Source organism: Lepus europaeus, chromosome 20, assembly GCF_033115175.1.
Source record: "Lepus europaeus isolate LE1 chromosome 20, mLepTim1.pri, whole genome shotgun sequence".
NCBI classification, from domain to species: Eukaryota; Metazoa; Chordata; class Mammalia; order Lagomorpha; family Leporidae; genus Lepus; species Lepus europaeus.
In genome coordinates this window covers 68,494,242-68,566,330 of record NC_084846.1, presented here as the reverse complement: position 1 = coordinate 68,566,330, position 72,089 = coordinate 68,494,242, and the positions used below count along the sequence as shown (strand labels likewise).

The 72,089-nt window shown below is 42.6% G+C and overlaps 1 protein-coding gene across 1 annotated transcript; it reads left to right on the top strand.

Annotated features, from left to right (window-relative positions):
• The first annotated feature begins 18,539 nt into the window (after positions 1-18,539).
• Positions 18,540-56,324, top strand: LOC133749415 (uncharacterized). The gene is made up of 4 exons (XM_062178562.1): positions 18,540-18,665; positions 20,248-22,244; positions 52,976-53,075; positions 56,112-56,324. Exons 1-4 carry the CDS (start codon positions 18,540-18,542, stop codon positions 56,322-56,324), a joined length of 2,436 nt encoding a protein of 811 aa, XP_062034546.1.
• The last annotated feature ends 15,765 nt before the right edge of the window (positions 56,325-72,089 follow it).

The following is a 72,089-nucleotide window of genomic DNA, read 5'->3' as shown; positions in this document are numbered from 1 at the left end:
AAAGAGACAAATACCATGTGTTTTCCCTAATCTATGGTAACTAACAGAGAAAAAAAATATGTAATGTACAAGAGTGAAATTGACATTCTGAGCTTCCATGATAATTTACTGCCCTTAGCCACGTTTTTCTTCTGTTTGTTGAACGCTTTACTTACTCTAGGGTCAAACTAATGAGTGTAAAGTAAACTGAAAGTAGATCCTTGTGAAAACTAAGAGAAGGATTAGGAGAGGAAGGAGGTAGAAGGGTGGAAACATGGGCAGGCAGGAAGATAGGGTGGGAATTATCACTGTATTCCCAGACCTGTATACATGAAATTTGTATACCTTAAATAAAATTTAATAAAAAAGACATAATGTTGGGTCAATACAATAGCCCAGTGAAGAAATGACTTGCCACATCAAGATTCCATCTTGTCATGCTCCTAGCTCAGTCTTGGGTCCTCCTCTTTCTTGATTCACACACTCTCTCCCTAAGTAATTTCGTACAGGTCATAACTTTAAACGCCATCTGAATGCCAATTATCAAATATATAAAATGTAACTTGTTCACTGATGTTCAGAGCCAAAGGTTCAACTGCATTTGTTAGGCCTACTTGAAAGTATAATATGTGTTTTAAATTTAGTGCATTCTTAACAGACCCCTTGGTTTCACCCAAGAGTCTTTCTCTACAACTGTTCACCAGCACCTACCAAACTCCTTTCTCTCCCATTTTCCCAAATTTAATAAGCAAAACTATATTTGATGAATTTCTTGGTATAAACTTTTACTCTCAACATCCAATTCTAATCCATGTACATATCCCAGGAGCACAACACACAAAACACATCTAAAATGTTACTTCTTCCCCTTTAATGACTGCCATCATCTAAATTCTTATCATCTTTTATGTTGTCTTGTGGACCATTTGCATTCTTATTTTTTTCTAAATATTTATTTATTTGAGAGGCAGAACCACAGAGAGGGAGTGACAGAAAGAAAGGTCTTCCATTTGTTGGTTCACTCCCCAAATGGCCGTAATGGCTTGAGCTGAGCCTATTTGAAGCCAGGAGCCAGGAACTTCTTCAGGGTCTCCCACATGGGTGCAGGGGCCCAAGCACTTGGGCCATCTCCTACCACTTTCTCAGGCCATAGTAGAGAGCTGGACCAGAAGAGGAGTGGCTGGACTTGAACTGGCACCCATATGGGATGCCGGCACTGCAGATGGTGGCTTTACCCGCTATGCCATAGTGCCAGCCCCACCCTCTAGTCTTTACTACAAAAATCATTCTTCAAAAACCACACCTCATATTACTTTTTCTCCTTTTAAAATCCTCTCATGACTCTATAGCAGTATGGCATATTTCAAATTGGCTTTCTTGCTTACAAACTTTTACAGTGTCCCCCCCTGCCCCAGCCATCTCTCTAGCTTCCTCACTCTCCTGTTCTTTCACTCAGTTCCACTTACATTGCACTCATTCTTTTCATGGAACAAGCACATTTATTGCCAGCTTTGGATTCATGCATTCGGCATCATCATAACATTTCCTAATGCAGGGTCAGCCTTCGACTTACAAGTCACCGTTGCAGACAGCGCCTTCATCAACCATCCCCAAATGATTGTATTTTATTAAGGTTCCAGCCCTTATCACAGTCTATAATTATCTCAATAATCCATTTGTTTACTCCAGTGGTTCCCAAAGTGCTGTCTATTGACACATCTCTCTCCTTTCAGGAGGTTTATGAAATTAAAATGTTTTATAGTCATATTAAAATGTTATTTCCAAAGGCAGTGTGTTTGCACCTGCCCTGACAGTGCAAAAGCAATTGCAAATGCAATTGTTGATATCTTAGCACATGCTAAGACAGCAGCAACAAGCTACAAGCTGTTACTGAATTCTGTATTGATGCACACTGGCAGTAAAAACAACAAAACGAGTGAGGTCAGTGTCACAAATGGCTTTTGATGAAACACAAAAAACACTACTTTTACTACAGTTTGAGACATTAGTCCATGTTTTTTTTTTTTTAAAGATTTATTTTATTCATTTGAAAGACAGAGTTACAGAGAGAGGTAGAGACAGAGAGAGAGAGAGGTCTTCCATCTGCTGGTTCACTTGCCAAATGGCCTCAATGACTGGAGCTGCACCGATTTGAAGCCAGGAGCCAGGAGCTTCTTCCAGGTCTCCCATGTGATTGCGGGGGCCCAAGGATTTGGGCCATCTTCTACTGCTATCCCAGGCCATAGCAGAGAGCTAGATCAGAAGAGGAGCAGCCGGGACTAGAACCTGCGCCTACATGGGATGCCAGCACTTCAGGCCAGGGCATTAACCCACTGTGCCACAGCGCCGGCCCCAGTCCATGTGTTTTTTGACATGTTGTGTTGTGGGACGGGAAGTCTCCATTAAGCACTTCTGCAGCAATGGGACACAGCAGATACCTGGGAAATTGAGCTGTGAACTGGACATTCAACTTCTTGGTGCAGAGATATCTTCACTCAAAAAAACCACTGAAGGTTCTGTTTGCTTGAAAATGAGAAAAGTGCAGCTCGATAGGCTAATCCTCCATCTGCAGTGCCGGCACCCCGGGTTCTAGTCCCGGTTGGGGCGCCGGATTCTGTCCCAGTTGCTCCTCTTCCAATCCAGCTCTCTGCTGTGGCCTGAGAGAGCGGTGGAGGATGGCCCAGGTGCTTGGGTACTGCACCAACATGGGAGACCAGGAGAAGAACCTGGCCCCTGGCTTCGGATCAGCGCGGTGTGCCAGCCGCAGCGGCCATTGAGGGGTGAACCAATGGAAGGAAGACCTTTCTCTCTGTCTTTTTCTCTCACTGTCCACTCTGCCTGTCAAAAAATTTAAAAAAAAAATAAAAAAAAGAAAATGTAAGCCTCCTATATAATTGATGGCTTTCAATTGTTAATGACAACTTTAAATAGTTGAGGCAAAATTAACTTCTGAAAAATTTATATCTACTGGCTTCCTAATATTTGAAATGATACTTGAGATGATACCAACAAATGTGACTATATATGTAAAATATATTATAATGATGTATATATATTTGCATATATTATATGATGTATATATATATTTGCATACACACAGGGATAGAGGGGTAGGGAGAAAGAGACTGATCAAATGTGTCAGATTCAGGGGATCTGCACAGATCTAGGATTCTTAGGGTCAGTACTGTGGCACAATGGGTAAAAGCCCCAGCCTGCAGTGCTGGCATCCCATATAGGCACCGGTTCAAGTCCTGGCTGTTCTACTTCTGATCCGGCTCTCTGCTATGGCCTGGGAAGGCAGTAGAAGATGGCCCAAATCCTTGGGCCCCTGCACCAACGTGAGCAACCTGGAAGAAGCTTCTGGCTCTTGGCTTCGGATCAGCCAGCTCTGGCTGTTGTGGTCATTTGGGGAGGTGAACCAGTGAATTGGAATGCCTCTCTCTCTCTGGCTCTATCTACCTCTCTCTGTAGCTCTGTCTTTCAAATAAATAATTCTTTAAAAAAAATCTGTGATTCTTATTTTCCAAATTATTAATACATGGTTTTGCAGAATCACAAATGAGTAAAAGATTATTCAAAGTGCAAGATAAAAGGATTTGTATATAAGTAAGGAACAGTCCTTGATAGGACTTTAAATTCCACATTTCATTAACCTTTATGAAACTGCCTCATGTAGAGTTTTAGTAAAAGATTAAAGAAGAATATGTGAAAGGCTATTAAAATATTCCTGTTTTTTCCAAGATTGATTTTCTTCATATTCCTCTTCTTGAACAACCTATTGTGACATTTAATGCAGGCACAGTTAGGAGCATCCAGTCTGAAAAGATACACAGGTTTGCACAAATAACACAATGTTTTTGTTTTAAAAAGTTATTTTTCATAAAATATTTAAAAATAACATGTAATGCCTTTATTGTTATTTATAAATAAACATAAATATTTCAGTGTTAATTTTGAGTAAAGTAAATATCAGCACATCAGTGGCTATAATTCATACAAAGTAAAGGCTGTTTTGATTCTCAGTGTTTAGTGGTGTTGAGTTTCTCAGATCACACTGTGTACTTACATCCCATGTGGGATCTGTCCTTAATGTGTTGTCTAATGTGCAGTGATGCTATAACTAGCACTGAAACAGTATTTTTACACTTTGTGTTTCTGCGTGGGTACAAACTGATGAGATCTTTACTAATTATATACTGAATCGATCTTCTGTATATAAAGAGAATTGGAAATGAAAAACAAAAAAACCTGGTGTTAAATTGGAAATGGCATAGAAAATTAATTTTTAAAAAAATATTATGTAGGATCTCTGTCTTTAATGTGCTGTACACTGTTATTTAATGCTATAACCTGTACTCCAACAGTATTTTTTTTTCACTTTGTGTTGCTGTATGGGGGCAAACTGTTGAAATCTTTACCTAATATATACTAAATTGATCTTCAGTATATAAAGAGAATTGAAAATGAATCATGATGTGATTGGAAGGGGAGAGGGAGCGGGAAAAGGGAGGGTTGTGGGTGGGAGGGAAGTTATGGGAGGGGGGAAGCCATTGTAACCCATAAGCTGTACTTTGGAAATTTATATTCATTAAATAAAAGTTTAATTAATAAAAAAATTTTAAAAAAAGAGTTTCTCAGATCAAATCATTGGATCAGTACTCACTAATCAGTTTTCTAGAAAGTAATGGTCATGAGAATGGGGCCTCGTCCGACTGTGTCACACTTTGTATCTCCACTGTTCAGCACAAGGTCTGCAAACCAGCAATGGCGAATCCAACCTGAGTTCACCACATCCTTCGGGTCCGGTGGCTTCCTCTCTGCTGTGCCCAGGTCTCTTTGCTCTGCCACCCAGCCTGTCTCCTCAGCCGTCCCTGCACTCTGTGCTACCAGAGTGCACCAGATCCACGAGAAATGAAGAGGTGATATTTTGGTTCTCTGTAAATGCCATTTCTTAGGGAAAGTGTGCCTGCTGATAACACTTCATAAACACAGAATCCACACCACATTTGAGCATTTTCAATGACTTTGCCATGATGAAGCCCATGGTCCTGGATAGATTTCTAACAGTCAAATCCATCTGCCAAGATATTGTCTAATTATCCTGTTTGCATTTACCATGCCATTGCATATATCATGAATTGATAACCTGTTTGTATTTACCATACCATTACATAGATCATGAATTGATAAAGGTTGCTATTTTAAGAACTGTCATTTCTCCTCAGCTGAAGTTTCACTTCAGAGATGGTAGAGTTTTATCTTCTTATATTGCTTTTCAAGTGTACCTTGCACTAGGGTTATAAACACAATTAATTGTTTGCAATTTGATTTGAAATCTGCAGGCGGAAAAGGTGAAATGTAATTTCCAAGTAGTTATGTTTGCCATTATGGTTTAATGACATATATTAGCCGTGGAACCCAGAGGGTACATAACCTAGGGACAGGATTCTAGTATTTTATGCACAGAGGCAGCCAAGCGATTCTCATTAATGTTAATAGGAGTCAAACCCACTCTAAGCCTTAAGGCAATGATTACGGCACATTGCCGCGTGTTGTCAGAAGTAAACACCACCTCTAGCCTCCTCTTTCCGCTTTCCCGCTGGTGTCTCGGGCTATTGAGGTTCGGCTCACCTCGCGTTCCAGTGCTGGTGTGTTGAGTCTGCCGCTGGTGTCCCGAACTTGGGCTCCCACGCTCTCCACGCAGGTCCACTGTGAATCACTAGTTCCGGAAGAGCTTCCTTTGCTGTTTTTTCCCCTACTCCTCCTTGAACCTGCAGTATCTCCAATTTTATTAAACTGTCTCTCCCCGGACTATCAGTGTGCTCCATTCCTATTCCGCCATCTTGAAACCCCGTGGGGAAAAGTTCACCAGGCTAACTAGAAGAGAGAGAGAGAGAGAAAAAAAAAAGTGACCGAGGCTGGCGCCGTGGCTTAACAGGCTAATCCTCTGCCTTGCGGTGCCGGCACACCGGGTTCTAGTCCCGGTCGGGGCGCCGGATTCTATCCCGGTTGCCCCTCTTCCAGGCCAGCTCTCTGCTATGGCCTGGGAAGGCAGTGGAGGATGGCCCAGGTTCTTGGGCCCTGCACCCGCATGGGAGACCAGGAGAAGCACCTGGCTCCTGGCTTCAGATCAGCATGATGCGCCGGCCGTGGCAGCCATTGGAGGGTGAACCAACAGCAAAAAGGAAGACCTTCCTCTCTGTCTCTCTCTCTCACTATCCACTCTGCCTCTCAAAAAAAAAAAAAGTGACCGATACGCACACTAATGTCTCTCTCCGCTCACCTCTCAAAGGTGAGCAAGACAAAGAGCAGGCACCATTTTGGACATACATCATAAGCAGGGCGACCTCAGGTCTGCACTGGCCCTGAGCCTAGCAGAAACACCTGACACTGGGTGGGGGGGATGAAATAGCAGAAGATTAGGATTTAATGAATGTGTGGTGCTAATGAACTGAGACTGTGAAAAAAGAGACGGTGGGGGAGAGAGAACTCACGGAATTCACGTGAGAACTCTCCAGAGATGCTACAATTCGGTAACCTTGGCAACCCAGTGGGAGTCTGTAGGAGAATTGGAGCCCACACTGAGGGCAGCACAGATTCCCTGTGTGGTCCTTGGGAAAGAGATTCCGATCTCTGGCTCCTGTGGGTATATCCTTCGCCTGCTAACTACCTCCAATTCCGTTCAGCTGTGTGGAATTAATTCCCTTTTGAATCAAAGAGAGAGAGAGAGAGAGAGAGAGAGAGAGAGAGAGAGAGAGAGAGAGAGATTTACCACGCCTAACATGGAGTGTCACCTTTGACACACCCTCAATCCTGAGGAACCAAACAGAGCTCTCAGGCCACACCCATCTCAAGTCTCTAAGGCTCCACCAAAAGCAGACAGCCCACTTATTCTAGTCACAGTATAAAAAGAAAAAACACCACAGTGAAGAAACCAAAGAATATCTCCAATATGTCGAACAACAAACGCAAAAACCAAGGTAACAAGACAAGGAAGACACTATGACGCCCCCAAATGAAAAAAGACACCCCAATTCAAGATTATGAAGATGATGAGATAGAAGAAATGCAAGAAGCGGATCTTAAAAAATTGATAAGAACATTAAGAAGTTCTCAAAAACAAATTCTTGAACTACAGAAATCCTTAATGGACAAGATAGATACTATTAATAGGATACTATTAAAAAATCCAACATTCGGGTTCTAGGAGTTCCTGAAGGCATGGGGAGAGAGAAAGGATTAGAAGGCCTTTTTAGTGAGATACTTGCAGAGAACTTCCCGGGTCTGGAGAAGGACAGAGACATCCTAGTACAGGAAGCTCATAGAACCCCTAGTAAACATGACCAAAAGAGATCCTCACCACGACATGTTGTAATCAAACTCACCACAGTGAAACACAAAGAAAAGATCCTAAAATGTGCAAGAGAGAAACGTCAGATTACTCCCAGAGGATCTCCAATTAGACTCACAGCAGACTTCTCATCAGAAACCCTACAAGCTAGAAGGGAATGGCGAGCCATAGCCCAGGTACTAAGAGAGAAAAACTGCCAGCCCAGAATATTATATCCTGCAAAGCTCTCATTTGTGAATGAAGGTGAAATAAAGACCTTTCATAGCAAACAGAAATTGAAAGAATTTGTTGCCACTCATCCTGCCCTGCAAAAGAAGCTTAAAGATGTGTTACACACAGAAACACAGAAACATGGTCATCAATATGAAAGAAGGTAAAGGAAGGAAACCTCACAGCAAAAGATCACAGGAAGCTCAATTTCTCTTTGACATAGAATTAAACTCTGATGCTCTGTTAAAGCAATGTGTTAAAGTAATCTATTATGTTCTCTTGATGTCTGTTAAATTCTAATTGTTCAAAAACAGCTGAATTTTTATTAAGAGCTATGGGTTATTTAAATATGTGCTTATTTTCAAAGATTTGAATAATCACCTTGTAACAATGATCAAATTTGGTCTATAATATGTCATGATTTTAAGGAATCTTATTTCAACCAGATATTTGGATTTTGAGCCTTCTTGGCATTCTTGACAGGATTCAAAAATCAAAGTTTCAAACAATCTGGACTCTAAAATTTCCAGTAAATCTTGGACTTTGGTTTTCCAGTTTGGGCCCAACTGAAAAAAATCGAAGGACCTATGTGTCTCATCTTATAGAGACACCAACTAATCAGGCTATTTGGATTATATTAGAAGTACTGTCAAGATGTGATGTGGTACCAAACTTTAAGTTTCTATAATGGAAAATGCTATTAATACAAATGTTTGAGTATTAAAAAGTCTAATGATCTTGTGTTACTAGACATGATAGTTATCTTAATGAGAAAGCCCCAGAGGCCTAAAGGGTTAAATACTTGTAAAATCCTACAGGTGCTTTCAAAAATACTGTGAAGTAGGCAAGTGCCTCTTGTTGTTTGATGAGTTTACAATTTTTAACATGGCAACTTAAAGTCTTTTGTCATCCACAGTTATATATGATTTGCTGCTCATAAAACTAAAGTGTTGTTGGTTCTGGGTTTAGCTGCCCTCCTATAGATTCCTATGGACTTTTTCCAGCCACTTCTATTGTATTCAGTAATTTGGGATGGCTCTGTAAATAGATGAAGCCAATAATGTATTAACAGTACCAACTGCGAGAAAGTATGGTTAACTGTGGTTACTAAAAACAAAAAGCAATTCAAATCAATTGGCAATTTACAAAAAGAGTAAAAGATTTTAAAAGCTTTATTATTAAAATTGCTATATTGGTCTATTATGTTATGTTATATATGTGTACATATTGTATGTCCACATGGGAAAATATTATTAAGAATTTTATTTTAATTGGCTTATGGATAAGATTGTCCATACATTTAAGCTGCTAAATTTAATCAAAGATACATTTTAATTTGTGTGACCTCAATCTCTGTATCATATGTTTTAGACTTGTTGGTAGAAAGAAACTAAAAACATTTTATATGGTTGTGCTTAAGTTTACTGGTTAAACAAACTACACCATGTTAGATATTTAAGAGGTATTTCCAAATACATGATTCTTAAAATTCATAGAAGGCATTGGACCTTCTGGTAAATGTTTTCTTAAGTTGTTATCTAAGGTTGAAACTGTTTGCTAAGTATTCATGTGATATTGCTATTGTCAGTAAGCAATCTAAGACTTGCTCCCTCATTTCTCTATTCTAAGACCAACTTGTTCTTTCATTTCTCTATTCTCTTCAAGGTAGGAAATTAATTCTATTATGAAGGAATCTGTAGGACGCACAATTTAATCTTTAGACCTTATAAAAGGGATTGCTAACATTTTTCTGTAATAGCAGAGCCAAAATAAGAGCTTAAATTATAATCTCATAGCTAGATTTACTTCGCCATCAGCGAAGTAAACAGTAAGTAGAAAAAACCTCCCTTTCGGACCAAAGGGAAAGAAAGTTTTAAAGTGAGAATATAATTTTCCTCATGGGCATTGTCTACCTTAGAAAAACTACTAGAGAACATGCCTGTGACTATAGACTTGTAGTTCAGGCCACCGAAGATTAGAGATGGGACACGGGCACTCCCTTGACTTGCATCCTCTGGAGGAAAAGAAAGCTAGGCATCAGAAGCAATGGGTGACAGGCCTATTAATGGCTGATCTGTACAGTGACCTGCCCTCAAGGAGACCCAACAGGCCAGTCTACTGCAGTGGCTTTCAATGTGGTAAGCCTGGGCTTCAGCAGAAGTCAGCTTGTGAAGAGCCCTGGCAGCTCTGCCAAGAGTTGGATCACTGGAAATGGACCTGCCCTGGAGTTGAAGGATGCCCAGGTCAGAGCCACAGATCTTATTGGCTCTAAGCTGAAAAGCCCTTCACTCAGCCCAACTTCCAAAGTGACCACTGCAGCTGAGGGGACGGCCAAGCAGGGTCAGCAACATTGCAGGCAGAACTGTAAATTTCTTGTTAGACATGCCAACTGCCTTTACCTGGCCAGCTCTCCTCCCAGGCCAGCTAAGTAATGAAAGTCAACAGGGTGCCTTCCCTCAGGTGTTTCACACCTCCCTTAGGATGTACCCCATGTGAAGAGATAGATAGGTCTGGGCCTCTTAACTTACAAGGCCTAAAGCCCACCAGATTATTATCAAGCCCCTTCTCTCAGGTTCTATTTGCCTCTAAATCAGAAAACTTACTTGTAGCTTAGACAGCACCTTTCTTAGCTCCTCTAATAATGGCTCTGTCCTTTGTTCTAGACCCTGTCTAGCGTACTTGGGCCTCATTCCTTTGTAATCATAACCTCTACTCTACCACCAATGGCTCTACTCCCAACCTGTGTGTACTGATGGTCCTCTTCCCCATTTAATGCTGTATAATTGTTCATACCTGGTTAACACCACTCTTAGGATTCTTGGTTACTATCTTCACCCTGTCTTTTATGACCTTGTCTAAATATGATCAGAGTCTGCGACCTTGGAAGGCTTCCATAACCTTGGCAACTCATGACGAGAGCCTAGGGTGGTTACTGGTGCCATAAACTAGAGTGTCAATTTGTTGGGTCAACAACAGGAGTCACTGTGCACTTGCTCCTCATGTGGGATCCCTGTCCTTAATGTGCTGTACATTGTGACTTAATGCTATAACTAGTACTCAAAAAAAAAAAAAAAGTAAACACTACCTAGGAGAGAGTTGCTTCTGCAAATATATTCCAGAAACTATGCTATACACATGAGCACAGACTAGAAACAGAAGTGAAACTAGACACAAACAAAACTTAGTTTTAGCTGGAATTAATAGGAGACTGGTAAAGAAGTGTCTATGCACACATGAGAGAAGCTTACTTCGTCTTAGCTAGTTAGCAGTATTTTAAAAGCTACAACTCAGTAAAGACTCACCAAGAAAAATAATGACCAGAGAAATAGTAGCACACATCTGCTATAGTTGCAAATGAAAGCCACAGCCTAATTTGTTTATTCTTGGATCTAAAATATTGACAGATTTCCTACAATACTCTTGGAACTGAGGTAAATATGAGAGATAAGTTGCAATTATGATCACAGTTTCCATCCCTTGAAGCTTCATAGTAGAATCTTGTTACAAAAAGAACTATTTATAACTATTATGTGTACTTTAAAGGAAATGTGATTCTTGCCTTTGGCCAAGCAAATAAAGAACTTGGAAGTTGTTACTCAATCCTATCAGTACGTGAAAAGCTGGAGGAACTGAGAATCAACAGCTCTTCCTAGCTTCATTAGGAAAGTGAGATCCCTGGACAAACAATTGCCCTTCTCCTCCAGTTGGATAAAGAGACAAGAGAATCACAACTTGGCATATCAGAAAACCTGAGACAAAAATCCCTTCAGGAAACAGTACCAGGTACATTATTTTGTAAAGAAAAATTACAAGGCATACTAAAAGACAAAATGCACAGCTTGTGGATACAGACCAAGCACCAGAACTAGTATAAGACATGGTAGGGTGTTGTAAGTATATGAACAGGGATATAAAATAATTATAATTAATATGCAACAGCTCTAATTAGAAAAATAAATAGCATCCAAGAGCAGATGAGAAATGTAAGAATTGGGAATTCTCAGAAAAAAAGTAAATACAAATACTAAAATAAAAACACTGTAACAAAATGAAAATATCTTTGATGGGCTTATTTGTAGAGTGCACATGGCTGAGGAAAGAGTCTCTAAACTTGAGGGTATGTGAATAAAAACTTCTAAAACAGAAAAGCCAAGAGAAAAACAGATTGTAAAAATAGAATATCCAGGAACTGTGGGACACTGCATGAGGCGTTACACACAGTGGCACAAGGAAGAGAACAAAGACAGAAAGGGAAAAACAAGTATTTATAAAAAAAAAAGCCTGGAAATTCCCCCAAATTAATGTCAGACACCAAACCACAGCTGGGGAGGATAAAAAGAAAGCAAGCAGAAAGAAAATAGAGAAAAAAAAAAAAACAAAACACCCCTATCAGTCATTCCATACTCAAATGGTAAAAATTCCTTACCCTTCCACCCCAAAAAATAAAAAATTCTTGAAAGAAGTCAGAACAGAAAAATACATTATTTTTAGAGGAGTAAGCATGAGAATCACATTTCATTTCTCTTCAGAAATCAGAAATCAGGGAGTGAGGGCAGCGAAATACTCAAAATATTGGGAAAAAAGGCCATCAACTGAGAACTCTACCCTATAAAACTGCCCTTCAAAAATGAAGCAGAAATAAAAAAAATTTTTTTCAGAAAATGTAACTTGAGTTTATAGTCAGTGGACCTACCTTGCAAGAAATGTTAGGAAAAAAGTTCTTGGGACAGATGGAAAATGATCCAGAGGAGAAATGTGGATCTACATAAGGAGGGAGAGGTGTCTGGGAAGCTGTTGGCCTGATCTTACAGGAAATCTGTGTTCTCCTGGCTCCATTGTTGTCTTTGAGTTTCCTGTTCTCTGGTTTTATTTTGTTCTTTCTATGTATTCAGTCTGATATTTATTAGTTTCCCTGAACTTAAAGATTTATTCTGTTCATGAATTCTGGAAAATTCTTGTTAACTCTCAAACGTGACCACTCCTGCCCATTCTCTCCACATCTTCTCTTGAACTTGGATCAGAAACATGCTTGACCCTTTCATTTCCTCCCCTTTAGGTATGAACTCTATTTTGTGTTTCTATTTCCAACTTCAGGCAGCCTTCTAGGTAATTTTTTCAGATCCGTCCTCCAATTCAGTAATTGTCTCTTGAACTTTTTCTCACATGTTGTTTAATGCGGTATATTTCTAGACATTCTACTGGCTCAATTTCTTTCTTTCTTTCTTTTTCTTTTTTTTTTTTTTTGACAGGCAGAGTGGATAGTGAGAGAGAGAGAGACAGAGAGAAAGGTCTTCCTTTTGGCCGTTGGTTCACCCTCCAATGGCCGCTGTGGCCAGCACATCACGCTGATCTGAAGCCAGGAGCCAGGTGCTTCTCCTGGTCTCCCATGCGGGTGCAGGGCCCAAGCACTTGGGCCATCCTCCACTGCACTCCCGGGCCACAGCAGAGAGCTGGCCTGGAAGAGGGGCAACTGGGATAGAATCCGGCGCCCCGACCGGGACTAGAACCTGGTGTGCCGGCGCCGCAAGGTGGAGGATTAGCCTGTTAAGCCACAGCGCCGGCCTCTACTGGCTCAATTTCTATTCTCCCTTTTCATTTTTAGTCAAAATCTCTTTCATTGCTAAGAACAGATGAAGAGAACTTGTCATATGTTCTATAGCTGACCAAAGGCATTAGGAACTGCTCCACCCTCAAAGAATGGTCCTGAAAATGGGGTATTATTCCAGTTGCTTCTAGTACTCTAAAGTCCTCACACAAGCTCTACCCACGTGGCTGCATTCCAACCTCCCACCTTCTAGGTAACTTGGACTAGTTCCTTGGCCATTCTGAATCTTGTATTTCTTTTTTTTTTTCTTTTTTTTATTTTTAAACAGGCAGAGTGGAGAGAGAGAGAGAGAGAGAGAGAGAGAGAGAGAGAGAGAAAGGTCTTCCTTTTGCCATTGGTTCACCCTCCAATGACCGCCGTGGCCAGTGCACCGCGCTGATCCGAAGCCAGGAGCCAGGTGCTTCTCCTGGTCTCCCATGGGGTGCAGGGCTCAAGCACTTGGGCCATCTTCCACTGCACTCCCGGGGCACAGCAGAGAGCTGGCCTGGAAGAGGGGCAACCGGGACAGGATCGGTGCCCCGACCAGGACTACAACCTGGTGTGCTGGCGCCACTAGGCAGAGGATTAGCCTATTGAGCCGTGGCACCGGCTTGAATCTTGTACTTCTTATCAATAAAAGGTGATATTAATTCTTATCTCAAAAGAATTTGTAGTGATATACTTTGCAAATGTATGTTCAGTATTTAGATTAAAATTTGGCAAAAGCAGATCTTAGGAGAGAGAATCAACAATTTATACCAAAAAGTCATTTCTTTAAAAAAATTGTTTAAATGTCATGGATTTCCCCAAGAATAGTACAGTTGACTTTGTTAGTCTTTAGAAAGATCATCACATTGTAAATCACTAACAGTGGTAGAACACAGTCAAATTGGGAACAACTACTCTAATTAGTGCAGAAAAATTAAAATCTTTGGAAAAACCTGCATGACAAAATATTATGCCTCACTAAAACATGAGAACATAACTACAAAATTCAGGTTGGAAAGAGATAAATAGATGCTCTAAATCATTGTAGTCAGAAACAGCAGGCTCTGGTCTAGGTTCAGGAAAAGAGATTCACTCCCAGCAATGCCTGTGTGGTCCCTGGATAAGGGTGTGAAGTCAAGTCACAAATTCTCTGCCATAGTGGAGAACAGTAATAGGCCTGAACTCTGAGATCATTGTTGTCTGACCTGATTCAGTTGTGCTGGGTCTTTAAGGCAAGACCAGACACCACATGTCCAAATGGACATTAATGGAGTCCACTTTGCAAAAAACTCAACTTGAAAACCCAGAAGCCCAGTTGTCAAGTTTAAAAACAGTTACTTAAATTCTTCCTAAAGGAAAAACTAACCTACAAGATTTTATTAGTTGGTTTTCACTACACGTTCAAAGAACAAATAATTTGAATTTTATACAAATTATTTCAGAGAAAATAAAAATGTCAACTTTATGAATACAAAAGGTGCCACTCCACGATATGTATGGTGAAGTGTTTATTACATCTGTGTGTTTGCAGAAATGTAGAAGAATATTATAGGCAGCTTTGCTTGTCCTGGCCTCACTAGAAAACAGTTCAAATGTAAAAGGAATGCATTTTGCCTGTTTGCACAAAAATGCAGAGGGGAAAATTGGGAACTGCAACTAAAGACATCAACCTAAATGAACCCAAACCTGGTGCTGAGGGAGGGAAAGCAAATAGTAGAAGAATTACAATGCGTGACAGTTTTATTAGAATGATCGAAACCTGCTACTTAGGTAGTCTTTCACAAGGGTGAGTGACAACTTTAAAGACATTCAGGGGATGATGTCACAGGATTCTAAGACAGTTAACATTTTCTTCTGGGGGTGTGAGACCACGGATGAGGCATGCAGGGCACATGACAGGTAGCAAAGGAACTAGTGATGATTTTTTTTAAGATAAACACGATGGTTTTTAACATCATTCTTGAAGCTTAAAATATACTAGACATGGTCTTTTGTAGGTTTGATATATTTAATCATTAAAAAAATAAACATTAGGAGTCATGTGAAGAAGGTACCTAGAAAGATATCACTTAAGATCATGGCTACATTACCATGGCCTCTTAGTCCTTCACGTTTTAAATATAAAGACAAATTAAAAAGGTTTTTACTGCAAAATTGTCTCATAATTTGGAGCTACTTTGCAGAGGAGTTGTAATTCAAATTCAGTAGATGAATTTCATTGTCTTTCTTTCACATGATATTTTCCCTATTTAGGCTCTTTGCTTTCTGAGTTATGATCTTTCTTGACATGGTAGTCAACTTCCAGATACTCCTGGTCATATCCATATATTTGCACTTAATCTTAGTCAAAAGGCCAAGAAGTGATTTTATCCATACATTTGCATAGGCCCAGGGAACATCCATACTTAATAATCTTCTTGTTTTGAAGATTTATTTCATTTATATATTTGAAAGGCAGAATGAGAAAGAGAGAGAGAGAGACAGTTAGATCATAGAAAGATCTTCCGTCTGCCAGTTCACTATCCAACTGGGTGCAACAGCCAGATATGGGACAGGCAGAAGCCAGGAGCCAGTAACTCCATTCTAGTCTAACATGTGAGTGGCAGGGGTCCAAGTACTTGATCTCTCATCTGCTACCTTCACAGGGACATTAGCAGGGATCTGGATCAGAAGCAGAGTGGGAGGGAATCAAACTGGCACTCCAATATGGCATGTGGGCGCCCCAGGCAGTAGCTCATCCCACTGTGCCACAGCACAAGCATCCTTTTGCATCTTCTGAGATATTAACCAAAGCTTGCTTCAGTCTCTTTTCAGTAGGACAATTCCAATGAATATCAGATGAATGCAATCATTAAACACTGAGCCAAAATAAAGCTTTCCCTTGAAAACGGTTTTCAGGGAGTGTTCGCTGACGCAGAACGTTCTGGAGTATTACGTCTTTCTCAATATTTGGGTCCCATAGCTCAAATGTGTATCTCTTGTCATAAACCATTACCTACCTTGAAATCCTAGAGTGCAGGAATCTGCAGCTGATAAGTAGCACACGTCCCTGTGAGATACCTGCAGCTGGGGACCTGCACTCCTCTGAAGAGTTTCCACCATGATTTTGGAGACGGGAGAAATAAAGGAGGTATTTCTGTGAAAGAACCTGGGGGCAGAGGAGGCAGAGTCTTCATTTAGTTTGATGTACGCTTCAGAGAGAGCTAAAGGGTACAAGGCAGGAGTGTGCTTTTCCCCTGTAATCAAGATGATCAGATCTCAGAGTCTGTGGAGCAGAATCGTAGAACAATTAAGTCACTAAGAGAAATGGAGGGCCGGCGCCTCGGCTCACTTGGCTAATCCTTGGCCTGCAGCGTTGGCAGCCCGGGTTCTAGTCCTGGTCAGGGCACTGGATTCTGTCCTGGTTGCCCCTCTTCCAGGCCAGCTCTCTGCTGTGGCCCCAGGAAGGCAGTGGAGGATGGCCCAAGTGCTTGGGCCCTGCACCCGCATGGGAGACCAGGAGGAAGCACCTGGCTCCTGGCTTTGGATCGGCACAGCGCACCCACCGTAACGGCCATTTTGGGGGTGAACCGACAGAAGGAAGACCTTTCTCTATCTCTCTCTCACTGTCTAACTCTGCCTGTCAAAATAAATAAATAAATAAAAAAGAAGAGAAATGAGGACGATTTTTCTGCCCACAGTTATTGACAATTGGAGCTATACTTGGAATGAACACTGTGTTATTTATTTCTAGAGACAACACTGATAAATGCAAGTGAAGATTTGTATTAAGAATTTAAACATTAGTTTCAGGATTTTAGTATGTATTAATTTCTCTGCTCTTAGTTCTGTTTTTGCTTTCCAACATGCTAAATGGTTCAACATAAAACCAGGGTTTAATAAAAACTATGTTCTTAATATGACAGGTTTAAGTATGTAATTTTATTCTGATTAAAACAAAAGAAATCTCATGTCAACAATTTATGGCCTCAGACATTTACTACAATTTTTGTCTTAAGATAACTTATAGAATTACTATCTGTGCTTCAATAGCAGCCTTGAGGCTTTGTTTGTTCAAAGAGCTATCATCAGTCACAAAACACAGGTTTAGTCAGGCTCATTACAGCCTCAGTTGATTTTCTAAGGTAACTTCTGAGTCCACATAGCATTATAAACAAACTCTTGGCTGGCTTTGAAAACAGTAATTTTTGGTGGAAGAAAACCCTTTTTATTTATTTCCAACTATTAATCTATACTATGTATAATGTTTTAAATACACACTGTTTCTTTAAAAAATTTAGGTTGAGGCTGGCACTGTGGCATCATAGGCTAAGCAACTATCTGCCTGTGGTGCCAGCATCCTATATGGGCACTGGTTTGAGTCCTGGCTTCTCCACTTCCAGTCCAGTCTGGGAAAGCAGTGGAAGATGGCCCAAGTGCTTAGGTCCCTGCACGTGTGCGGGAGACCTGGAAGAAGCTCCTGGGTCCTGGCTTCAGATCAGCTCAGCTCTGGTCGTTGGAGCCATATGGGGAATGAACCAGCGGATGGAAGACCTCTCTGTCTCCCCCTCTCTCTGTCTGTAACTCTGTCTCTGAAGTAAATAAAAAATCTTAAAAAAATTTAGGTAAACTTTTGCATCTATATTTCTGGATATGAATACATGTGACAGAGTAAATCATTTCACAAACAAAATATAATGTGAAACATGCAAATAAAAATATATAACATATAAACTTACCAATGTAAACATAGCATACATACAAACACATAAATGTGAACTTAACATAAACATAATATATACATATAAAATCTAACACATATGTAAATACATATAAAAGTATTTTTATGTATGAAATACCTTAAATGGACTTTATTTCAGACTAGATATTCTAGATATATATCTATATATCTAGATTTCTAACTTCAATATATTAAAAGTGACAGCCCTTTACTCTTTTATATAATTCTTGAATATTAATTTATACTCTTTACATGTTGTTTCATTGGACTTGATAATAAAAAATAAACATATTGGTCTCTGCCTCCTACTCCTGAGATGGAGCCGCTAAAACCGTGTTGATGGGTGATAAGAGCACTTGTTGTTCTAATATTTGTTCTTTGAGCCCAGTTCCTGAGACAGAGCTATGGTCTTTGTAACTCCTGAGTGTCGCGAGTGTCTTTGTTCTAACAGGCTGGCTCTTGGTGGGCTCCTGGACAGCCTCAGGACTGAGTTGGTTACCAGGGAACCAACCTTTTGAACAGAGGGTTGGAATATTCATCCCTACCCCCAACCTCTGTGGAAGGACCCACATGCTGGGTTGTTCACCAGCGGCCAATGATGCAATCAATCATGCCTGGATAGTGAAACCTCTACGAAAACCCAAAAGGAGTTTAGAGCTTCCAGGTTGCTGAAGAGATGCCTGGAAGGTGATGCTCCCAAAGGCACCATGGAAGCCCAGATCATCTGTGCTGATGCCCCCTGCCCACCTCCGCCCAATGTGCCCTGTGCATCTCCTCCATCTGTCTGTTCATCAACAGACGATTCATCTGTATCCTTTGCAATGTCCTTTATGGTACGTGGGCAAGCATGTGTAAAATGTCTATGTTCTGTGTTGCTCTAGCAAGCCAATCAGTCATGAATCGTGAGAAGGTCATGGGAACCTGTTTAAAGCTGGTTGATCAAAAGCTTTCAGCTGGCTTCTGAAAACCGAGTCCTCAACCAGTGGAATCCGATGCTATCTCTAGGAAGATGGTGTCAGTACTGAACTGAGTTAGAAGATGCTCAGGTGATGTCCAATGGGGACTTGCTTGTGTTGTTTGAGAGGTGTTCCCATGCACATTTCAGCGACCAAAATGAGTGTGACAGTGTAAGAGCAGGAAAATTGTTTTTGCTTTTTTTTCCCCTCCAGAATTAGTTTCTCATTAATTTGTTATTTCATTGGAATTTTTCACATAATTTATTTGAACTCCTGAATTACAGCAAATGTCAATTATACAGGTCAGATCCATGTAAAAGAGTTAAGTATCAAACAAATAGCTCTTCTGCTTTCCTGGTGCCACCAGGGAATCTGTCTTCGCAAGAATCAAGAATTGTGAACATTTTCCCAAGTTTCTGTTAAATGTGTAACTACAATGAGACCTTACAATGTATGTACCCATTTTAAAGGAATTTGTGGTCAAAAGCAGAATGTTCTTAATTTATCTTTTTTCCTAGTAAGCAATTATTTTATTAATCAAAGGGACTCTGACAGGTGCAATGTGGAAAGTAGCTAAATTTCAGGAGAAAGAACATATTGCTGGCATCTGATCTGACATCCATGAGAGAGCTCGGTATGTCACAATGACACAGAAATGTGTTTAAATTTGTTTTTAATTTTGGCTGTATTTTCTAAACAATTGAAAAAAACTAACAACTTAGTAAAAAAAAAACTTAGCACTACCTAAAATATTATGTTAAACAAGATGCTTGTTATATATTCTCATTTATAATAAGAGAGCTCTATCTGTCCTTTAGTCTTGTAATAGAGCTCACTTTTAATTAATTGTAGTTTGCATTACATACATAAATAAAAAACTTCTATTTATACTAGAGCAAATATTGTCAGCATTATTTGCAGATTAGTGTAAGTTTAAATTTTTCATTTTTTCAGTGCTGAAAAACAAGGTGTTTTACTATATATATGGAATATGTTTAAAAACTGAAGAAAAATATAAAATACATGGCTTTAAAAATAAAGAAACAAAATAATTTTTGTTCTTATTTTTTCTTCCATGTGTTTTGAAGTTGCTTTGTAAGTTTATGGATCATGAAGTGAACTCCCATGAACTTTTCCTCATAAAATGCTTTCTAAAAAGTATTATATAACTTCTAAAACGACCTAATATTGTTTCCATTCACATTTATTTATGAAACACAAGAATGTAAAAACTGAAGAAAAGACATTATTTGTAAAGCATCTTGAATTTGCATGAGTGGATATGCACTCATTTGTATTTACAGGAATATTTCATAGCTTTTAAAATGTGTGGTGTTTCTAGCCGTCAAGACTAAACCACAGAAAGTAGTGAATCCATCACCCTGTCCTCTGGGCAGCGCAGCCCTCCCTGTGTTCTCCACACATCCCCTCACCAAGACCACCAAATGTTCCCTCACAGCGTTCTCCACACGTCCTCCGCCGTGTTCGCCACAGGTCCTCGCGCTGGGACCTCCACACATACACCACAAGTCCCTCCCCATGCTCTGCACAGAACCCTCACTCTGACCTCCACATGTCCCTGTCCTCTCACCCTGACCTCCACAAATCCCACTACCCTGACCTCCACACGTCCCATCACCCTGACCTCTACACCTCCCCTTACCCTGACCTCCACACATCCCCTCACTCTGACATCCACATGTCCCTGTCCCCTCACCCTGACCTCCACACGTCCCCTCACGCTGACCTCCACATCTCCCCTCACCCTGACCTCCACACATCCCCTCACCCTGACCTCCACACGTCCCATCACCCTGACCTCCACACCTCCCCTTACCCTGACCTCCACACATCCCCTCACTCTGACATCCACATGTCCCTGTCCCCTCACCCTGACCTCCACACGTCCCCTCACGCTGACCTCCACATCTCCCCTCACCCTGACCTCCACAAATCCCCCCACCCTGACCTCCACACATCCCCTCACTCTGACATCCACACATCCCCTCACCCTGACCTCCACACGTCCCATCACCCTGACCTCCACACATCCCCTCACCCTGACCTCCACACATCCCCCCACCCTGACCTCCACACATCCCCTCACCCTGACCTCCACACGTCCCCTCACCCTGACCTCCACACATCCCCATACCCTGACCTCCACACATCCCCTCACCCTGACCTCCACAAATCCCCCCACCCTGACCTCCAAAAGTCCCCTAACCCTGACCTCCCAAAATCCCCCCACCCTGACCTCCACACATCCCCTCACCCTGACCTCCACATGTCCACTCACCCCAAGCTCCACACGTCCCCTCACTCTGACCTCCACACATCCCTGTCCCCTCACCCTGATCTCCACACATCCCCTTACCCTGACCTCTACACATCCCCTCACCCTGACCTCCACACGTCCCTGTCCCCTCACCCTGACCTCCACATGTCCCCTCACCCTGACCTCCACACGTCCCCTCACCCTGACCTCCACAAATCCCCCCACCCTGACCTCCACACGTCCCCTCACCCTGACCTCCACAAATCCCCCCACCCTGACCTCCACACGTCCCCTCACCCTGACCTCCACACGTCCCTGTCCCCTCACCCTGACCTCCACACATCCCTGTCCCCTCACCCCGAGCTCCACACGTCCCCTCACCCTGACCTCCACACGTCCCCTCACCCTGACCTCCACACATCCCCTCACCCTGACCTCCACACGTCCCCATCCCCTCACCCCGAGATCCACACATCCCCTCACCCTGACCTCCACACATCCCTGTCCCCTCACCCCGAGCTCCACACATCCCCTCACCCTGACCTCCACACATCCCTGTCCCCTCACCCCGAGCTCCACACATCCCCTCACCCTGACCTCCACACGTCCCTGTCCCCTCACCCCGAGCTCCACACATCCCCTCACCCTGACCTCCACACGTCCCTGTCCCCTCACCCCGAGCTCCACACATCCCCTCACCCTGACCTCCACACGTCCCTGTCCCCTCACCCTGACCTCCACATGTCCCCTCACCCTGACCTCCACACGTCCCCTCACCCTGACCTCCACAAATCCCCCCACCCTGACCTCCACACGTCCCCTCACCCTGACCTCCACACATCCCTGTCCCATCACCCCGAGCTCCACACATCCCCTCACCCTGACCTCCACACATCCCTGTCCCCTCACCCCGAGCTCCACAAATCCCCCCACCCTGACCTCCACATGTCCCCTCACCCTGACCTCCACACGTCCCCTCACCCTGACCTCCACACATCCCCTCACCCTGACCTCCACACATCCCTGTCCCCTCACCCCGAGCTCCACACATCCCCTCACCCTGACCTCCACACATCCCTGTCCCCTCACCCTGATCTCCACACGTCCCCTCACCCTGACCTCCACACCTCCCCTCACCCTGACCTCCACATGTCCCCCGCCCACCGTGCTCTGCACAGGTACCAGCGCCGGGACCTCCACAGTCCCCGTGTTCTCAGCACCTAGAGTTTTCTAGACAGGGAGGCGGCAGGAGCAGGAACTTCAGTAAGGTAGGCGTGGCCATGGCCACAAGGGGCTCTAATTTGCATGACTTCAAGATAAAGCCCTCTATTGCCAGAATCACCTTTCTGAAGTTTAGAGAGACAGGCTTAGCCACATCCGAGCCTTACTATTTTCTTAAACTGATATCACTAGGGCCCCTTCTTAATTTCCTCTTTAAAAATTTGTAGCTTCATGTTCCCTGTCTTTTCAGGTGTCCAGACTGTAATATTTCAGTTTTTGTCTTTTCTACTTGATAATTTTCCTAATCGATTGATTCTGTATTTTGCTTCAGTTTAACAAGTATTTTGTAAAATATGCTCAAAATTTAAAAATGATTTGTTTTTTGTGACAATGTAATTTCTCAACAAATGAGAAAATTGCAAAAGTGTATGCTTGTTTGTTTTATTTTTTGCTGATTAAAAGGGCTATTGCAAAGAAAACAAACCAACTTTCTTTTAGACATTTTCTTTAGCTCTGCAAAATCATCATTTTAATCTACTCTTATCTCTGTTAACATAACATAATCCACATTTATTCAATGATAATAGCCAAAATCTCACTCAAAGAACCCCTGAGAACATTTTTGTGTGAAGATTTTCAGTTTTTCTTTAAAATACATGATTCTCCTAAAATTGCAACTAGAGTACATAATAATCTTCTATCTATAGTCTGTTTTGTTCATCTGAGATCATAGCATGACAACTTTTCTTTGTGTTAAAATGCATTATGATAACTAGCTTTGTACTAATGGCATATAATTTAAATAACAAATCTCTTAGTATTGGGTTCTGATGTTATTTTATATTTTTAGCTTTTCCTATAATATGCCATAAATTGTGGTTCATAAATCATCCTATGTATATTTGATTATACTCAAGCTAAATCCTGTGACATTAAAGGAGTCAATCAAAGTGCATGAGCATTTTGAAGAATCTTATGCATATTAACATGATTTTCTACATGTGTATACACACACACACCAAGCCACATCATTTCATCAAGAAATTGGCCATTTTATAACTCTACTGAACACCAAAAGTGGTAAGGCATAGTGGATTAAAAATGAGGTCTAAATGTGCTAATGCTGTGTGACTCACTGATATGCAAACTGTAATAAATATGAGCTGCTACGCTGGTTCCAAACTGAAGGTTATGCAGTTTGTGATGTTGGTGACTGGAATTCAACAGCACTTTTTCACATAGCAATCTTCTCATAGAAGTGTGTGTTGATTGTAAATACTTATTACTTATAGAAGCTATGTTTAGAAAGATTTTTTTAACTTGAAAGGCAGAGTTACAAAGAGAGAGAGAGAGAGAGAAACAGAGAGAGAGAGAAACAGAGAGACAGACAGAGATATACTATCCACTGGTTCACTCCCTACATGGCAGCAACAGCCTGGGCTGAGCCAGGAACCAGGAGCTTTTCTGGATCTTCTACATGGGTGCAGAAACCCAAGCATTTGGGACATCCTCCAATGCCTTCCCAGGTATATTAACAGGGAACTGTATTGGAAGTGGAACTTGAACTGGCACCTATATGGGATGCCAGCATTGCAGGCAGCTGCTTTAACTGCTACGCCACAATGCTGACCCTGATATAAGAAATTTTTTATTGGGTTATTTCTATTAAAATTATTAGTATGGAGTGCTAGCAAAGATAAAAATGTAATCTCACAAAATTAATTGTCCTGAAGGTCAACATGATTGGTTCAATCTACTACTACTCTGGTCTCTAAAGACAGACATGAATAAAAAACAATTAGTATATAAGACAAGTGCAGGTGGGCTGTATCTTATCTCTCAAAAACTTTTCTTTGAAAAGTATGTTTTGTGTTTTTGTTAAATAATGAGGAAATGTGTATTGGAGATTGTATTTACAGTGGATTCAAAGGGCAGATTTGCATGCAGGAGTCCCCAACACCATTTTTTTTTTTTAAGTAAAAACTCAGGGCAAGGGGTGCAGTTATGTGGTAGGTGTTGGTGCTGTAGGTTAAGTTCCTGCCTGGGACACCAGCAACCCATATTGAAGTGCTGGTTCTAGTCCCCACTACTCTGCTTCCAATTCAGCCTTCTGTTGATGTGCCTGGGGGGCAGCAGATGGTGGCTTAGGTGTTTGGGTCCCTGCCACCCATATGGGAGACTTGCATGGAGTTCTTGGTTCCTGGCTTTGGCTTGGCCCATCTCTGGTTATTGCGGGCCTTTGAGGAGTGACATGGCAAATGAAAGGTTTTATTTTTTGTTTTGTTTTGTTTTGTTTTGTTTTGGTCCCTCTGTCACTTTGCTGAGATGAAAATAAAAAAAAAAAATTAGAGAAAAAGAAAAAGAAACACTTTACAATTGTAGAACCCTTGAATGCTGAGATTTTCACAGACGGAAAGGAAATACATGCCCACAAGATGAAGACCTGAGCACGCGTGTTGCTTAGAGCACAGTGTGGCCTTGGCTTTACTCTAAAGCTGAACTAGTGAGTGGTGCGTGAGGGGGAGACTTTTTGCCCAGTGTGGAGATGTCCCAGGGCCAGGAATCTGGAGAATCCACTAGTTGTCAGTGTTCCTCTTGCTCAGCTGTCTTGAATCTTCTCCTTAATGAAGCTGGGGTCTCAGAAGTGTCAGGGAATAGGAAAAGGCCTCTTGAGGGGAAGAGCAAATTTGTGCAAACCTTGGCCGTCTCTGTCAAGGCATGCGACATTTTCATGTAGTGTCTACCTTTCAACAACACACTGGGCCTCTATTCAAAAGGTTATTGGGTGATTCAGAAACAAATTGTGAAAACAAAGAGGATTATTCTAGAATATTAGCAATATTTTATCTGAGCAGAAGTGCTTGCCCAGTCCATAGACTAATCTCATGGTATGGATTCCATGTGTATGCAAGAGCAGTTTGGATTTTTCTCGATGGGCTCAAAGGTCTGCAAAAGCCAGTAATATCACAGGTACCTTCATTTTACTTTTTACAACTTCAGGGTTCAAAGTACAGTGATGTGTCTGAAGATGTTCTTTCCTAAGGTGTCACAGATTCTATGACAGTAATCGTGCACACGTATTTTTAAGCAAGATCGTATGTATTTGTCGTTGGGTAATAAAGGAGAAAAGGTAAGATTCTTTTAATTCCATAGGAATTCAAATACATTACTGCATGTAGAAAACAAGTAGTCTTGGTATAATATTTCATTTTTGAACTCTATTAAATTATTTCTTTCCATATGCTTTCATTATTTAAAATCCCATTTCAACTGCTGGAATCAACAGCTCTTTACTCTGTGCTATCTGCTCAGTTTTTCTCACAGGCAGCTGCTAATTAGGAGAGCCTGCAGTCTCCCAGCTCCACAGAATTCCCCTTTGTTAGCCCTGGGTGAACCAGTGAAATTCCACAGAAACAAAAGGCTTATGCCACAAAAGGAGAACAAATAAAACATGGATTATACGGAGAATGAAACATTTTACTTCTACATAAGTGCTGAAAATCTTGTAAAGTTAACATCATTTTTGGTGTAACATGAGTTTTTAACATTTTTAGTCAAAGATATTAGTATTTTACTTTATGAATTCATTCCTTTTATTCATAGCAGGAGCCTGAGAATGGAAGAGATGATAGGATGATGGAATTTGCCCAACTTCTGGCAGATACAGCTTCCTTTCACGTTCCGGATTCACATCAGTGCCTTTCCCATCTTGGGCCTCACCATGAGTCAGACAGCTCCATTGTACCAGTTATGAAGTAAGTGGTCTTTGCCTCTGCCCCTCACTTTCTACATCCAAAACATAAGCACAGCCTGTTGGTTTTACTTTTGAAATACTTAACAAGAATGGGTGTTGAATTCACCAAATGATTGTTTTGAATATATAACAATTTACTTATTTATTTTTGTAAATACAACTTTAGGAATATAGTGATTCTTCCCACCATACCTGCCCTCCCACCCACATTTCCAACTCTCTTCCTCTTCCCTCTCCTATTCCCATTCTTATTTTTTACTAAGATCTATTTTCAACTAACTTTATACACATACAATTTACTATATTCTAAGTAAAAAATTTCACAAAGTGTAGGAAAAAAAAATGTTCTTCAACAGTCAAGACAAGGGCTGTTTGAAGTTATTGCATCTCAAGTGTTAATTTCACTTCTATAGATTACCTATTAGGTGCTCTACTAGTTATCACAGATCAGGGAGAACATATGGTATTTGTCCTTTTGAGACTGGCTTATTTCACTAAGTATAATGTCCAGTTTCATCCATTTTGTTGCAAATGACAGGATTTTATTTTTTTTTACTGCTGTGTAGTATTCCTTGGTGCACCTATCCCATAATTTTTTAGAAGAATTATATATTTATTTGAAAGACAGAGATGCAGAGAAGAGAGAGAGATAGAGAGAGAGAAAGAGGGAGAGAGAGAGCGGTGTCTTCCATCTGCTGGTTCACTCCCCAAATGGCTTCAATGGCTGGAATTGGGCTGATCCAAAGCCTGGAGCCAGGAGCTTCTTCTGGATCTCCCACATAGTGAAGAGGCCCAAGCACTTGGGCCATCTTCTGCTGCTTTCCCAGGCACTTTAAGAGAGAGCTGGATAGGCCAGTGCCACGGCGCACTAGGCTAATCCTCCACCTGCGGTGCTGGCACCCTGGGTTCTAGTCCCGTTTAGGGCACCGGTTCTGTCTCAGTTGCTCCTCTTCCAATGCAGCTCTCTCTGGTGGCCCGGGAGTGCAGTGGAGGATGGCCCAGGTCCTTGGGCCCTGCATCTGCATGGGAGACCATGAGGAAGCACCTGGCTCCTGGTTTTGGATCAGTGCAGCACCGGCCGCAATGCGCTGGCCGTAGTGGCCACTTGGGGGGTGGACCAACGGAAAAAGGAAGACCTTTCTCTCTGTCTCTCTCATTCTCACTGTCTAACTCTGCCTGTCAACAAAAAAAAGAAAAAAAAGAAAAGAGGGAGCTGGATCAGAAGTGGAGCAGCTGTGACTCCAATGGGCACCCATATGGGATGCTAGCACTGCAGGAGGTGGCTTTATCTGCTACACCACAGCACTGGCCCCTCCCATAATTTCTTATCCAGTCTTCAGTTGACAGACATTTGGGTTGATTCTTTATCTTAGCTATTGTGAATTGAGCTGCAATAAACGTGGGGGTACATGTAACTCTTTCATATGTTTATTTCATTTCCCTTGGGTAAATTCCCAAGAGTGGAATGGCTGGGTCATACGGTAGATCTATATTCAGATTTCTGAAATTTCTCCATACTGACTTCCACAGTGGCTTTACAAGTTTACATTCCCACCAACAGTGGATTTGAGTACCTTGTATCCCTCCATCCCTGCCAGCATTTGTTGTTTGTTGATTTCTGTATGAAAGTTTTATTCAGAAAGTCTGGAAGAGGCTTCTGTTCACACTGTGTAATCACACTCGTAGCCATTTCCACTTGAGAGGTGAGGAGGCTTAGAGAAGCAGGTGTTTGCTATGTGCTGGCCTCGTGGCACCTCACATGTGGTGATGTGCAGGGAGGAAGGAATGCAGAGTGGACACTGAGGTTAGCCGAAAAGTCGTCTGCAGACTCATACTTTTTATAATTCCAGATATTTCTTCTATTAACATTTGTGGAGCCCCTGCCATGTGTCAGAAGAAGACATCCAATTGGCCAATAGATACATGAAAAAATGATCAGGATCACTAGCCATCAGGGAAATGTAACTCAAAACCACAATGAGGTTTCACCTCACCCTGGTTAGAATGGCTCACATACAGAAATCTACCAACAACAGATGCTGGAGAGGATGTGGGGAGAAAGGACACTAATCCTCTGTTGGTGGGAATACAAACTGGTAAAGCCACTATGGAAGTCAGTCCGGAGATTCCTCAGAAACCTGAATATAGCCCTACAACATGACCCAGCCGTCCCACTCCTTGGAATTTACCCAAAGGAAATTAAATTGGCAAATAAAAGAGCTGTCTGCAGCTCTTTGTTTATTTCAGCTCATTTCAAAATAGCTAAGACATGGAATCAACCTAAATGCCCATCAACAGAAGACTGGGTAAAATTATGGGAAATTTACTCTATAGAATAATGTACAGCAGTAAAAAAGAAAAGAAAAGAAAAGAAAAGAAAAGAAAAGAAAAGAAAAGAAACCTGGTCATTTGCAACAAAATGAAGGAATCTGTAAAATGTCATGCTGAGAGAAATAAGCCAGTCCCAAAGGGACAAACATCATATGTTCTCCCTGATTGGTGACAACTAACCCAGCACCCTAAAGGAAACCTGTTGAAGTGAAATGGACAATGACTTGATCAGCTCTTGTCCTGACTGTTGAGGAACAACTTACTATTTTATTCCTTTTAGTATTTTTTTTTGTTCTACTTAATACCATTTCAGTAACACACAATTATTCTTAGTCATTTAAATTTAACTGAAAAGTGATCCCTGTTAAATATAAGAGTGGGAATAAGAAAGCGAGGAGATGTACAGTTTGTCACATGCTCACTTGGACTTACCCCTAATGGTAGAGCTAGAAATGTGCCAGGGGATTCCAATTCAGTACCATCAAGGAGGCATGTAATATGCCATCTTACTTGTTAAAGGGATCAATTTAAGTTCATAATTGATCAAAAAGATAGGATTAAGTGTCAAAGGGATTACATACATAAGACCAATGTCTGCAAATAATAATTGATATAATTAAAAAGGAGAGAATGATCCTATATGGGAAGCAGGATACCCAGCAGAGTCATAGAATGGCAAATGCCCTAAACAGCACTCTGGCTTCAGAATCAGCCCTTAAGGCATTCGGATCTGGCTAAAAAGCCCATGAGAGTTTCGCAGGCATGGAAAGCCAAGACACTGTGGCAAAAAAAAAAAAAAAAAAAAAAAAAAAAAAAAAAAAAAAAAACCTAAATGAAATATCTCTGTGAGTGAGACCCCAGCAGAAAGAACAGGCCATCAAAGAAGGCAGTGCCTTTCTCTGAAGGGAGGAGAGAACTTCCACTTTGACTATGGCCTTGTCTAAATAAGATTGGAGTTTGTGAACTCAAGAGGCTTCCATAGCCTTGGCAGCTCATGACAAGAGCCTCGGGTGATTACTGACCTCATAAATAAGAGTGTCAATTGTTAAATCAACAACGGGAGTCACTGTGCACCTGCTCCCCATGTAGAATCTCTGTCCTTAATGTGTTATACTATGCGAATTAATGGTAAAACGACTACCCAAAGAGTATTCTATACTTTGTGTGTCTGTGGGTGCAGTCTGTTGAAATCTTTACTTAGTATATACTAAGTTGATCTTCTGTATATAAAGATAATTGAAAATGAATCTTGATGTGAATGGGATGGGAGAGGGAGTGGGAGATGGGATGATTATGGGTGGGAGGGAGGTTATGGGGGGGGAAAGCTGCTATAATCCAAAAGTTGTACTTTGGAAATTTATATTTATTAAATAAAAGTTGAAGAAAAGAAATTAAAGAAGTTAAAAAAAATGTTCTTAAGTACTTGGTGTGCATGGTTTCTTACAACCCATAAAGATTAGACACTGTCATTCCGTCTACTGTACATAGAAGAGTCCTTTGACACAGAATCTCAGTAATTATTCCACGAGTTTTGAATACAGGCATTTTGATTTCCAGTCTTGTTAGGGTTTCCCATTATGTTATGAACTATCTCTTACTATTCCACAATTGTACTCAACATATTGAAATGGTAAATCATATAAACATATTTTTTTAAAGATTTATTTATTTATTGGAAAGTCAGAGTTACACAGAGAGAGAAGGAGAGGCAGAGAGAGAGAGAGAGAGAGAGAGAGAGAGAGGAGTCTTCCATCCGCTGGTTCACTCCCCAATTGGCTGCAACGGCTGGAGCTGTGCTGAACCTAAGCCAGGAGCCAGGAACTTCTTCTGGGTCTCCCATGTGGGTACAAGGCCCCGAGGACTTGGGCCACCTTCTACTGCTTTCCCAGGCCATAGCAAAGAGCTGGGTCAGAAGAGGAGCAGCCGGGACTAGAACCGGTGCCCGTATGGGATGCCAGCACTGCAGATGACGGCTTTACCCGTTATATCACAGCGCCTTACCCATAAAAGTGTTTTTTATGATGTTCCATTGCTGTGTTCGCAGAATGAACTTCTCTTGTTTAAGTTTCCATAGTTATTCTCAGGATTCTCTTGGCTAATATTTTATATATGATAAAACTCATTTTTGGACTAGAATCTGATATCAATAATATATATTCACTGATTTTCTGGGAAGATTTGCAATCTTACCAGTGAAGTGCTGAAAACAGAGTGTGTAGCATCTTCAGACTAAACATTTGAGAAATTTTCCAAAGGTACAAGGTAGCTGCGATCATGGAATTATAACTATGGAGAATTTATTGGAGTCTTAGGAACTTAAGTATGAGGTGTCTGACTCAGAGAATGAAAGGATTTTCTCAATCCCAAACAGTGGGACCTGGCCCTGGAAGGAGGAGAGCCTTGGGATGCAGAGAAAGCTGTGTGCTTGTTCCCTGGGCAGAGAAGACTTGTCCAGCATTTAATGAAACAGCCGCTTTCAGGAAAAGTTAACGTCTCAGGAACCTCACAGTGAACTTCTCTCTGCATGAAGACAGTGGACGATTCAGTTTTAAAATGGCAAAACAACAAAGAATGTGCTAGGTAGTAAAATAGCCCCACCTTCCTAGAAATCTTTCTACATTATACTACACTAATTCAGCTATTCCTTACTCTAGCTTTCCACTGTCCCAATACTCCCACCCAAAGACAAACCTTTGTACTACTTTTCATTCAGGGGGTTGTGTGCTCATTTCTTACCAGTGCAGAGAATCCTACACATGGAACCACAGCAATGGCTCATCAGACATTTTACAAATTTCTCCAGCTGGTTCAAAAAGAGCCAAGCCAAGATCATCTGTCATTATAATAAATTATGATAGTAGAAGAAAATTCTAAATAATATTTTCAGAAAAAATTAAGGTATTGTACTCAAAGCAGTAACATGTTGTTAGAAAAAGAAACAAGAAGAAAAACATTTGCTGTATTAAGAACACTAATTGCAAGAAAATAAGAGACAATAATTCTAAAAATTGAGTTGTAGGAGAAAATCAAACATAGCTGTTCTATCCAATCTTACCGTGATAGCTCAAAATCAGGAGATAAGATTTAAAGAGGAAAATCTGCCCCAAAGAGTCTGGTTTTCAAAGAATAAGACAAATGGGACAAGGGCAACCAGTTTGACCTAATATTAGTCACATATCTTGATGCTGGATTACTTAAATCTTGTGCTTCAAGTAAGGCTGGGTTTAAGGTCCTGTGAGCCAAGGCATCAGGAGCTCACGGCAAGTGGTAAGTGGCATTGTGAGTGATGTGTCTCAATGGCATAACTGAGTTTTTTTAAAATCAGTTCTGGTGAAAGGGTTGCCTCTGCCTGTCTCCTGTCTTCAGTCTGCTTGGTTTGCCTCTGCCTGTCTCCTGTCTTCAGTCTGCTTGGTTTGCCTCTGCCTGTCTCCTGTCTTCAGTCTGCTTGGTTTGCCTCTGCTTGTCTCCTGTCTTCAGTCTGCTTGGTTTGCCTCTGCCTGTCTCCTGTCTTCTCTGCATTGCAGGATTCTGTGTTGTTTCTTTTCTACTGAATTTTTTCCTCCATAAAAACCTTGAACATCTGACTATAATTCTGTCTTACTTTTTATATTAAACCAATTAGATAATCCATTAAACAAATGGGAGGAAATAACATTAATGATATGTTGCACTTGCATTATGAAGTTAATTGGATTAGCCAAATTAGCTCTTTTACATTCAAGTCTGCACATGCTTTTAACATTTAAAGTAAGAAATCATCAAGCAAACTCAGATTTCTGTGATTTTCTGTCTTCATTATAATTCAGAGGTCAGTGAGACCACATGCTATTACTAAGCCTAAAGTTCAAAGAAAAAAGGGAGGAAAAACAACATTAAAACAAATGAAAAAGAAAAGAATCATAGAAATGTAAACAAGACAAGGAATATTCCAATCCAATATAATCTTATTTAGAAAGCATGCAACAATATTATCCTGGGCATTTTTATCTGGCTTCAAAATATTATAATATTCCTGAAGAAGACTTCATTGGGATTATGGAAAAATCCAGGGTTCACAGTTCTGTGTCACCGGAAAGAGCTTTTTTTCTGGATAAGGTTACTCAGCCTCCTGAGTGCCTTGTTTCCCAGCCCGAAGCAACCTCAGATCATTTTGCCTGAATCCTCACCACTGCAGTTGTTCGTTGACACATCCCGAGTTGGCCAGTCAGAGTTGATGCTGCAAACTTCAAGAGGAAGGGGGTGTCCTCACAATGCATGGAGAAATTCAAGTATGAACTCCCATGTCAAAGGAATGGAGCTCACCAAGGCATGAAACAGTATTTTCTAAAGCCCAACGACCATCCGTTATATTAGAATGTTGCTAAAATTTGTATCATTATACCATTTTTTTTACATTTAGAAGCAATAACTGATTTTGGATTGTAATCATCTGAATTTCCCCATAAGTGGCAAATTTTAAGCAACTTTGAGTGCATATAATAGTTTCTGATTCAAAGAAACTCAAGTAATTGCTAAGTTCTGTCAGTGCTCACAAAAGGTAACAATAGTTACACCATGTGATGTGCAATGCTTTTCATTGTTTACTGTTTATTGAATAAAGTTTGGTGTCTCTTAAATCAAATGACTAATGTAATTGCTGTGAAACTATATTATAAATTATGTATAGTAGTTTAGATTACTGACTAAAAATTTCAAAAATTAAGGTGTGTGCCTGAGTTATAAATAATCAGTGAAAGAATTTAGGAACTCAGATTTAGTCAAATATATTTCTCTGTAGTAGATAGCTATTGGTTTTTTGTTGCCTTTCTTTAGAATGTATACATATAATCTACAACTACATTACAGTACATACACATTATTTGTATAATACATAGGTTATGTATACCCTAAAACATTGAGATCTCAATTAAAATGTAGTATTTTAACTAAAATACTATGATTCACAACAAATTGTTTTTTCCTTAATTCTTCCATGTAAATAAAACCTGTCAGGGGCTGGTGCTGTGGCATAGCGGGTAAAGCCACCGCCTGCAGTGCTGGCATCCCATATGGGTGCTGGTGAGAGCCCCGGCTGCTCCACTTCTGATTCAGCTCTCTGCTATGGCCTGGGAAAGCAGTGGAAGATGGGAGCTGGGAACACAATCCAGGTCCCTTACATGGGTGGCAGGAACCCAGTGACTTGAGCCATCACCTCTGCCTTCCAAGATCTGCATGAGTTGGAAGCTGGAGCCAGGGATGGAACCCAACGACTTCAGTGTGGGATGTGGGCATCGTAAATGCTAGGCTAAATGTCCCCCGATTATCCTTGAGTTTCAAATTGCAATGGGGGAGCCGGCGCTGTGGCATAGCAGGTAAAGTCGCCGCCTGCAGTGCTGACATCCCATATGGGTGCTGGTTCGAGTCCTGGCTGCTCCACTTCTGATCCAGCTCTCTGCTATGGCCTGGGAAAGTAGTGGAAGATGGCCCAAGTCCTTGGGCCTCTGAACCTACGTGGGCCATCTGGGGAGTGAACCAGCGGATGGAAGACCTCTATCTGTAACTGCCTTTCAAACAAAAAAATAAATCTTAAAAAAATACTGTCTTATATCTACATAGAAATATAGTAGACTTTCCAGAGGACAAAAGATGAGACTGTTTCTTATGTCCATTTTGTTCCTTTAAACTAATCGCATGCTATAGTTAGCACAAGATCAGAAATCCTCTTTGAAACTAGAAAATATTCATGACAAAAGCTCTGTGTATAATGAAAACATGTCAAGTGCTTTGGGGGAAGTGTTGGGATTGCAGGTAGGCAACCTGAGTTGCAGGTATGGTAGCGCATACTCTCCATGTGCAGCTGGGAGACACACTTTCCATAACTACTGGAATACACTGTGACCTCCCACCTCACTGTGACCTCTACCTACACTGCACAGTGCTCACAAGCAACAGAGGCCCTTGAACTTCTGGGCCACCGTGGCACATGGACATGTCTTTGGTAGGTCTTGCAAATGAGGAGTTTATAAAAAGCAGTACTAAATTTTAGCAAACACCACTCTAATTAGTCCTTCCCATCCTCTTATACTCTTGATGGATATTCTATTAAAATGTAATTTGGTACCCTGATCTTAAGATCTTGAATCCAATTAGAATCTTAGGCTTGAGAAATGAACTGGGCATTCTTTTTTGTTCATCAGGCTGCACTCTCCAACTTTGTTACCCAAAGCAGAGCTTCCAGGTGGGTGGGAGTTCTGGTCTCTGGAATCCCATCAAATCCAATCAATAGCAGTGCAGGTATGAGATTAGAATGTGAAGGAAATACAATTTTGTCTCCTCCAGTCATAGGGAAAACACATGGGTCAGTCCACATGCTCTGTGCACCTTGCAGTATGAACATTGGAAACTCCCCAGGAGGACTCCTCTGATGGTTCTCACCCCACTTCTGCAGAACGGCAGCTGGTTCTCAAGAACCATCAAAAGCACATTCACAAAAACCTTGCTTTTGATCAAACTGTTTGTGAGAAAAATTCTTTTGAATGTAGGAGATGGAGTTCTCCCTGCAATGCAGTTACAAGTGCTGGTGACCAAAGCAATGCAAACAGGTTGCTTCAGTGATGAAGATCTGACACTCCCCATTGTCTCTTACAGGAGTTTGCATTGTCGCTTGGCCAACATCACTGAGCACAGAGAAAGCCCTGGTCTCCCAATGGAACATTGCTTGCTGTCATACACCAACTGTGAGGTGACTCCAAACCCCTTGTGCAGACCAGGGAGAAGTGTTTCAAGTAGGAGCTGCCGACACTGACTGAGCCATTAGCAGGGCATAAGACTCTGATGATGTTATGTGTCCTGATCTCCCCTGAATGGCTCCCTGCAGGTTTCCCTTGCTGAGGGAGGCGCTAACCACATGCCTGTGCTATAAACAATATTACTCCTGGTCGCCAGCGTCTTACGGCTCAGCGGCCAGGGTCTTACACCTGATCTTGATAACATTAAAAATCAAACAGTAACTTTGGTTTCAGAGCCAAACGTAGCACATAAAGTTAAATTCATGCCATAAATGCTTGTTTTTTAGTGGACAGTTAATTCCATAATGAAGAAAGACAGGCAAACACGAACCCATTGCAGAGAATGATTGGTTCTCGTTTGGCTTCCGCCCAGTTCAGTGTCACGGTTACTCCCTGGAGCTGGTCACATGTGCCAGTTTCATGTGTTAGCACATGCACACTCGTACAATATGCTATCGTGTTTAAGGATATCAGTAAGAGATATACCACCTAACTGAAAGGATATGTTCTTTGGTTTTCATGGTGCATTTGTAAGCAGCAGAAGAATTTATATGGATCTACCTTTGTATTTGCTAACTGTTGGCTATTCCACACATTTTTCACATTCTGAGTATAACATAATTTATGTAGCCATTCTCTTGTTTGCAGATATTAAGTTGATTTTAATTCTTTGTTATTAAAAATCTGTTTGGTGGCAGGCATTTAACCTTGCTGATGACATGCTTGTTAAGACACCCATGTCCTGTATTGGAGTATCTGGGTTTGACACCCACCTCCAGCTTCTGACTTCAGCTACCTGCTAATGCACACCCTGGAAGGCAACAGTAATGACCCAAGTGGCTGGTTTCTTGACACGCACGTGGGAGATCTGGATTGCGTTGTGATCTCCCAGCTTTGGTACTCTTTGGAATAATGCAGGCATCTGTGGCACAATACTGCAGATAAAAGCTCTCCTCATCTGTCTGCCTCTCTGTCTCTTGTATAATAAATAAATAAATATTTAAAAAATGTGCTCAACAGATGGTATTGTTTGTGAAGTTGGATTTCTAGATATCTATGTAGGGTGGATATTGAGACGGTATTTTCTGGGAACAAATTCAGCAACATTTTCAAACTGCCTTGGAAAGGGGTTGCATCAGTTTCCTTTTTTATGAATAAAAACAATTTGTTGAATCTTTAAGATGACCCTTTTTGGTGAAGGATATTATAAAGATAATACTTTCATTGTTCTTTAAAATTTCTTCTTAATTTCTATGACGTTCAGATGATTTTATATATAAACTGACCACTTGCATTTCTTATTTATTTGATTTTCCATATTTTATAGCTTAATTATTAGTTTATAGTAATTTTTAGAATTTTTTCAATAATTGGAATATTTATCATACATGCTTTAGTTCTTATGCATATATATTCTCAAAATGTTTTATTTATTCTGAAGTTTATGAGGTACTAGCTACAAAAGTCACTTATTTCAGGTAAATTAGTAATTGCTTTCCTTTATGGAATTTTTTTTCAATTTGAGAATGACTTTTAATACTCCTATGATTCTATAATGTCTGTGCTTTGAAAATAAACTATGTGTTACTATATGTACATATATTTATATATGCTATTTTTTAATAAATAAATATTTATTTATTTATTTATTTGACAGAGAGAGTTAGACAGTGAGAGAGAGAGACAGATAGAAAGGTCTTCCTTCCATTGGTTCACCCTCAAAATGGCCACTACGGCCGGAGCTGTGCTGATCCGAAGCCAGGAGCCAGGTGCTTCCTCCTGGTCTCCCATGCGGGTGCAGGAGCCCAAGCACTTGGGCTATCCTCCACTGCCCTCCTGGGCCACAGCAGAGAGCTGGACTGGAAGAGGAGCAACTGGGACTAGAACCCAGTACCCATATGGGATGCCGGCATGGCAGGTGGAGGATTAACCAAGTGAGCCACGGAGCCGGCCCCTATATATGCTATTTTTCATTTTCTTTCCTTAAGTAAGCTATCTGTCCCTTTAAAAAAAAATCTCCTTTTAACTCTTACAGTGTGAATCATTGGCTATTCAGTAGGCTTTCATTATTCCTTTTTCATTTTTTTTCCTTTTGATTATGTTTTCAAGTGAGTTATTTTTGAGTGCACAGATTCTTTTTTTTCTGCTGGAGAGTCTGTAGTTGAAACTTTATTGCATTTTATTTCATTCTTTGTATTCTCCAGATCCAGAATTGCTGTTTGATTCTTTTTTTTTTTATGATTTCCATCTTTGTTGAACTTTTGATATTGTTTGTGTGTTGTTTCCTTGATTTTCAGAATGGTCTCTGCGTTTGAGGTTCACTGAGTTTCCATAAAACAACAAATTTGTTTTTGTTGAACAATTCATGCATCTTCATTTCTTTGGAATCAATAACCAGAGAGCTGTTGTGTTCTTTTAGTGGTGTTAATGTTTCTTTGGATTTCTGTGCTTTGTGTTGTTATGTGTTGAAGTCTGCACATTTTACGGAGCAGTTATCTCTTTTAGGCTTCATGGGTAGTTTTCAGTGGGAAAACCAGCTATGGGGATGGCACAATGCTGTGGTCTTTGTAAGCCCTTTGGCTGAGGCCTGTGTTGGTGAAGACAGCAGGGTCCTCAGTGGCCAAGGCCTTGGGGGTTCACAACAGTGGTGTGGGCTGCTGGGCTCTGCAGAGGTGAAGGCTGCCAGAGCTCCCCTTTACTGTTTTCTCCACCAGGGAGTTCATGGCCAAGGGGACCGTTCTTGACGCTTGAGACTGTGTGCAGGAGCACTCAGGAGGATGGTGACCCTATGTCTGATTTACAGTCCCTGTTCAGCATCCAGAGACCCAGGTTCTGAGGAACCAGTACACATCTAAGGACCAAGGCTCCAATATTTAGGCTGATGTGACCTAAATGCCCCTGTTGTCCCTATAGTAAGAGGGTGTGAGATGTGAGTGATTGTGGAGCAGCTGGTAGCTGAGGTCTGGAGCAAAGGCAGCACAGGCCCGTGGTGGCACCAAGGCACAGTATCTGCTGTGGGGGCTCAGGTGCACACACTGCAGACACAGAGCCAGGGTCTGGAGGGAAGGCACACGATGGCATACAGTGACGGGGTTTCAGTGAATGGGCTACCCTGTGGCATTGGCTCAGATGTCAATAGCACAGGCTCCCTGGGAGTGATTGTAGGGCTGGGGTCTATGGTACAGGCATGCACAGAGCAATCAGGTCTCTAAGGCTCAGGGCTGGGCCAGCCAACAGGCTCAGTGACTTTAGTGTTTGAGGCCTGCATGTGCAGAGTGTGGCCACAGAGCCTGGATCTAGGACATGAGTGACTCAGATACAAGGAGATGTTGGGCCAAGAATCAGTTTGCGAAAATAAAGAAGTGCAGTTAAGACCCTGGAGCCTTATAAATTTTCCCGACCTGAGCAAATATCAAGGTGACATAGAACGCATGAGAACACTGCCGAATTCCTCCTTTGAAAGCATTGAGTCACATTTTACTATTTTTTATTACTGATTATTACTATTTGGCAGCCCGTTGCTTTGCTCTTAGAACACTTGAATTATTTTCCATTTGCCCACTGTGCACAGCCAAGGAGGATGTGGATGGGTGGGGATGGGGAATATCACAATGAAAAATAGCATTTATGCCTTTTTTAATATCAAGACATTCATAAGCAAAATAGCCCACATTGTCAGTGTGAACATTTAGTATTGAACTGAATAATACAGTGTATCAACAGCAATAGTATAAATTTTACTTTTTGCTTCATTCTGTATTGCAATTAGCACAATTTAATAGAAAGAAATATATGTTACCTCTCAACCACATGTGTTCATGCACTTGGAAATGTTTCTGAATTATTCCATATGCTTGCATCAAGTAATATTAAACTATTTAAAATAAGAAATAAGGATGGATAACCACTTCAAAGAGTTTAATACTGGACTAATACTGATAAAAATGAATATTAGTCACATAAAATCCATCTTGATAAATACTGAAGAATTTAGAATTTTAAAAGAATCATAGAGCAGAAGCTACTATATGACTATAAAAGGTACGATCTTATGTTCAAATTCCAAAATTGTCTGAACTCTCTTTTTCTTTCTAAAATGCCAGATGCGTTTCTTTCACGAAGCAGTGTGATGATGAAAGTGATTGTGGAAGTCAGGATTATTATATGTACTTTACCATGGATATTTAAATGCTTTTCTGTGGGTTTTCTTTTTAGTAGTGATAGAAAGCATTCTCCTATTACTGTGTGCAAAGCTTTAAAAATATTCTGGGCCATTAGAATGCTAATAATGGTGGAAGAATAACTTTGATTTTTGAAACTCTATTACTTAAGATTTTGTTGCATTCCCTTAATGTACTGAATACTTAAACATGTTAGTACAATAATTACAAACATTCTGTTGAAGGCATTTTATCTGTCCACATTTCATACAGACAAGGGAATTGGAATCTGAATATATAGTGCTAGTACTTTTGATTATCATTTGAGTGCTAAATTTTAAAGCAACTTTTATGAAATCCACTGGAAGATTTTTTTCTGGTACCAATTCATTTTTATTTTGACTTGGTAATGAATGCTCATGCTCTCGCTGTGAACTTGAAGCAAGGTGCTTGAATGCATAGCTTAAATATTTTGTGAATTAATTGCAAGGATAAGAATTGCAGCCTGATGTTGTATGAATTTACATTTAAAATAAATCAGTACCTATTTAAAGCAAATAATTATCTTTTCAATAAAATCCCATACTATAGTATTAATCAATTTTCTAAAAAATCATTCTGGATTGCTCTTTATATTATTGTGCCAAGTAATTTGTGACATAGCAAATGTAATTACAGGAAGTTATTCATTTTGCTGTTATGCCTTCAACATTCACACTGCTACTGTGAAATGCTAGTGTCTCAGTCCCTCAGCTAGCCTCATGAATCTTCTCCACAGGCAGATCCCACGACCTGGGCTACCAGGCCAACGTGCACCTGGGCACCTGAGGCTTCTCAAAATGCTGTCTCACCTGTTAAGAGAGAGGGAAAGGTAGAAAAGTCACAATGGCAGAGAATGTAGAGGTGAGCAGTCTGCTTGTTTCTAAACTCTGGGAGGGATTCCACCCAAGGAAGGGCAGGGAAAAAGGAAGCACACACACACATCTTACATTAGCTGCAGGGAGACAGGCCCCCAGGGAGGCACAAGTCTAGTCCCGGAGACAGGCAGGGTGTAGGCCTCTCTGTCTGCAGCCTCCAGCCCGAGGACAAGTCAGGGAACCCGGCCCTTCCTGTGTGTGGGACGCCTGTAGTCCTGAGTCCAGTCCCCCCTGTCACGGCTCAGCTTTCCACAGCCTTGGGAAACCCATGACTAGGGATGGGGAGGGTTCAAGAGGAGCAGATCCTTGGTTGCTTCCTGAGGCCCAGGACAGAGATTCCCTGAGCAGCTGCCATCAGGTTGCATTGAGCACCTGCAAGAACACAGCTATTTTGTCAGCCTTGGCCTGGCTCCTGGAGAGTTCGTCAGCAGAAGGGACTACTCACAAGTCATGCAATGTATGCTTTACTTTTCCTTAATCCCAGTGCTCTCTCACTGTTGCCAGCTCAGACATCAGTATTTGACCCCAGCCCATCATTTCTCACCCCACCTGTTTTCTCCTTGCATCCCTGGTTATGCAAACATTGTGGGTGCTGGAGTGTTCAGGGTGAAGTGGGGAGGAAGGAGGACCAGGGTGAGGACCTGCAATGCTGCCCTTCAGGGAAGGACAAGGAGTGTGTGCATGTGTATGTGTGCATGTGCACGTGTGTGTGTCCTGGTAGAAGCATTTTCCCGTGGGCTTCACCTCCCTGTTGGCATCCCAAGGTATCCAGGCTGCAAGCAGAGCCTGGTCCTTCTAGGAACCTGCTTCTCTATCCATGAATAATGAGGAACTTCCAGGAGAGATGAGGTGGGATGAGGAACGAGGGGCTACTGTCAAATACACATGTGTGGTATCTGAGTTGGCAGCAACGAGAGCGCACTGGCCTTAAACAGAGGTTAGAGTAAAACCTGCACCATACAAATTGTAGGCAGCTGTTGAATGAATGCTTACAGGGAATCTTGAAGGTGTGTTTATAAAGTAAGAGTAGTTTTTGCACGTGAAAATACACATATTTGCTGTGGACATAAATCAGCATTTAGCTGTAGCTACTTTTGTATTATGTCTTTTTTGTGCCTTCCACATTCTCTTCAGAGAGTGATTATTTTAAAATGAAAAGGTTTATTTAAAAATGATGGGTTAAATGGTGCTAACGGCATTTGAAAGTGAAATCTGCATGCGATCTGGAGGAAACCGCTGGCGTCTGCTTTTCCTGCATGATCTGTAACAGCTCCAGGTTCTTCACGCTGTGAGGCTGACTTTGTCTTCACTGAAAATCGATTCTTTTCTTTTCTTTAACTATTCTGCCTAATAACACCTAATAGTGGAGAGGCTGTTAGAGTCCACAAGACACATATGTGTGACTTCTCATTTAACCCCCACACTGACCAGAGAGCCAGTTACAGCAGGCATGACTCTCAGGGTTCAGAGGTGAGAAACCAATCCCAGAGGTACAGCATGAAGTGGCAAGGTTGTACCACTGTCACCTGGTCAGACACAGGCAACTGACATTTTTGGATGTCAAGGACAGTGTTCTTTTCATCCCCCTAGAAGCTGCTCCACGGCAACCAGCCTGAATTCCTTGTGTATTTGTAGGCTTTTCACTACTACAATAAAAATAAAAAAGAACTAATTTTACAAAGAGAAAATGGTTTCTTGGCTCACAGTTTTGGAGGCTCCAGTCCAAGATCAGGCAGCCCCAACTGCTTGGGCTCTGGTGAAGGTGGCAGACAGCAGTGGTGGGACACAGGCCAAGGAGAGATCATGCGGTCAGTTGGAAGCAGTGGGAGAAGTTGGGCCAGACTTATGCTTTTGTCATCAGCTCTCATGATTGCCATCTTCCAGGGCCACACTCTGGCATATTTGCTGAAGGTCCCACCTCCTCCCCTTGTCCTGCAGACCAAGCTTTAGGGACACTGAACAGTCAGACTCATATCTAAACTGTGGCACCTTGTGGAGTGAGAAGACTCACAAAGAACAGAAGAAGAGAGAGATAGGAGTGAGTTTCAAAGTCTGAAAGGATTATTGCACCTCTGTTCCTCTACTCGACACATATAAAGGCTAATTGCTTACAATGTGAAGCAACCCTGGAAACTAGGAGGGAGCTCTGTTAGGACTTCATGGTGGATCCTCTATGCATCATGGTTTTAAAGCACTTCTCCATGCCCATCGATGCCCCATTCGGTAGAGACATCATCACAGTTCTGCACCCATGCAAACTCGTCTACTGTTTGAGCACAGAGTTAAAGTGGACAAGACAGGCATGAAATGTAAGCAACGTGAGGAGTATTTCAACAGCACTTGATCTATGTAATCCAACACACAAGAGATTCAGGCCCTGCCTCTCTCACTAAGGGGTGAATCTCTCCTGTGAACCGTGGAAGGCAGTGTAGTGTACAGGAGGTGAGACACATGTGGTTCCTCTTCCTGTGTGATAACTGACTTTTGAAAAGTCACCCACCTTGTCATATAGAATGTCCTCATGATATTATCAGCCTTTGTAACCCATAAAAACAGAACATCTAGGGGGCCAGCGCTGTGGTATAGCTGGTAAAACAGCCACCTGCAGTGCTGGCATCCCATATGGGCGCTGGTTCGAGTCCTGGCAACTCCACTTCCTATCCAACTCTCTGCTGTAGCTTGGGAAAGCAGTAGAGGATGGCTCAAGTCCTTGGGCCCCTGCACCTGCTTGGGGGACCTGGAGGAAGCTCCTAGCTCCTGGTTTCGGATCAGTGTAGCTCCGGCCATTGCGGCCAACTGGCGAGTGAACCAGTGGATAGAAGACCTCTATCTCTCTTTATTTTTATATGTAACTCTGACTTTCAAATAAATAAATAAATCTTAAAAAAACAGAACATCTAAGTGTAAGACTTTTCAAAAAATTTCTGTTCGAGATACCATATGCCTAGTAAGTCTCATGAAGCTACAGATGAGAGCTAAGACAAATTTTACTTTCTTTAATTTGAATTATCCCACAAATAGAAATGGACCATGAAAAGTCAACTTAATCTATATAAATTTTTTGTTATGATTAAATGTAAAAATATATAATGTACCTGGCGTATTTAAATACAAAATAAACATGTATTTCTTGGAAATCCTGGCCTGATTATTCACCTTCAAAATCATTTCCCTGATTAACAGTCTTTTCATTGATTCTCATTCATTTGTTTGTCAGCACTTAATACTTACTATTTCTTCCCTCCCTATTCAGCACCTATTAGCCCTCTATTTGCTTCTTTTACTGTATCCTATAAAATCCATAATTGACTGAAGACAAATTTGTTAATTTTTTTTTTTTGCTTGGTGTAAACTTGTGTTTACCTTGTCATGTCATGTACATGTATGTGCATCTGGTTTGGTGCTTTTTATTGCAACTCTTTCCACATGAGCCCCAATAAGCTGTAGACAGACTTGCCCCAGTGAAAGCACGAGGGCTCCCTCCAGGTTCTTCTAATTGAACACGGAGATTCAGAGAACATGAGAGAGTGTGTGTGTGTACCTGCATGTATTCCTGAGTGAGTAACATCGTGTGATTTTTTTTTTTTAAATAACTACTGGGGGTAAGGAAAAAGAGAGACATAAAGACAGTGAGAAAGTGAGCTGCTTTAGTCCTCTTGTTCACTCCCCAGATGCCCACAGTGGCCAGGGATGGACTGAGGCCAAAATTGTAAGTGTGAACACAACTCAGGTCTCCCACATGGGTGGCAAGAATCCAATTAATTCAGCCGTCACCACTGCTTCCCAGGGTCTGTGTTACCGGGAAGCTGACACCAGGAGCCAGGACTCGGAGCTGAACCCAATGTGCAGTGTGGACATCTGGGTCACAAGCTAAATGGGGGAGACTTTGTGGGTGAAGATTTAAGAGTGATTGATTTTTTTTTTTTTTTTGGACAGGCAGAGTGGACAGTGAGAGAGAGAGACAGAGAGAAAGGTCTTCCTTTGCCGTTGGTTCACCCTCCATTGGCCACCACGGCCGGCGCACCATGCTGATCCAAAGGCAGGAGCCAGGTGCTTCTCCTGGTCTCCCATGGGGTGCAGGGCCCAAGGACCTGGGCCATCCTCCACTGCACTTCCGGGCCACCACAGACAGCTGGCCTGGAAGCGGGGCAACCGGGACAGAATCCGGCGCCCCGACCGGGACTAGAACCCGGTGTGCTGGCGCCGCAAGGTGGAGGATTAGCCTAGTGAGCCACGGTGCTGGCTTTTTTTTTTTTTTTCCAAAAAATTTAATTAAACTAAATTAAATTTTTTTTTTAATTTTTTGACAGGCAGAGTGGACAGTGAAAGAGAGAGAGAGAGAGAGAGAGAGAGAGAGAGAAAGGCATGATGTATTCTTAAGTCTAAAGATCCAGAAAAAATATTTGATAAAGTTGAACATTTTCATCATTAAAATACCCAACCAACTAGGAATAAAAGGGAATTTCATTGAACATCCGTGTGAATTCTACAGCCAACTTCATACCTAATGTTGGGAGATTAAATCGTGGTCCTCCAAGAGCAACAGCAATACAAGGTTGCCCACTTTCCCACTTCTCTAAGAATGTGCAGGGTTCCAGATAGGACAGTTAGTTGGCAGAAGGAAGTAACAGGTGTCCACATTGGAAAGAAACGAGTGAAAGCATTTCTCTTTGTGGGTCACAGGATCTCCTGTATAGAAAATTCCAAGAGATGACACACAAAAAATTTTCAAGTTAAAAGATGAATATACAAAATCAATATTATTTCTACATCTCTTATTTAGTGTCTCAGTTTTCCATAGCTGTGTAATAAATAACCACAGAGTTTGAGGCTTCCAACAAGTTAAACTTATTGCCTTTGATGCCCAGGTGATGTGGGTCTCAGAGGGCAAGTTCGAGGTCTCCCCACAGCTGAGTTCCTTTCTGGAGGCCTCCTCCCTTCCTTGCTGTTTTCAGCTCCTGTGGGCTGCCCACCTCCGTTCTTTGACCCGTGGCTCCTTTCTGGCCCCTTTTCCACGTCTGCTTTATCTTTGTGCTTCCTCCACCACTGGGAGCATGGAAGGAAAGATGACGGAGGGGATGGGGATTTTTGTGGAGTGATGAATATGTTCTCAGATTCTGGAGTTGATCTGGCAACTCTGTGTTACGTGAAAGTTCGTGGAATTGTACACGTTCAGAGCACGCATAGTGTGATGCATGAATTGCATGTCAATAAAGCTTTCAAAAAACACAAAAAAGGGGAGGGTTGAGTGGGCTGGGCCCCTGCTTGGGATGCCTGCATCCCACATCAGACAGCAGGAGTTGAAGTCCTGGCTGCTCCGCTGCCAAGCTGGCTTCTTGTTGAAGTGCCTTGGAAGACCATGGAGCTGGGACCAGGACTTGAGTTCCTGCCACTCTCGTGGGAGCCCTGGCAACTGTGGCTATTTGGGAAGTGAACCAACAGATGGAAGATATCGCTCTCTCTCTCCCCCACCTTACAAATAAATAAAGCTTAAAAAAGAGAAAACATCAAAGACATTAAAATTAACAGTTTCTATGGATAAAGAAATACAAATGAATATCAATTTCTTTAATATACCATTTCCATATAGTTTAAAAGTTTATTATTAACATTTTATTATTTCTTCATAAAAATTTTAAGTTCATAATATAATTACAGAAATGATAATAGAAGACAGAGGCATATTTGGAAATAATTGAGAAAAGAATGCCACCACAAAAGAGCTACAGTTAGCTACAGTTCATATTTTGGGATATAACTGTTATTCTCTATTGAGATTTTTTAAAAAATGAAATCAGATTGGGGAAAGCTTACGTGAATTGCATAGACACAAGTTTTCAAAGTGTAGAGTAAATCTGTTTATTCTGATTATCTTAGGAGTAATTCAGCCTCTAAATGGATGAGTATATGCATCACCTCGTGTGTTCGCACAATGTGGACAGTGTGACTGAGTGAGCCCCAGGATTTCGAAGACTTATAAGGACTTTTACAAAAGCAAGAGATGAGCCTCATGAGTTGATGAAATATTTTAGCTGTGGTTTTAAAATTTGGCAATTTAATCCCGATAGGATGTAGGGCAGCACTCCAGTGATAGGTGGGTGAATAAATCTTGAGGTTTTTAAATGAGTTACAAGCAACAGGAAAAATGAGTGTGACATTCCAAATGCTTTATATAAATGTTGTCATGGACACACCAAGGGGAATTCAGAGAGCAGTGAATTCAGAGCATGGTAACATGGACACTGTTTACGCAATAGTTAAATTGTGGCACTCACAATGTCAGCTAGGCAGCTAAATAAACATCAAGTCTTGATAACTTTAAAATATTACTTATTTTTATTTGAAAGAGTGACACAGAGAGAAAGTCAGCCCATTCTTCCATCCACTGGCTCATTCCCCAAATGCCTGCAATAGTCAGGTCTGGGCCAGGCCAAAGCCAGCAACCAGGAACTCCATCTGGGTCTCCCACATGGGTAGTAGCAGCCAAGTACTTAAGCCATCACCTGCTGCTTTCCCAGGTCCATTAGCAGGAAGCTGGATAGGAAGCAGATTAGCTGTGCTTGAACTCTGTTATGGAATGTGGGTGCCCCAAGCGGCAGCTTTAACCCACGGCACCACCATGCTCACTCCAGTCCTGGTAGGTTTATAAGTAATCACAGAGGTTAAGGGAAAACAGACAAAAGTGCTGGCAAACTGATGCTAACCAGGGAACGGTGTTAAAAACTGACAGAAAACAATGGATTCAGAAAAAAGCAATTTGGTCCTGAGAGACACTAAAGTAAGAAATTTCAGATTAAGATTAAGATTAAGGCCCAAGGTGGGTCACCTGAGTGCTCGTCCAGCTGTGACCTCCCACAACAGGCAGCCTAGAAGTGTCTGCTGGGTTTGTTGCACTCCTCGGAGTGGCAGACTGGCACTGGCACTGCGGACCACGAGGAAGCATTTCGCTGAGCTGATCAGCTCCACGAGGCAAACCTGGGATGGGTGGCATTGCAGCAGGGACATTTGAATGAGAATGTGGTGTAAGGACATGATGAAGACAAGCACCCCGCTCTTAAGGGCTCTGCGTAAAGCTTGATTGAGAAAGTCTGGTTTAGTCCCAAAGCAGATAACATAGTTTTAATTTGCTTTCTCTGAGTGTACTATTAAATATTAACAAAATTATAATAATAGGCATTATCATTATTGTCCCCAAACTAGAACCAAAATGCCTAGAGAACATTGTAGGCTTCTGCGTTCCCCAATTGTGACAGTGATGGTAATGCAGTAATAAAGTGAATATTCACCACTCGCTGTTTCCTTCTGAAACACAGCTCTGGTCACCGCCCCGCCACCAAACCAGGAGAGCTGATGTGACTCTGCTGTAACTGGCTCTGATGTATTCACACACACCAGCACTTCTGCAAGGTGGACATGACTGTGTCCCTGCTGCAAGTGAGGAAGCCAAATATCGGTAAGATGGTGGAATAGGGCTTCAGGTCTCATCACCTCCACAGAACTGCCATCTATCAAGGACCTACAGAGGAGAAGGCCTTGGTGACCCCTCCCCCCAGACTGGAATAATCCTGAGTGGTTCAGAGACAGGAACACAACCCCCACAGAAAGGATAAGAGAAGAGGCCTCACCTTGAGCCTGTCCACTCTCCAGCTGCATCACATGGACACAGCGCCACAGAGAGCTCCCTGGGAACTGAGGATCCCCAGTGGGAAAACAGGCCTGGAGGCGGGCGTCTGGGCTCCTGGAATTCAGAAGAACTCAGGAATCCCACAAGGGGATCACATGGAGGGCATGGCATAACTAGACCAACTGAGGTCCTCCAGAGAGAGCAGAGAGGCAGAGCCATGGGCTAGCGTGCAGACCTTGGAAGTACCCCGTGTATTTTCAGTGGTGGTACTCAGCTGGAGGGTGGGGTTGCCATGAGCCACACAGCCGACCTGCTGAACCTGGCCAGGGAGGGTCCCCCTGGCTTGAGTCCTCAGACAAGCAGCCTCCAGGAGGAACCTCAGACCCTCCCCTAGGGTCCTGTTTGGGAGAGAATTGACTATCAGAGCAAACTTCTCCACATAACGAGGGCTACGCGCATCATTCCTGGAATTTAAAGCCCTCCTGAGGCCCTCACAGCTGGAGAGGCAAGCTCAAGCACACAGCTGTTCTTAGCACAGCCTCTGGCCCCTCCATGCTGCTGTGGACTGCACCAGGCCTCAGGGCCCTACCTGCTCTCTCCAGCAGCTCTGCACTCCAGTGGAGGCACCACAGCCCTGCTGGACCTGAGGTGGCCCCAGTGCCCATCTACCAGCTCAGCCTGAGCGTGGAGCTCAGCTCCACACCCAAACCAGAGCAGGGGCGGCACCCCAGCAACAAGAAGAGGCCCCTAAGAGCCAGCGGCCGGCCCACCCAACATCAGGTCGTGCCTGCTGAAGAGCGTCTGACCAGCTGGGGCAGGGGCGTCTTCTCCTCCCATGCGCAGACACCGCTGCCCCTCGGGAGGTCACAACACCTCCACAGGAGCCTGACAATGCTGAGGACACAATCTGGAGAGGGAGACCCAGAAAAATCACAAAACATTCAGAAAACTCCTCAAACTACCTCAGTGAACTCAAGAATATATGGACAAAAATTAAATGAAAAGTGGAATATAGCACATGAAAAAATAAGAAGTTAGAGAAAATTTACCGAAAATGCTTTACAGACTTAGGTGCAAAATATAAAGTAACATTTTAAGGGAAAAATTCCAAATAGAAAGTCTTTGGAAACTACTTATTCTAGGCAGAGAATTCTTAGACTTAACACCAAAACATGACTCATAAAAGTGAAATCAATAAATTGGATTTCATAAAAATATATAAAAGATTTTGTTTTGCCAAAGACCATGCACAGATGAAAAGAGAAGCTGCAGACTGGGAGTAAGTATTTTCAGACCGCACGTGTCTGGAGTCCATACACAACTCTCCTAACTCAATAGGCAATATGGCAATCCAATGAGAAGATGAGCAAAACAAATGAAAGTGTTTCCTTATACTCTGCTTGGCCTCGTCAAAATAATAACAAAGTGGTGACAACAGAGGAGAAGGAAAACTTGGTGGCTCATAAATTGCCTGGGGAAGTCTGGAACGGCCACGGCGGCCTGGAAGAGTTCATCGGCTTCTAGAGTGAAGCTAGCAGTTACAGGACTCATCACTTCGCAGGAAACCTGTGCTCCTAGCAGCTTTATTCATAGCAGAACACTGGACAAACTGCGGCAAGTGCGTGCACTGGTAACTGCCAGCCTTAACAAAGAAGGAACCAGGAGCCAGATGGCTGTCCAGAGGAGGGTGCTGGGTGACAAGAGCCAGTCCCGAAGGGTCACATTCCATTTACAGAATATTCTTATATGTGACAGAAAAGGAGAGCAGATCCACGGTTGCCAGGAGTCGCGAGGGGGCGAGGGTGTGTGCACTGTCCTGCCTCTTGATCCTCTCAATGCCGACACCAAGACTTTGACATTGTGCTGTGGGTTTGTAAGATGTCACCACTCAGGAGAACTGGGCCAATGGGCACAGAGCCTCAGGGTTACCTCCAACATCTGCATGTGAATTTACAATTATCCCAAAATAAAAAGCTTAATTAAAAATTCTCCCTTTCCAATATGTGTCTGCATGAGACTGAATTTTCTTCATATATATCAACCAAAACACCATATGGCAAATGATGGAATGCAGAAGCTGATATGAGAATCCAGCTGACTTCATTTACACCAGGCATTAAAATATTTGCAGAAAAATAAAGCAACAACACTGTTCTTTTTCTTGTTATTTGAAAGACAGAAGAATAGAAAGAGGGAGAGACAGAGGCAGAGACAAAGACAGACAGAGAGCGCCCAAAATCTGGTCCACTTTCCAAATGCCCTCAACAGTTGGGGCTGGGCCAGGACGAAGCGGGAGTCGGGAACTCAGGCTGAATCTTCCCGTGGGCGGCAGGGACCTGCCTGCCGCCTCCCAGGGTGTGCCCTGGAAGGAGGCCTGGATTGGGAGTGGACCCACACCTTGAGCTCCGACACTCCAGGTGGTGTCTTAGCCACTGCCCCAAACATCTGCCACATTAACACTGTTCTGGTTAGATTCACTTGTGTTTTGGAAAATATGCTCATTTTCTTTAAAATACATTTTAAGGTACTATACAGTGATTTTCTTATTGTTAATTTTCAACAAATTATTAATGAGAAGTTTGAAATGTGTTTTCATCTCTAATGCAGGAAAATAATGACAGACAAAATCTGAATATTTGAAGAGTCAGAGAGCACGAGTTCTGGGGACCGCTGAACTGGACGCTGGCCAGTGTCCACTGCACACATCCCAGGCACAGTTCTTGTTGTGGAGTGGATACACGTGTCAAGTGCGTATCTTCTCCAGCATCCCTTACGCAGAACTGGCAGAGGCCCAAACACGGCAGCAGCACTGGATTTAAACAGATACCCAACGTTTATACAGAATCCATAGCCAGCCTGTCTTCAAGATGCTGTGGTAAACTTTGTCTCATTTTCTGATTAGAAGTCTCTGATTTCATAAGAACTTATTTAATTCCTGTGAGCATTTAACAGTCAGAGGCCCTCAAAGCAGCAGATTGTCCTGGAGGCAGCACGGAAACCAGTGTTTCTCAGTGACAGATCTCTCTGATGAGGCCTTGAATATTGAAATTTTGTTTATTTATTATGCAAGAAGACTGTATCTTCCTCTCAAGTCAATAGACAAGAAGACTGCAATTATCACACCCCGGGCACCAGTTTTTCTGCCTGCGTGTTCCTCTGAGTATTAAAAGTATCCTCGTCTGTGATTTTCCCATTCAAATATTTTCCCCTTAACACAACTAAATTAATTCACAACAAACACAGACATCTCAGGCACCAGCACTCTATGTACAGGTGTTTAAATCAAAGTCTCTCCTCATTTGCAGGGCTGGCGTGCACAGCCTCTAGGGTGGTCTACACTGGCAGCCCCTCTCTCCTGCAAAGGCCTCTCTGGATTTCAGAGTGAGTGGGGGAGGGGAGGTTGTGTGTGACACCACTTCCCCTCTGGGGCAGACTCGCCCAGCAGCAGGCCATGTTGAGGTGTAGCCCTTGTCAGAGGCAGCCCACAGCACTGGGGTCAGGGCTGGAGAGGCAAGCTCCAGCACACAGCTGTCAGGGCTGGACGAAGGCCTGGTCCTACAGGACCCAGGAGAACTCTCGGAGGACCCACAGCCTGCTTTGGGGCTGCCACATGGACAGCTGAGCTTGGGGTGACCCTCACATCTGATCTGCATGTTCTGCCTGTGCAAAGTCCACTTCCAGGACTCTTGACCCACAGCGCCTGGGGAAGGTCTGGAGAGGAGCACTGTGCTGACCCAGCTTCAGAGCCAGGTGGGCAATGGCTGAGAGAAGACACCTAACCAGTGGCAGAGTGGCAGCATCAGTCTTGGGACGCAGGGCCTCCTGAAGCCATGGCCTGGTAGGACCCCTCAGAACTCTGCTCCTTCCTCCAGGGCTGTGGGCCTGAGCGGGGGCCGGGAAGCACCACGGCAGCCTGACTGTGGCTTCATCTGTGTTGTGTGCAGCAGACCTGTGTCCTTCAGAGGGGCCAGGCTCTGAGAATCAGGGAGGCATCCAGCACCTGGCCCAGCAGGAGACGTGGCTGGAGCCAGACTGCCAGGCCCCTCAGTGTAACAGGACCCTTGCTGCTATTTGCACGGCATGAAGTTTACCTTAACACAGTATTGTTGTGGGATCTTTGCTTCTGATTATTTCTTCTTCGTCCTTTCTAACAGTGTCCCATGGTACAACCAGTTCACTTCACTTCAGTGGAGTCTCAGCTTGATGAATGGTTGTGAGCCCCTTGTCGCCCTCACCCTGACTTCTCTCTCCACGTGGTGTTGTATTCTCTGTAACCAAGTTTTCAGCAAGTTGCTTGTTCACATTTATCCTGAGGACAGCTCTCTGGCTCCTGTGTCCTGAGTTTACGTCTTCCATTTCGGATGCCTTTTCCAGGACATACTCACCTGGGGAATCGTTACTGCCTTCACCGTTCCCACGCCCCTGTCTTTGGATGTGCGTGTTTTGTGTTGGGCACAGTGTCTTCCTGATTTTGAGCTTACTCACTCACTCAGTCACTCAATAAACATTCCTGATATTTATGGGCCACCTGTTGCTGTTGGGTCCTCTTGTTCTGGGATATGGTGCTGAACGCAGCAGGTGTCCTGGTTTCCAAGCTGCAGATTATTTCTGTCACACTGCGTGTGGGTGTGAGCGGACTTACGGCTGAGCACTCAGGCCTTCGGTCTGCACATTCGTCTGTTCTTGCTCCCAGAGTTTTTCCTATTTTATTATTCTTCCATTGCTTTTTTTTTTTAATTAAACTTTTATTTAATGAATATAAATTTCCAAAGTACAGCTTATGGGTTACAATGGCTTCCCCCCTCCCATAACTTCCCTCCCGCCCGCTACCCTCCCCTTTCCCGCTCCCTTTCCCCTTCCATTCATGTAAAGATTCATTTTCAATTCTCTTTGTATACAGAAGATCAGTTTAGTATATATTAGGTAAAGATTTCAACTTTTTGCCCATATAGCAACATCAAGTGAAAAAACTACCATTGGATTACTAATTATAGCATTAAATAGCAATGTACAGCACATTAAAGACAGTCTTCCATTGCTTTTAATATCTGTGTATGTTCTGTGTGGATCAGAACCTCTGTTGCAACTCTCTCCTCATTCATCTTTACTCTTTCCGACTGACATGTCCGCCTTAGGCTTCCCTCTGCGTCCGTGCTCTGCCTTAGCATGCGGTCTGACCCCTTCATCCCTGCAGCCTCACGGCGAGCCCTCGTGTCGTCGTCTTGCTTTGGGACTGTTTGTTTTGTGTGATGGTAAGCTTTTCACCAGTATGGCAACATTTCCAAACATTTCTTATTTTGTTGAAATACATGGTTATAAAAGAAGAGTCTGCCTCAATGGTACAGGCCTCCAGAGCTCTGGCCCCTTCCCCTGCTCGTGACCAGTTTTCCTTTCTATCTGACATTTGCACAGTGTTATTTGTCCTCATCCCATGTTTGAAACTTTCACTGGTGTGAACCAACCGTGTGGGGATGTGAACACAAGGTATGAGGACTATTTCCAGGTTTCTCCCACTCATGGAGGGAGGGAGGAATGGGACTGGGTGAAAACTTGTGACATTGGAGAGAGAGGGCGTTTACAACATTTTTAATGCAAAAACACCACTGCATTGTACATTTTTAAATGGTTAGTTATATGTTATGTGAAATTCACCTAAGTTCAAAAAAACGCTGAGACTCCAAAACTGTACTTCAAGGGAAAATTTGTTCCCTTATTTTCTCTTTTATGTTCTTAAATTGTTTCTATATGTGCAGGGACATACTGGACATCAGTTTTCAGAAAGAAGCAGATTTTTAAAATATAATGGTTACCATTAGAATACAGCAACTGTATTATAACATAAAATACCTTCAGCCACTTTTAAAAACAATGTTAGTTTTTTCAAAATAATTTCTCAAATAAGAATTTATTTCTGCAGCAATAGTACTGGGTGCCATGATCTTTAAATTTCTGTAGTTATGTGAGATGCTATAAGAATTCAAAAGCATCAGTGAGTTCTTTCCTGAACTCCTAACAGTGTAGTCTGAAAAAGGAGAAATAAACTATTAAAGCAATTTTGCCTTTGAAAATGACACCTGTGATGCAGGTTTAAGTACTGATATTCCTCTCCTTCTGCCCACTGTTTCACACAAGCCGCACCCTGAGTGGTGTGCCATCTGGGTGATTCTGAATCCCACACAATGAGTGGGTCTGAGTAGGACCTGGGAGAGTGTGGAGAAGCAGAACAACGCTGTGTTGCTGTCTGTGAGAGTATAAGGAAGTGGAATCTCTGAGCTCTGCCTCAGCTACTTCAAACACAGAGGCCACACAGAATATTCCTTTTGATATGCACTGCTGGGGGTTCTCCCACTCCCTGATCAAAGAGAAGCGCACAGGCCAGGCCCTGCTGCCTGTGGTGGCCACTGCCCACTCAGCAGCCTTCAGCAAGCGTGAGAAGTCAAGGGATTCAGCCCCGACACCTTGAACACACATGTTTTACATCAGGCACAAGTCAAACACACGTACCAGGCAGTACAGATGTGGAACTGCACATTAGCAGGAGTTAGTATCTTTGTTTCTTAAAAAACAAGGTCCATGACAATAATGGTTCCTTGCAAGGCTCTGTTTGGAAATGTGTTTACAAGTATATATGTGACAGCCAAACAAAAATTGCAGGGGGCTGTTGATTTGGGCTCCTGCACCTGCCCCAGTGGACAAGACTAAAATGAGACACTCATGATAAAGCCCACACGGCCCAAGGAACGCACGTTGTTTCTTGGACCTTCCTAGGAGTCAGAGGAGACAGCAGCCAAATCCCCAAACAGGCCCATTGTAAGCAGCATGGTGAACAAGTCTTCTGCTTTAATCCAACCTGGAGTGCACCGACCCGCATTTTGTTCTGTGCTGCTTCCTTGTTCCTGCCCAGCCCTGTCCAACCTGGCACTTCTGTGTTTCTAAGTGAGATGCTACCTCATTTACCAACTGCAAATAAGCCAATTATGTCATTTAACTAAATTTTCTCTAATTGTGTCTTTTTCCACAAAAATGCTATGGTTCCACATAATTTAGAGTTTGTCTGGTAATCAGTGTGTGCATTTAATAGTGACTGTTTTTGAGGAGGAACTCCATTATCTCTGCTGCAAATTCTTTGACCTCAAAAGTAAATCACCCTGTTGAAAATAGTTTCATCAACAGATGTGTTAAAACGTTGGAAATGAATTCGTGAAACCTGTTGCTTCTGCTGCAGAATCTCAGAGCAGGACATTTGCACGAGGAGCCGTTGCCTGGAGACACTGGAAGAAGTTTCCATCGAGTGACTTTACTGTGCTCATCAGTGCATGACCCACAAATGTGGTCTTCATCGTAGGAGTGTGGAGTTCTCACTTTAAAACGGCAATGCTATTAATTTTACCAACAAAATTATTTCATTTTTAGGAAGAACAATATCTTAAAATTTTAATAAACTTGGCCATACAAATATTCTAGGATAACGACATATGGTGCAAGAATTTTTACAAAATATGGTCAAGATAGGCTAAGCTGGTCATGTGTAACTGACAGATGTGCCCCTACAACAAACATGCTTTGGAAACCAGTGGAATAAACACTTGTAGACGCCTGACTTGAATTTGAAATCACAGTACTACAATCACAGAAGAGCGAATCTTGGTTAAGTATCACACTTCCTTTTTTATGTGTTTGGTGGATATGTTTCTACTCTTTGCAATATTTAAGTGGTTACAATAGAAGAAGTGAGGGAGAAGCCTGCACCCGACGGAGGCTGTCGGGAGCACCCCCTTGCTCCGGGCAGTGTTACTGTGTGTGCTTGTCGTCAACTTTGACCTTAATCGAGCAGCAATTGCAAGGCTGACAGACGACCGAAACAAGCAATGGCTTGACATATTGGAAGTATTTTGATTTGACAGACAGGAACAAGAAACATTTTCTCTAATAATGTGAGCTGTCAGTGAACACAGAACAACCCTGACCTCTGAGGATTCCTGTTCATTCAAATTGGTCCAGGGCAGGCTGGGTGCTGGCAGAAGCTACACTTTCACAAGCCAACTAGTGAGATTTAAATAATGAAACTGGTATATCAGACAGAAAAAAAAAAAAACAACTGGATGTGACGTAAAATGCTGGCAAGTTGCTGACTGGCAGGTTCTGAGATGGCACACAATCCGGTGGTCATGGGGAGCCGCCCACCCAGGTCACAGACCTGCCCGAGGCTGCACGTCGGAAGACTGATGCTGAGGGTCCAACCCCCCCACCCGTGGACCGCCCATTCCACAGATAATGCAGTTGCTACGAGAAGCCCACCTGCACGGTCTGGAAGGGAGAATGGGTGTGATCACCCATGTGTGCCTGGTTCATGGAGAAAATGAAGATTCATGTTACACTGAGATGGAAGGCGAGGCGGACATCGAAGTTCACTGTGAGGAAGCAGACAAAGAAGAGATGCAGACCAGGCAAGAGCTATCCAAGGCGAGAAAGAACAGATTTTAGGTTTTTAGTTTGTTTGTTTTTCTTAATGGAGAATGGGACTAGAAATGGGGTGGGAGAGGTAGGAGGAGGTGGGGTGGGAAAAATCACTATATTCCTAAAGTGGTACTGATGGAAATTGTAGTCACTAAATGAAAGGTTTCTTTGGGGGAAAAAAAAGATGAATTAAAAAAAAGAAAAAGACCAGCTCTTCAGCGGAAAGAACAACGACCCCGACTTCAGGAAGACCCTGGCTTCGGGCCCCTCTGGGCTCACCTCTCGCTGTCACCCTTGTTTCGTGGAATCCTGACCAGAGCACCCCACACCTCAGAACACTGGGCGGATATGCATACAGTGTGTCCCCCTGGGTCAGGAGGATCCAGCTGCTGGCTTCTACCCTGACACCAGGGCCTCCTCACTGTTAGTAACAGCAGTGGATCCTGTGATCAGAGTGGAGCCCTGACTCACAGTGTGACAGGGGCCGCATCTGTTTATCCATTCCGTGCTTATCCAAACCACCAGGGAGTTAGAGAAAATGGTGAATATTTTATTATGTCTAAATACTTAAAATTGATTGAAATGGGTTTTCTTGTTTATTACATCATAATAATGATGTTTATGAGCAAGGGAAAATTAAAACAGTATTCAACATTCAAAGAGTTCTACTTTTAAAAAGCTTCTTGGAAAAGGAGAAACAAAAGTAGTCGTTACTTCCTGTTTCAAAATACAGAAAATGTTCTCTCTGTCTCTCTCACCGTCTAACTTTGCCTGTCAAAAAAAAAAAGTCAAAATATAGAAAATGAATTAAAAGCAAATAAAATAAACCGCACAGTAAAACACTGATACTTCTATGATCTTGAAGCAAAAATAGTTTGTATAAGAATATCAAAAGTGAAACCAAACTCCTATGCATGGATTTCAAAATTTTTTGTACCAAAATAGACTTATCTTTTAAATTCATTTTCCACCAACTGTTCAAAGTATCTTTGTATGCTCTACATTGAAATTCACCATTAGCATAATACATAGACGTGTCCCTGAACCAGATACCCCTTTCTTTTCCTTTTCATACTCTGATGAACAGAGCTGGTGATGACTACAGTGTCTGCTCAGGCAGACAAATCAAGCTTGCAAGTGAGTTCCAGAAGCAGGTCTTGAGGAAGCCAGGAGCAGCAGTAGAGGGATCTGGCCCTTCCTGCCAGCATGGCTGGAGGTTTGAGTTTGCTGTAACCAAATGCGAAGGCATATGGCTAACGAAGGGTGCAGTAAGCACGGGCTCCAGGCTGAAGGGGCTCCGTCCTGGCTAATGAAACAATGGCATCCCTTAACACAACACTCTGCCCGCTTCAGCTGAATAGTCTTTGGTAGCCCCTTAGGATGCTGCTATGCCGTCCTCATGATAAGGTCCAAGCATCAAGCAAGTTTCCCAGGAAACCGCCCCCGGCCTCAGCACCTGGCTCAGCAGCCCAGCCTCCTTTGCAGCCTCCGTAAAAGGCCCAGAGCGGTCACTCAGCAGGATGATGTTCTTAAAACCCTAAGGTCGGCTATCACTGGCATCTAATGGTAGATTAAGTGTTCTCTTTCCTTTTCCCTCAAACCTTGTCCTCATAATGGGAACAGGGACGAAGCTTTTAGTTGCAGTCATGTAACGTGGTGGGTGGGAAGTGATCACATGTAACAAGAATAACATCCTTAATGAAAATTAAAAAAAAAAAAAAAGCATCCCCCACCCCCCACCCCCCAAAAAAGAAAAAAACCCCACAGGCACAGTAGAAAAGCATATTTCACTGCTAACAATTTTAAAACACGTATTCAAATTCTCTTGTAACTGAAGGGGAGAAACTTTAGGCAACAATGGAGCTCTCTCCAGAATTACTAAGTTAGCAGACACACTTGAGAAAGGCTGGAGCCAGTCTTTTTGTTTGTTTGTTTTTTGAAAGATTTATTTTATTTATTTCAAAGGCAGAGTTAGAGAGAGAGAGAGAGAGAGAGAGAGAAACAGAGAGGTTTCCGTTTGCTGTTTCATTCCCCAAGTGATCCCAGTGAGCAGGACTGGGCCAGGTTGAAGCCAGGACCCAGGAGCTTCCTCTGGGTCTTCCACATGGGTGAGGGGCCAAGTACTTGGGCCATCTTCCACTGCCTTCTCAGGCCATTAGCAGAGAGCTGGATTGGAAGTTGATCAGCTGACACTTAAACTGGCTAGACCATAATGCCGGCCCCTGCAGCCAGCCTTGGCACAGGTATGATGACGGTTGCTATATACAACTAACAACCTTGAAAAACTTGTCAATCCTTCTATGCAAACATGAAGAATCTCCTCAGCCACTTCCCTAGAGTCCTTTGAATTTACTCCTGCAGATTCTTGTGAAATCAGTAATCTTGGTATGCCCAGGCAATTGTATAATTGGAATTCCTGGAAACACGTGCCACTGTAATAATAGCTTTTTAGCCCAGGACTAAAATGATTTTCATTTTTCTATTTCCCCTTTTTCTATTCATGTGAATTTGTCTTAAGGAAATCTCCTACGTTCAGGCAGTTTCACACCATGGGACTTCCTCAAGCTCCCCGCAGTGCTCTCTGTGTGATGGTTAGAGGATCAGACACACTCGCAGGGTGCAGTGTGGAGGAGGTGTCCCAGTGCCCTGACAGCACCCTCACACACACAGGAGCACGTTCAGACACGCGCTGGAAGGAGCACATGGCTGACAGAGCAGTTTCAGTTGGGGGCATTTTTGAGTCCTATGAGTTAGGTTAATTTTTAAATATTTTCTCTCTGCTTTTTAGTACTTTCTAACTTTCAAAAGTAAAACTGCTATTGCATCTCAGTGTGCACAGGATTTTTTTTTTATTTTTAAGTTTTTATTTAATGAATGCATTTTTCATAGGTACAGTTTTAGGAATATAGTGGTTCTTTCCCCCATACCCACCCTCCCACCTTGACTCCCATCCCACCTCTCTCTCCCTCTCCCATCCCCTTCTTCATTATGGTTCATTTTTAGTTTAATTTTATATACAGAGGACCAATTCCATGATAAGCACTGATTTCAACAGTTTGCACCCACACACAGAACAGTTTGAGAAAAAGATTTGCAGTTAAGGAAACTGTTTATAATGTTATGTTCATGCATATGTTGTGAGGTCAGTTTTCAAAAGCAGAATGTGAATTTTTCAATGCTATGTGATCAAATTGATATGTAACTTTATACTTAGAATAAAAGATGGCATAACTATGAAACATTAATTTCTTCTTTATACTTATATTTTACATTTTACTCTAAGAAGATATTGTGAAATGTACTCATAAAATCTTTCCCTCAAAGATGGCTCAGTGGAATAAAAATTCACACGAATAGCCTTTATTTTATCTGTAATTTGCATATCAATCACTCTGCCCATGTTGATTTGAAAGGAGACAGGTCGGAAGTCTTGTGATGCTGTGGGAACATCGCCATTAATGGCTTCTGGAGCTGCAAAATGAGAGGCTTTTGCTGACCTGATTTTTCCCAGTTTTGTCACAGGGAGACCGTTATCTGGGCCCTGACACTCAGACCGAGCCGCGGTTACAGTGGACTGACCACTTTGCGTTGCTGAAACAAAGCCTCATGTCCTTGCAACTGTGCTGTGTGCCTGTGTCGCGTGAGCTCAGGGCAGGGCTGTGCAGACACAGCAGAGCACAGCCCTCAGCCCAACGAGGAAAACCATGTTCTGGCACTGGACACGTGGAACTGTTCTTGTTGGGACACAGGGCTCGCTGGACACCTTCCTGGTTTCCAGGCTTGATGACAATGTTGCGTGTGGCTTCACTGAACTGGCAACAACAAAGATCTCTCTTTGGACATTCTAAACAAGGACACAATGAATAGCTCTTTTAAAAACAATTATCTCTTGAACAACAGTGATTTTTTTCTACCTCATTTTTCTCCAGCCACAAAGGCCGCTTGTCTCACTTCCTTCATTGTATCTCAGACTCGATTTGTTACTTCATTTATCGGGCATTTGTCGTTAATGGGTTCTATTGAGTTAAAAGCATTTGAAGTGGATAACAGTTTTTAGACCTTTTTTGTAATCACTACAAAAAGGAAGAAGCAGAAATGACATTTTTGCATGTTGAAATGCTGCACACTCAATATTTTAATATGTGTGCCTGGTTTTATTCAAAGAAGCTTCTTGTAGGTCTCTAAGACCTCTTGCTGTGAAAGAGGGGTGGTCATCCAGAACTGGCAAACTTCCCTTCGCCTCTCCCCCTTTCCACACAACGCTTGTGTGCAGACACACGTGCACGACATGCTGGTGCACCTGTCTCCCTGTGCTGATGCGGCACACGGTTTCCCGGGGGCCTCCCAGCCTACGCCGGGCCCTGAGGTGGAGGGCGGCTGTTCCCTCCAGAACCTACTGCTCCTCTGGGCAGCCCCGTGCCAGCTTCTTATGAGAGACTTCTTCGTACTTTCGGTAGCTTAAAGACATTTCGTGGGAAAATGTGGATTTTAAATGATTTTTCTGAGATAATTGGCTAACCAATTAGGGAAAATACTCTATTTCAGTTTCACAATTTAGAATAAGCCACAGACTTAAAAAAAAAAAAAGCTTTAGAAAGCATTTGCTAGTGTGAAGTAAAACATTTGATCTTTGTGTTTTTTTTTCTCCAATTGACTCCTTTGCCAGTCTCCTACCTGCTACATTATTTTTATTCCGTCTTTTGATATTTGGCTATGCAGTCTTGTCAAGTACGATTAATGATCAATTTAAGCTTCTGTTTTCGATAGACAGACTCTGAATTTTGTCATATTGTTTTGCTACAGCTTCTAGAAAATCACAAAACATGGGGAAATTTTTCCACATTTTAGCTTGGGGAAATATCTTGGTGTGAGGTCAGTTGTAGTTTTGAATGAGAGTTTTACATTAAGAGGAAACATACTTTGAATTATTAGATATTAAGTGAGCATTTGTCAGATATTGATTTAGAATTTTACTTGCATATCCATAATTCAAATGTCTTTTTCTACTCTTGATGAAATGCTTTTATTTTCACATCATATTTTTAAAAACAATTCATATTCATTGGAAAACTATTCAAGCATTATAAAAAGTAATGTAGGAGAAAGCAGTATTACTTATCAGCCCACCAGAAAAGCCTGTCAGAATAATGTGTGTATTTCAATCATTTTCTGAGAGGTCTACAAACGTAAGACTCCTTAAAAATGAGGCTTTCATTTTTGACTGTTTTTATACAATGTTTTTAAAAAATGGATTTATTTATTTATTTGAAAGCAAAATGACAGAGAGAGAAGGAGGGAGAGATCTTCCTTGTGTTGGTTCACTCCCCAAATGCCTGCAACAGCCAGGACTGGGCCAAGCAGGAGCCAGGGGCCCACACTTCACCAGGATCTCCAGTGTAGGTGGTAGGGACTGGAAGTGGGGTGACCAGGACTTGAACAAGGCACTGTGATATGGGATGTACACGTCCAGAATGCTGGCTCACCTCGTGCTCCACAATGCTCACGTACACTACTGCTTTGATATAAATATGTACTATGGACACATTTTCTTACCTGTGAAATATAGATTTCCCTTATTTAAATTATAGACACATTTTCATATGTGTGGTGTGTCTTATTTCTTTTAAGCCAAAGTTTAAGTATTTCTGTTGCTTTAAAAATTTGCCTTGAGTTTACAGCAAACATATCTATATGTCCTGTTTGGTTTCCTCTGTTTCTCTCTCTCTATCCACATACACAAACACACGCATGCACACACTCTAGAGGGAACCCCAGGTTAGAAGGAGTGCAAAGAAACACCTGCTTACGGGCTTGCCCCACAAAGGCCAGCACGGTGAAGGGCGCAGGGAGTGGAAGCTGGGAGTTACTGTCCACATGGGCTCAAGGGGAGAAAACACCCACACGTTCATGAGAGATACAAGAAAGAATGGCAGCTGACTATGAACCAGAACAAATGAATGCTTCTGGTAACAATGGAGAACAATCAATTGGCCTGCATCTGGAAGATCCAGCTCCACCGTGAACATCTACACTGTGCTGTGTTCCCTTCTGGAATGGTTACCACCCCTCCCCTGTCTGCATGTTGAAAAATACTGGCATAATTATGTATCTTCAACGCAGAGTCTTTGGGTTGAAACTTTTACAAAAAGTGTTGAAGAATTAAGTAATTTACAGAACATATGTATTTCTAATATTTCTTACAATGTGACATTATTAATGCATAAATTAAACAAAGATCAGATGATTGGAGTTGGATCTGAGGGATGTTTTGTACTAGATAATTCATGAAATCAGTCTTGGATCACAGCAGTAAATGTCAAGACTGATAATGGAAAATAAAACAACATGAACATTAATGGAAAATTTATGGAACAGGAGCAGGGCTGCACTGAAAAATGTTCATTCTGTGACATTATCAAGGAAGAAAAGAGAAAATATAAGAATTTAACACTGAGCTTATGATGAGAAAAACCAGAAAAAGTAAACTTATGCAAAGAGAGAAATGTAGCCTGTTCAGGTCAGATTGCAGGCCAGATCAGGGATTCGAGGGGCACAGGCAGGAGGCCAGGGTGGCTGATGGGGAGCAGCCAGTGGCAGGAGGGTGGGGATGGGGTCGGAGGGGTGTGGCCACTGAAAACCAATTCTGCTACTTCTTGGAGCTCTATTGGCTAGGCTGCAGCTCTGGCATTGGCTCCATGTTGAATTTCCCTGGGGAGTTTGTAACACTGGGGATGCTTGAGCCTCATGTCTGGGGTTGCATCTTGGGAGCGTCCTGGACATTGAGCGTTTTCTCAGAGTTGCTTTTTCAGATGATTGTAATTTGCAGGCAAGGTAAAGACCAGGTGAATGAGGGGCTGGGAGGTGAGCCAAGGAAGATCAGGGGACTGGGACGTTCTGAAGGTCACGGGAGGAGAGCGACTTAAAGAGGAGAGGAATTGGCTGTGCTGAGTGCAGTCTTGGGTCCAACAAAGTAAAAACTGGTTTGACCTTTGGCACTGGCAGTGTGGTGATCATTAGCCATTCTGACAAGCTGTGTGTTTGGTGAGGATGGAATCCTGATTGGCATGGTTTCAAAGGACAGGGTAGGGACAGAGCCGGGGAGCACTCTGAGTGTTTGGAGCTCATCCAAGGATCCTTTTCATGTAACAGAGCCAGAGGAAACTCCTTGCTGCAGGGGGTGTGTGGGTGCAAAGTGCCTCTAAGATGAGGGCAGTGCACTCTGTGTCCGGGGAGTGACTCAGCAGACAGAGCCGTCTGAAGACTGAGTAAGTACTCAGAGCATTTCCTGGTGTACGGTGAATGTTATGCATGTGATTATTGATGAATAAATGATTCCAGAGAGGAGTCGAGAGCAGGGGAAAACTGTTGAGTGACCAAAGAGAGGTGGGTTGGGCCCAGTGTCAAGGGACCACCTCAGAGGAGAGCTCAGAGAACTGCCTGATCTGGTGGATGACCCATTACATCAGTGGCCGTCTTGGTAGGAATAGGAAAAGGTTTTCTGCTGAAATTTTAAAAATAAATGAAATGAAGGCAAAGTCAACAATTAAGACAAGAGGTAGGAGAGTTGGAATTTTAAGGGCATAGAGAAACATGAGACAGTTACTTTGGCTCTTTGGAGAGAACATTGACTTGGGTAACACAGCAAGAGTACCAGGAGGCAGTGAAAGCCTTGTCTGCAAGTTCCTGTGGGACCAACCAGCGAGGTTGTATGCCTCTCTCATGGCTGTGGGTCAGCATGTCTTCTTTTAATGTTTAAATAGGTCAGCGTTTGCATAGAGTACTTCCTAATTCTCATATAGGCTTTTTTCTAATCCCACTTTAATAAAAGGCACAGGATTCCATTGTGTAAGTTCACTGAAATGTAAGCCATGTGTCTCAAGTGGTGGACATTTGAACTGTTTCTGTGTTTTGGCATTTGGGGCAGATGTTATGGTGCTGCTCCTTGGACTACTCACACCCCATGTTGTAGTGCTGGTTCATGTCTTGGCTACTCTGCTGCTGATTCAGCTTCCTTTTTTTTTTTTTTTTTTGACAGGCAGAGTGGATAGTGAGAGAGAGAGAGAGAGAGAGAGAGAGAGAGAGAAAGGTCGGTCCTTTTTGCCGTTGGTTCACCCTCCAATGGCCACTGCAGCCGGTGGATCTCACTGATCCGAAGCCAGGAGCCAGGTGCTTTTCCTGGTCTCCCATGCGGGTGCAGGGCCCAAGGACTTGGGCCATCCTCCACTGCCTTCCCGGGCCATAGCAGAGAGCTGGCCTGGAAGAGGGGCAACCGGGATAGAATCCGCCACCCCAACCGGGACTAGAACCCGGTGTGCCAGCGCCGCAAGGTGGAGGATTAGCCTGTTAAGCCACGGCGCCGGCCTCCTTTTTTTTTTTTTTTTTTTAAGATATATTTTATTTATTTGAGCTGGCACCACGGCTCAATAGGCTAATCCTCCGCCTGCGGCACTGGCACCCCGGGTTCTAGTCCCGGTCGGGGCGCTGGATTCTGTCCCAGTTCCTCCTCTTCTGATCCAGCTCTCTGCTGTGGCCTGGGAAGGCAGTGGAGGATGGCCCAAGTCCTTGGCCCCTGCACCTGCATGGGAGACCAGGAAAAGCACCTGGCTCCTGGTTTCGGATCAGTGCAGTGCGCCGGCCGCAGTGGCCACTGAGGGTTGAACCAACGGCAAAGGAAGACCTTTCTCTCTGTCTCTCTCTCTCTCACTGTCCACTCTGCCTGTAAAAAAAAAAAAGAAAGAAAAAAAAAGATTTATTTTATTTATTTGAAAGACAGAGTTACAGAGAGAGGTAGAGACAGAGAGAGAAGTCCATTCACTGGTTCACTCCCCAGATGGCCGCAACGGCCGGAGCTGTGCCGATCCGAAGCCAGGAGCCAGGAGCTTCTTCCTGGTCTCCCACGTGGTGCAGGGGCCCAAGGACTTGAGCCATCATCTACTGCTATCCCAGGCCACAACAGAGAGCTGGATCAGAAGAGGAGCAGCCGGGAATAGAACTGGTGTCCATATGGGATGCCAGTGCTTCAGGCCAGGGTATTAACCCACTGCGCCACAGCGCCGGCCCCTGATTCAGCTTCCTACTAACGCACCTGGAAGGCAGCAGATGATGGTTCCTGCCACCCAAGTGGGACATCCAGATGGAGTTCCTGACTCCTGGTTTCAATCTGGCCCAGTCCTGGCTGTTGTAGGCATTAGGGAGTGAGCCAATGGTTGGAAAATCTCTTTACTCTCTCTTTCTATCTTTCTCTCTGTCTCCTTCTCTCCCTCCCTCCCTCTTTATTTCTCTGCCACTATGCCTTACAAATGGATAGGGTTTCAAGATAATGCCAACACAGAAGTCTTATACATAGGTCATTTTATAATTGTGCCATGTTTATTTAGGAGGCACTGATTCAAAGGTTATACGTCCCCATCATTTTGATAGTTTGTGTTCACTTGATCTTTGCACCATAGCAGAACATCAAACACCATCCTAGAAAACCCTATGGAAAGAACGACGGGTGCTTCTAGATGCTTGTGAACGTTGGCCTCAAACAAACCTCAGTACCACCCAAGAGACTTTTGCCTTCCTTGTCCTCCCTCTTCCAGTCTTCCACACCTGCCGCTCACCAGCTCCCCTACAGCATTTCTGCCTTTGGCACTTGGCTACCTTGTCCTCCACTGTGATGAGGAGAAGTTCATGAGAGAGCTTCCCCTCTGCTTATCCTTGTGTTCCCTGAAACTAGCAGATTATAGTTCTGAGAAGAAATATGGCACCCAGACCAAAAAAGGAACTTTCACAAAAGTTTATCGTATAAAGTCAATGGTGAGAAGGTATACTAATTCCACAAATCAGTGCATGGTGTCCATGTCCAGTGTTTTTGAAGACACTGTTGGATACGTACCACACATCATAAGTCCAGGTAAATGCAGGGGAAGGGACCGTTTGTGTGAAGCAAAGTACTAGGAGCACTGTGTTTATGGACGACTTAGAAGGATGGTTGCAGAGACTCAAATCAAAAAGGAAATAACGTTCAGATTTGACTGCATTATAAAGTTTGTTTAAAACACACATGACCACGTCATGAGTGGAAATAATGATAACCAATGTAAAAATGAAAATTAGGGAGCAGGAGTTTGGCACAGTGATTAAGATCTGCAACTAATTAAGAGCTGCAGCTCCAGTCCCAGTCCGGCTTCCTGCTGCTGTGCACCCTGGGAGGCAGCAGGTGATTGGCAGTTGGGTCCTTGCCAGTTATGTCGCATAATTACCTTGGGTACAGGCTCCTGTGCAGACCTGGATTGAGTTTGGACTCCTGGTGTTGCTCTGGCTCACCCTGGCTGTTGTGAGCACTTGGAGGGTGGACCAGCAGATAAAAGATCTCTGTCAATCTGTCTCTCTGCCTATCTCTCTCTTTCTCTCCCTCCCACCTCTCTATATATATGCACCTGAATTTCAAATTAATAAAATTTAAAAATGTAGGTTAGGGGGCTGGTGCTGTGACACAGGAGATTAATCCTCCGCCTGCGGTGCTGGCTTCCCACATGGGTGCCAATCCTAGTCCCATCTGCTGCTCTTCTGATCCAGCTCCCTGCTGACAGCCTGGGATAGCAGTAGAAGATGACCCATATCCTTGGGCCCCTGCACCCGTATGGAAAACCAGGAAGAAGCTCCGGGATGCTGGCTTCAGATAGGCCCAGCTCCAGCCGTCGCTGCCATTTGGGGAGTGAACCAGCAGATAGAAGACCTTTCGCGCTGTCTCTCCCTCTCACTGTATATCTCTACCTGTCAAATAAATAAAAAAATATTTCAAAAATGCAGGTTATAAAACAATCAATAATACAGAACATATGTCTTTAAACATACGAAATCTGTTCCATTGCCTTGTGTGGCGCGGGCATGCAGGTGAAATCCTAGGGAGCACGGATCACTGTGTTTATCTGCGCAGCTTCGTACCCAGCTGACTTGGGTTTCACTTTATATTGCATGTGTCCGTGAAGTGTTAAGCAGTAGTTGTTGTCAGTGAGCAGAGGAAGTTAGAAGCTGCTTTCTCAACTCCTTCTGGAACGCATCATTATCTCTGAGAGACAGCATGGACTGCAGACAGAAATAGGAACTCTATTCTACTGAACGGGTAGCATCTCCTAAGAGTTCAAATGAAATAGAGTGCTTCAGGAAACTCAGCCTGTAAGGCCTGCTTGTTTAATTCTCTGAGACAGTCTTTTCCTACAAAGAAATGATCCCATCTTTTAAGTACTGGGTCATTAAATTTTCTGTGTTCTGTGTCTTAAATTCACTGAAGAATTTTCTCTTTTCTTTCTTTGGTGAATAAATGATTCTAGATTGATTGGTTGAAAAGTGGAAGCTCCCCTCATTCCTTTAAACATTTCCCATAGAATTGATGCATTAAATGGTGTTCACTATTTTGTGGGCACATAAACAACTGTGTTGATTTGAACATGAAAGGAGTTAGGAAATGTATTATGAGGATGATGAAACATCTTATTCGTTTTCCAGAGATATGAGCAGATTTAGGGTTAGGATCACTTTTAAGGATATCTTTTCATTCTCCAATAATCAAACTTTATTTAAGGAGTCACAGAGCTGTATTTTATGTGTTTTCCAATGAATTGAGCTTAAAATGTTTTATTATTACATTTATTTTTAGTATTTTATTTTTCTACAATTTTTAAGTTAAAGGAAAACCGAACATAGCAACAAATACCATGGGAACATTCATGAGAATTGAAACAGATTCCATGGGAAGCTATTAGCAAAATTTCATTAGTAATTTGGACTTTGGAGACCTTCTTTACAGCTGTTCCTGACCTGTGGTTATTTAGAAGAAAACAAGCCTTCTTTATTTTAAAAAAAAATTGTGGATTTATTTTGAAAGAATTAAAGTTAGAGAGATAAAGAGAAAGAGAAAGAGAGGCAGGGAGAGAGAGAGAGAGAGAGAGAGAATGAATCTTCCATCTGCTGGTTCACTCTCCAGATGGCCACAATGGCTAGCTCTGGGCCAAGCCAAAGCCAGGAGCCAGGGGCTTCAGCTGGGTCTCCCATATGGGTGGCAAGGGTGCAAACACTTGTGCCATCTTCTGCTGCTTTCCCAGGCTATTAACAAGGAGCTGGTTTGGGAATGAGCATCCAGGACACGGACAGGCACCCACATAGGATGGCTGTGTCGAGGTGGTGGCTTTATCTGCTGTGCCACAAAGCCAGCACCAGGCCTTCCTGAATCAAGTCCACGTTTGTTAACCAGATTAAGATTAGCAAACTGTCAGCGCAGTCTACTCATATTATCATTTCACTGAATTTGTAACTTAACTGATAATATGGGATCTCAGGAATTAAACAGCATAGTCCAGGAGAGGTAGATATATAAATCAGATCCAGTGCAGATCATGAGGTGTGATAGAAAAGCTTAGTTAATGATTCAAGATATTAGATTTCCCTCATTTTCTTTCTTTCTTCTACTTGTGAAAAGCTTTATGGTTGCTAAGGGCTCCCTCCTTATAAAAATGTATAAAACTCCATGAAACAGTAAAAAGAAACTAAAAATTATGTTCTGATTACTACAAAAATACCAGGTGGAGAAAACAGTTCCTATGATTATATAATTTAAGAAATGCCTTTGCAATAGGAGTTTTTTTGTTGCAGTGAATTCATAGCAGAGTTTACTGTGTCAGGGGAAACTTGGGTGAGGATTGAAGGCACAGGCATTTTGTTGTAACAACTTGGTATATAGATGGGAAAGCGTAACTTTATCGTGGCCTGCTCCGTGCTGTCAGTGCTAAGTCAGCAGTCTGCCTTCTAGTCGTGTTAGACCCCATTTGGCCAATGGCAGTTTGATATTGTTCAACCTTAATGCAGACAGCAGGCAAATTTCCTTAACTTTTTGCTCTGGTAGATACAAATATATCCAGCAGACAGATTTCCACAGAGGAGTGGTGTTTGGTGCTAAGGTTAAGATGATGCTGAGGACACCGTATCCTACAGGGCCTGGCTGGAGTACTGGGTTTGCCTGATTCCATCTTCCCACTAACATGCACTCTGGGAGGCAGCAGGTGATGGCTCAAGTATCTTAGTCCCCACCACCCCCATGGGAGACCCCCATGGTGTTCCTGTGTCCTGGCTGCAGCCTGCTCTAGTTCCAGCTATGGAGAGCATTTGGGGAATAAACCAGCAGATGGGACACCTTTCTTTCTCTCTTGTTCTTTCAAATAAAAATAAATAAAAATTTTTAAAAATAAAAATTAAGAATTTAGAGTATTGAGCTTTTACTTGAAAAAAATTTTTTTATTCCTAAAAGACTGGCTTCATAAATCACTGATCACAAAATTCCAGATGGAAAGAGCCTTGGAATATACAAAAACCAAACATAATCATTCTGCTTTTGAGACAGAACGAGTGACAGTAATTTTTGTCAGATATGATAAATACTCAGCAATTTACAGAATCCTTACTTGAAGTTATCTCCTTTAATTGTCCTAAAATCCCTATGCCTGGATATTGACATCATACACATTTTAGAGGTGGAGCTAAAATCCACTGTTACCCAGCTTTGCTCATCTTAACTGCTGAATGGCAATGCTGCCATCTCAAAACCCAGTGTGACAGGTTTGGTATCTTAACCTCATTTTCTAGATAAAAAACTAAAGCCAAACGAGATCATGCTTTTGCCCTAGGTCACGTTTCCTACTCCATTCCAGTCCTGTTCACAGCTGGGCCTAAAATGGATTTAAATGTCAGAGCAGTGTTCTTTCCCTTAGATACATATTTAACTAAAAATAATCTTCTATCTACTCTTTCAGTAACATTAAACAATAAATCTTAAGTACATGCAATTGCATAGTTCGTTTGTCAACTAGGGCATTTTCACATTATAAGTTACTGAAAAAAAAAACAACAACCAAAATGGTAACAATGGCCTTAGACAGTAGCACAGATTTTGATGTCTTTCATTAGACTGTGAAGCCCAGCCCTGGGGTGTGACTTGGTTTTGTCAGTGTGGCTTGGCAGACCCAGCTTCTTTCTCTGTTAGAGGCATTTCCATCTCTCCTAAGGCTGCATTGCACAGTGGTAGGGAGACTGATCCAGCCTTCCCACTCGGAACTTCCAGTCGTTCTTTTGAATGAACAAAAAATGCAACTTCACAAAAGGCTCAAAAAGCTGGGTCAGGTTCCAATCCCCGATTCCACTTTCAGTCATGGGGATTCTGCGTGCTGTGTGGCTTCGTCTCCTGGTGGGAAGAGTAGTCTTTAACGAGGCACATAACCTTAATTTGATGGTAGTGATGGGTGCTCAGTCATGGAACTAGATCAAGCCCCTCCTCAACTCCACCCACGCAACAAACACTGAACCAAACAGAAGATAAATACTGCTGCCTATCAGGAGAGGAATGCCGGCAAACCTACAGGCCAGGATATTCAGGGTGCGCGGAGGAGTCTTTGTGGTTTTTTGGTGCTTTAACCCTTTTTTTGTTTGTTTGAAAGGCAGAGTGAGAGAGAGAGAGAGGGAGAGAGAGAGAGAGAGGGAGAGAGAGGGAGAGGGAGAGAGAAGGAGAGAGAGGGAGAGAGAGGTCTCCCATCTTCTGATTCACCCCCCAGATGTCCACCAGCTGGGGCTGGACTAGGCTGACAGCAGGAGCTAGGAACTCCATCCAGGTCTCCCATGAGGGAAGCAGGAACCCAAGCCACCCACACTGCCTCCCAGGGTGCTCATCAGCAGAAAGCTTGATTGGAGGTGTAGTAGCTGGGACACGAGCTCAGGCCCCCCCTTTTTTTGAAAAATTTTATTTAATAAATATAAATTTCAAAAGTACAGCTTTAGGATTATAGTGGTTTTTCCCCCTGTAACCACCCTCCCACCCTCAAATCATCCCATCTCTACTCCCTCTCCCATCTCATTCACATCAAGATTCATTTTCTATTATCTTTATATACAGAAGATCAACTTAGTATATACTAAGTAAAGATTTCAACAGATTGCACCCACACAGACACACAAAGTATACAGTACTGTTTGAGTAGTAGTTTTACCATTAATTCTCATAGTACATGTTAAGGACAGAGGGCCTACATGGGGAGCAAGTACATAGTGACTTCTGTTGTTGATTTAACAATTGACACTCTTATTTATGACATCAGTAATCACCCGAGGTTCTGTCATGAGCTGCCAAGGCTATGGAAGCCTCTTGAGTTCACAAACTCCAACCTTATTTAGACAAGGCCATAATCAAAGTGGAAGTTCTCTCCTCCCTTCAGAGAAAGGTACCTCCTCCTTTGATAGCCCGTTCCTTCCGCTGGGAGATCTTTCATTTAGGTCATTTTTTTTTCCCACAGTGTCTTGACTTTCCATGCCTGAGGAACTCTCGTGGGCTTTTTAGCCGGATCTGAATGCCTTAAGGGCTGATTCTGAGGCCCAGGCCCTTTGACACGCAGGCAGCTGCTGTTCTGCAATGCCTGCCCATGGTATGACTTTTTTTTTTTTTTGCATTTGAAAATGATTTATTGCTTTTCTTTCCAAAGCTCTATGAATTTACAAAGCTCAAAGTTTACAGACTGTTTTGTTCAGACCGAATGGCAGAGGAGGGGACCAGTGCTCAGTGGCAGTGACTGGGCTCGGAGCTTTAGAAACCAGCTCCCCACACACTCCCTTCCAGGGATACTGTCCCCCAGGACCTGGTCCAGTCACTGAAAGGCTACAGAGGCTTTTTTGGTTTGGGGGCCTTTTTCTTGCCTTCCTACTATAAAAAGGAAATTTTCAGTTTGTATCTGCTTCTACTTTACACACAGTTTTGTGTTCAGCTCGATG

What these genes read in the sequence shown, in the direction of transcription:
- LOC133749415 (XM_062178562.1), top strand. Translation starts at nt 18,540, where the DNA reads ATGGAAGCCCAGATCATCTGTGCTGATGCCCCCTGCCCACCTCCGCCC. An exon ending in GCCCACCGTGCTCTGCACAG is followed by an intron (nt 22,245 to 52,975) that starts GTACCAGCGCCG and finishes TGTCCGCCTTAG; the next exon opens with GCTTCCCTCTGCGTCCGTGC. An exon ending in CGTCGTCTTGCTTTGGGACT is followed by an intron (nt 53,076 to 56,111) that starts GTTTGTTTTGTG and finishes CCCATTCCACAG; the next exon opens with ATAATGCAGTTGCTACGAGA.